General features: G+C 41.9%; 2 protein-coding genes across 2 annotated transcripts; both read right to left on the bottom strand.

Annotated features, from left to right (window-relative positions):
• Positions 1–19835: 19835 nt before the first annotated feature.
• LPCAT2 (lysophosphatidylcholine acyltransferase 2) lies at positions 19836–50283 on the bottom strand. Its single transcript, XM_084270244.1, has 14 exons — positions 50170–50283; positions 44133–44272; positions 42842–43059; positions 41439–41551; positions 38390–38450; positions 37371–37429; positions 36060–36094; positions 34639–34693; positions 32442–32524; positions 31828–31953; positions 30589–30742; positions 23874–23972; positions 21962–22103; positions 19836–21421 (listed from the first exon to the last, which is right to left on the bottom strand). Exons 1-14 carry the CDS (start codon positions 50275–50277, stop codon positions 21180–21182), a joined length of 1635 nt encoding a protein of 544 aa, XP_084126370.1. The 5' UTR covers positions 50278–50283; the 3' UTR covers positions 19836–21179.
• CAPNS2 (calpain small subunit 2) lies at positions 28266–29104 on the bottom strand (the record flags this gene model as incomplete). Its single annotated transcript, XM_084270245.1, has 1 exon — positions 28266–29104. One exon carries the CDS (start codon positions 29102–29104, stop codon positions 28358–28360), a length of 747 nt encoding a protein of 248 aa, XP_084126371.1. The 3' UTR covers positions 28266–28357.
• Positions 50284–65202: the final 14919 nt, after the last annotated feature.

The raw sequence follows: 65202 nt of genomic DNA, 5'->3' as shown, positions 1-65202 counted from the left end.
TCTGCTGAATCAATGTTAAAACAATTTTGCAGTGATAGGAACATGGCAGTGGCAGGGGTGCCCATCTTTCTAGGTTAGCAGGTAAACGATACCGCACTGTAGACTGTATCACACACCTTTGGATGACATATATCAGCTCCATCTTCTTGGACTGTTATGACTGGATTGGGCTTCATAGTATCTCTAAAATCATATTGCCATTCCAAATGTAATGTTTGCTTAGTATTTAAAAGCCTCATGTTGTATTGTATATTGTCATAGTATCTCTTCCCTAGAGCCAAAGAAATGTGTTTCTTTCACTGAGAGGGCCTATTCACATTGGTCTAACTCTGTATTTTGACAGCCAGTGTCTGTCATGCTACAAACTGTCTTCAGACTGAAAATAAATATTGCAAAAGCACACCGCAATATTTTGATACTCCATTGAGGCAAGAATGCCAAGTTCTAGGGAGAAACAAAGCCTCTCCCTGTTTCTTACAATAGTAACATTTGTATCAAGTTGCTTGAGTTTGTCACAAATACACACTTGCCAAGCTCCTTTTGCCTGGGATCTGCTACCCCTGGCATCAGATGGCTTTATTAAAGGGAGCCGTCGGTGTCACCCAAGCAAGCTATCCTGTGGCATCTTTATAATTTTATCACATATAAAATATGTGTGTGTGGAGAGGATGTTGTTGAAGTCTCAGAGGTTTATCCCTCACAGTTTAAACACTGTGCCCTCTCTACAGGCACATCCCCTTCACCTCATTTTGGCCTCTCTCCAGTTTATTGGCCCTTACTATCTTTTAAGTGTTATAAATCTGCTTTAGAACATTTCACGCCACCGGTAGCTAAGTTTCAGCTACAGTAATATTATTCCTTGCTACCCATTTTGAAAAGCTTTTGCTGTTGTTTTAGCATCAGGTCTACTCTATCTCAGAGACAGTTGCATGAGACCCGTTTGCAAAGCTGTGTGTAAATCGGGTGACACTGGGAGCCCTCCCAATTTCAGTCTGACTGTCCATGAGGTGCACTCCGTGCTCTTCCCTACCTTGACTTTTGCAGGGGAGAATAGGTGCAGGGTCCAGAAGGGAGGAAGGGCATCCTTTGAACAATGAGAACCAGAACACTTGGGTCTATTGTAAGTCCGTCCTCTTGGTTCACCATGCCATATATTCATGTAATCTTTCTCTTTTCTACTTGGAATAAACCTCTCCTTAACAAAATTACCTAGCTTTCAGATGAAGTCTTAACCGACATTTAATGAAACAGTAATAATTCCCAGGATTATCAGACAAGATTTAATGAGAAGGGGATCTTGCCTTTCTCACACCTGTATTAAATGTTTGTCCACAGACAGGTTATAAACAGCCAAGTCATTCTGCTCTGTCATTTCCAGATGACGATCTTGGAATTTACAGAACACATTTGTGTTTCTCTAATCCTTAAAGACCAGGTTTAACATTTTATTTTGTTAGCTTCCATCCCATTTCTGTTACTCTAGGATGCCTTTATCTTCCTGAGTGATTCCCATTCTTCACTGAATTAATATTGCCTGCCAACTACATCATCTCCAAATTTCATTAGCAAACACAAAGTTTTGGGTGCATATTATTAATGCAAATATTTAATAAGCTCATTCACAGTAACAGTTCTTTCAGGATGGGTAATCTCACTCCAAGCCTGTAATTATCCTTATAGCGCAACATAGTATTATATCGTCTTTAGTCAGTTCCTTTCCTGTCTTAACAATTCTATTTATCTCCATCTCTTCTGCTCAGACTAACAATTACAAGTGTCATTGTAGCAGCTGCTTTTCTGAAGTCATGATAGATTAGTATCTACCACATTTTCCTTGCTTTTATAAAAGGCAGTTATCAGAACAACAGATTAATCTGGCTTCCTTTGAGAAGCTCATCTTGCAGGTAGCAGATATGCCTATGGGTAGAATATGGGAAAAGTGTTTTAACTAGGGAACTCCATGTGGCCATAGGATCCTATGTATCTCCCTAAATCCAGGTTTTTGTAAGATCTTTCATAATTTCTGTCATCTGCAGACCCTGAACAAAGCACCTTGCTAGATGTCTAAAGCTAGTCTGAGAGATGATCCAAAATATATCATGATACGAAAATCTCATTGAATTTTGGATGATCCTAAGATAAGACTTTTTACTTTACTGCTGATGGCAAGGTGCTGGATTTTATTTTCCTCCTGTTGAAAACACTAAACAAAACCCCAGAAACAATCAGTCTTTGCTGGGAGGACCTGTCCTTTCTATTGGTGCCAGTCTCCTGCCGATATCTCTGCTTGTACAGCAAGCAAAATATATCCAGTTGCTCAGGCTGTGAGAGAGACTGAGGACGAGCACTGAAATTTTCCTTAATTAGAAATGCACACCTTAACAAGGGGCTTCTGTTCTGCAGTTTGTGTACCACGCTGGTTATTGAACATGCTCAAAGCTGATCTTTATGCAGCCTCATTCATTTTAAGAGGCATCACACACCTATATCTGAAGACACAATAGGACTGATTCTTTTTCCAAATGCAAACAGCTGATTCCACTGGTTACACTAAAGCCCAAACAAACAGTGAGAACATTTACATTATTCACTGCTTTCTGCTAGGCCTAATATTAACATTTGGGACCAAATTATCTCCTTGGATATAGAAACAGAACTCCCTTTGTGGCCAGTGAGAATGGTATGCACAGATCTAGGGAAGAGATGTGGAAATTAAAAGCCTCACTTATCTAAATTCTGTATGTCAGTTTGGGCTTTTCTAAGAGTACTCAGAAACAAGTGAACTGTGCTCAATAAAGTTGCTTTTTCAATAAGGAAGGCGTGCAAGCAGCAGCTCACACTGCTGTTGCCCAAGGCTTACACTGCAGAGTTCTGATTTGGACATAACTGTGTCTGCTAGATGCTGAACAAGCATGAGCACAGAAAAAAAAGTCAGATTCACCTTATCTACCTAGAAGCAATTAGCTTTCCATTGCTGGTAGCCAGGGAGAAAGGACTACCGTGGCTGTCAGTGATCCTAAGGCTGATTTCTTTAAGCTTTTGATATTGCAATTCCATCGGTTGGAGATAGGAGGAAAAACCCCACCAATAGCTAATTAAAAATAGTCTCCTCCAAAACATTGAGTAAGCTCAGTTCTTTGTTTCTTCTAAAAACAAAGTGAATCTGTGAAAGCATCAACATTCAAAAGGATCCAGTTCTCATCACGAATATTAGTTGAAGAGCCAAAATTTTCTTCTTCTCAGAGTTTAAGAACTTCTGTGTATTCTCTGCCTTATGTAAGCCGGTGTTTTTGTGTGGTCACCTCATGTATAGGTTTGAATGGGTTTTACTTACTTTTGCTGTCCAAAGCCTTTGCAATTCTGTAGCAACAGGTCCATCAAGATGTGAACTGATTTAGTACTTGGAAACCTCCAGTTGCCCTCATTCGTAGCATTTATCCAGGAGCAGCACCAAGTAGCAAATTAGCTTCCCAGCTAACACTGACTAGTTTGGACAGTTATAAGTAAATTGTTTTTGTTGAGCTGATTGTTTTAAAATTAAGCCTCCAAGCACCGTAAGAAGCAGCGATGCCGAAGGAGCCTCAGAGCCTGTCTTCAAAGTTATGACAAGTCAGGCACTTGGCAGTTTTCACAATGACCTATATTTTAATATGGGCTATTGGATTATTTCTAAAGGGACTTAAAAGAATTATGGCATAAAAGAATTATGCTCATTGGCTGGGCTGTGGCAAAAATACAATTGAATTAAGGATTGAAATAATTTAGGATCCAGCTGGACAAGTTGTCCCTGCGGCTGAGCAGTAACAGATGTATTAAGCATTGGAAATTGCACAGAAAAAAGGTATAATTGATCTAAGGTAACCTCACTACTTTATATTAAATAAATCAATGCTGATAAGCTGAAAGGTTAGAAGTAAGAAGCTGAATTGAAGGAAGGTGGACCTGGGAAAGAGCAAGTTTAGGTAAAACAAGTTAACTTCTAGGTCCTAAATGTGGTAAGGATGGTGGACACTTGAGCTCTGGGAGTATGCTGGCTATGAGTTTCCAAATCAGAAGGAATGCTGGTGAGTGCTGGGGGAGAGCAAAGTGGGGGGTACCAAATTGTACAACCTGGAAGAAGACGTGCGTTTTCTAAGTGCCATCTATTGATTTGTGCATCTAAAATCATTTGTCACTGAAAAGCACAGGCGACCCTCAGTTCTCACTCTCTCACACACGTATGTGTCTGTACACATCACTGCATTTCAGCCCAAGGATTGAAAGGGAAGGCTGCAACTGTGACAACCACCTTACACAGAACAGCTGATATTGTAGGAGCCGTGTGTGTGTGTAAAAATACCTACAATGTTGGCTAGTAATGTAGGATAGAGTAAATTCCTTCTGGAGACACACAGTGCCTGAACACCAGCCCATGGAGCAGTACTGGAGAGGGATGGTATAGAATGAAGAAAGAAAAATTTCTAGCTATATCTGTTCTTCGAAATGTCACAGTCCAACTTTACACAGAGAGAGCAACTTCAAATGAACTGGTGCCTGTATTTCATGTAGGTGGAAGTACCAAAGGGTGGTAGAAGACAGGATTTCCCTGTTGTTACTCGCTTAACTTCCAATTCCTTTTCTGCAAATTTGCTCATGACCACTCACCAAGCTGAGTGGTGAAGTTAATGTGCCAGAGGAACTGGATGCCATCCAGAGGGACCTGGACAGGCTGGAGAAGTGGGCCCAGGTGAACCTCATGAGGTTCAACAAAGCTGAGCACAGGGTCCTGCACCTGGATCGGGACAATCCCTGTTATCCATACAGGTTAGGAGATGATGTGCTTGAAAGCAACCCTGAGGAAAAGAAGTTGAGAATACTTACGGATGAGAAGCTGGACATGAGCCACCAATGTGCCTCTGCAGCTCTGCTTTGCTACTTTTAGTGTGCCTGTACTAAAGTGAGCTTGCACTGGGTGACTGTTGCTGCTTTGGGTGTCTGTACATTGCAGCAAACACATACTTGTGTGGCTATTGAAACTGGGAAAAGGAGGCACACAAACTGGGAGGCAGTGTTGTCTCCGGGGAGATGTCCTGGCAAGTCCTGCTGCCGGGTGTCCCGCAGAGCAGATACAGCCGGTGCTGGGCTGGGGTTGTGTTTGTCCAGATTGGGGTTATTGAGCGAGTGTTTGGAGGGAGAATAATTACAGAGCTTTGCCTTCTGGTCTCTGAACAGCTCTGTTTCTCTGGCAGTGAGGAAGCCTTGCGTGGCTGGGAGTGGGGACACGGTTAAGAGCCCCTCGGAGATGCCGCGGGAGCGCCGCGTTGGGTGGCCCTGAAGCTCCACCTGCCGGCTCCCGCTCCAGCCACGGGCTGGGCGCGGGGCTTCCGAAGGGTCGTCTAAGGGAACCTGGGTCTTGGTTTACGTGCCGGTTTCCTTACTCCTGTCAAATACTGGAGACCTCTAAAAAGACTTGAGCTCAGTAATTTTCTACAGACATGAAAGGCACCCGTTTGGGAAATAAGCAAGACACAGCCAGCCTTAATGATGCAGCAGATACGCTGATTTAACGTGTGTATTTGAGACCTGTGGCCGGCAGTGTTATTAACAGCCAGTCCAGCTGCAAAGTCAAGTGATCAAAGTCTAGTAAGTGTTGTCAAGATAATGTTTTGCTTAAGATTTTTGCTGTGGCACAAGGGGATGGGAGCACTGATGTTTGACCTTAGAATATGGCCGTGCCTCTGACATTCCTCTGCCAGCCAGCCCTCTCCCACACCAGGCGTCTTCTGTCTCTCTGCCATTTCCAGGAATTGAAACTTTTGTGACCTACTAATTCCATGTAGGTTTCCTAGAGCCAATACCAAATTTTGCCTGATTGCTCCTTGTACTGAACAGACAAGAATCTTTGACGTAAAAGGAAGGGGAATGAAAATGCTGATTTTGAAGTTAGATGTAGATTTGAAGCATCAGTTGTTTCTTTGTTCATTTCTAATGAATGAACCGAGATGTAACCAGCGGGTAAACCTGCAGCCATCCCTCCTTGCTGGGATTATTCCATTTTCAGGCTGTTCTTACTCGAAGTACATCAATTACATCTTGGTAAAATATTAGTGCAGGAATGGCTAAACATAAAACTATATGATGGTACTTTGCCCAGCCAAGGCTTCAGTTTTGTTTCTATACTGAAAGAGAAGTGATACCAGAAGATTAATCAGCATGAGCAATTCTTTGTGAGACATTATACTCTGAGAAAAGATGGGCCGTTCACATGGATCCTCAACATTAAAAAAATCTCTTTGGCTTTCTGCAGATTTGCATGTTGCCTTCTCTTGCTGGCCAACGTGTGATAAGAGAGTGTATAACTCTTTGTGGTCAAGGTAAAAATGATCATTCATTGTGAAAGCATGATGGGGAAGTTCAATACACTCATCTCTGCTCTGCCAGTAACAACTTCTGTGCTGTTCCTGAGAGGCTATTGTGGTGGTTGGTAGCAGAGCCTAGAACCCTACCGTAATAGCAGGTCTCCAGTGTACTCATCCTGTGCTCATGCACAGCTAGAGACAGGGACAGAGCATTATGGAGGCAACAGATTTGAGGGAGAGAAGGCGTAAATAAACAGTGGGTCAGATTATGCTATGGGAGAGGTCATCTGCTAGTCCATGGACAGAATCAAATCCTCTGACTGTTAATTCTTACCTTTTCCGTAGACTGAGGATATATCTGCAAACTCTACAGCCTCTGTTCTATCTGAAATCAATCTCCTGGGTAGCTTAATAGCAGGATAATTGCTCTTGTGGTGCAAGGTTTTTAGCATTCCTTGGAGGGATCATGGTGGCAGGTCCAGTAACACTGTGATTCCATGTTGGTGATCAGAGTCCCATTGCACTTCTTGAGGTATAAGGAGAACTTTGTTAAGAAGGGCTGACAGCTGTGCTCCTTTTCTTTCTTCGTGGACACCTGCATTTGCAGTCTCCCCATTCTCTGTCCACTGGTGGTCTCTCATATCCCTCTGCAGGTCATTGTTATCAAATGATTAGTCCATTTAACCTCATTAGAAGAGTAGTCTGCCTACCTTCAGTGTCTGTAATTTGGATTTCTCTGAATTAGGCATAGAGAATATGACTGCAATGGGAAGACAAAGTAAGTTGCTACACAGCTTATCTCCAAGTATGGCAGAACATTGTGCTGTGCACCCTCTGTGCCTTTGCCTCTGGTGAGCTGCGGCCACTGTTCTTTGAGAGTTTGGTACAGATGGGAACCCAAATGACAGCACTCACTTCTGGTTTAAGTGACACTATTCATACACTAGGGGCAGCGTGGTGGGAATGGAATGGGACCTGGGCTTGCCTACACTGTGGAAAGGGAGGAACTGGGATGATACAAATATAGTCAACCTTCAGGCCATAGAGAGGATCCCAGAAAAATGAGCACAGGGTGGAACAGCAGCACATGCTCTAAAAGATCTCCTGTGGAAGGGATCTCTTCTGAAAGATAATCTGAGTGAGTGCCTGTCCCAGGGAGTGGTGGCAGTGAGGCCGAGTTGGAACAGAGCTGGAATATTTAAGGTATAAAGTCCCACCTTCTGAATCTGAAGCTTCCACTTAAGAATAAAAAAGTTATGTTAGCAGCTCACAAGCTTGAAAATGTGAACCATAAGGGCTCAAAAATGGAAGGATAAGAAAAATAAACACCTTACTATTTTTTGGAAGAAAAATAAAGATTTATTTGGAAAGGTTTTTCTGTGCAGTTTTGAATTTGTTTTAGGAGAGGAAAATCCCTTGAACCTGTGTGTGTGCATTCAGAGAGGCCTCAGAACCGTTCTAAGATACTTTACATTTTGCAGGTCTATCATGGTAAGGAGGTAGAGATAGAGAAGCAAATGGGGTCAGGCTCTAATTACATAATGTTCCTCTCAGTTGTGCTGTCCTGCAGCAGTACCATGCAGAAATTCCCTGCACAAAGGAGCGCAGAGAAATTAAAAAAAACCCCAAACAAACAAAACCCAAAAAGCAAACAAGCATATTTTTGCAGAAAATCAAGATGCACTGGCATACATGGTATGACCTACTGAGCAGCACAGAACAATGAATTGTTATACATGTTAACTCCTAATTCCTCAAAGAAGCTTTAGCTGTTAATGGCAGGCTGTTGTTAATGATCAGTCTGCATATTATTAATGTAGGCAGTGCTATTTCTTAATCCAGGGATGTTCAATACCTCTTTATGAAGAGCTCAGACTCCTGCTGGGCCACACAGTGGTGTGGTTTGCCTTGAGTTCAACTCCAGCAAGGGCTCTGAGCAGTCTGATGCAGATGAGTTAGATTCAAAACTTTTAGAGGAAGTTGGGAAATGTTTTCTTTTTGTTTGTTTGTTTGTTTGTTTTAGGAGAGAGTTAAAGTAAAAGATATAGGTGTAGGTACTGCTTGGTTAGGACTTAGATGCGCCGGCAGCTAAGAACTGGTTTGTTTATTTAGTTTCCAGGAAGAAATGGGCTAGTGTGTTTGCTGGGCTCTGATCTCTGGTTAGCACAGGAGCCCTTTCAATAATTTCACAAGTGCAGAGGAAATTATGGGAGAGTTTGAGGATAAGAGGATGAGTTGTTTGAGTGTAGGACTTCTCTGAAGCTTCCTGTACCTTTGTTTCATCAGGGCTGTGCTGTAGGAGACTCTGGGTAAAATTTGGAAGGCAAACTCTATTTTGAAGGAATATTGTGTATTTAGCTATGTTGGTATATGCTAACTTGACAGGTCTGGAAGAGAAAAAATACGAAGATAGAGATTTGGTAGGGTCAATAACTTCATCAGGGAGAGGGCTACTGAAAGCAAAACTACCTATGTTTTACTACATCTAGGTCAGGTACTAATTCACCTGCCTCTTTTTGTTCAGTGGTCTTTAACATCTTCCTTTCCTAAGGGCTTCAGCCCTCACAACTCTTAATCTATGTGTCTGTAAGAAGGCATAAGCAGGACTTGATGCAGCAGCAGCACCAAAGTATTCTCTTTCACAATAAATTAGTCATTAACGTTGGCTACTGGTTCCCACACTATTTATCTCACACTTTTCCCTGTTTTCTTTTACCCTCATTCTTTCTTCCCCATTTCTGAGTTATCTCAGCAAAAGTTGGTTCCTGTCCCTGCTGTTGGTAACTCTCCACAGCCCCTACGGGTCAAGGAGGATAATGGGTCCAAGCTGCAGAGGCAGCAGCAGGGCACAGTCCACTTACTGGAATAAGTATGACAGCAACAGAGAAGTGCTGGAAGCTTCATGCTGTGCCTCTGTGGTATAACAACACAGCTCTGATGGCACACTAATTCAGTTTTTTTACTTTCAGGAACCACTAAGGCAGGACTGATGCTTCCTTAACTGTGCAAGTTCATTATCATACAATGTAATTATCTGATTCTGGTATACAGTTTGTAGGACCTATTTTCTGGGGCCTGTTTCTTGGCAGATATACCTGATAATGCAGCTTCCAAAAATGTACATTGAGGGGTCAGTTTGCTGTGCTGGATAAATTGTAATTTGTATTTTGGCCCTGTTATGATAAGCTCTGTAAAATGTCTAACATAAGACCAGTCCAAACCCTAAAGAATCCAAGTAAAAAAAAAATAACAACATGTAATAAGTTCAAGTCAAAATCCCAACCCTTTGAAAGGAATTTGGATGCAAATTGGAACCTGGCAACTCTGGAGGGCTTATAATTAAAAATGCCAAATAAAACTCTGGTAGGAGCCTTACCATGTTAGTGCTGACATTAATATTAGGCTGCCTTACTGGGATTGATAGAGCCTTTCTTCCTTCTTGTTTAATAATGTATTTCCTCTTGGAGGAAAACTGTGGTGGTAAAACTCAGCAAAGCCAACAATGTGTCTCATAAACAAATTCATTTCCTTCTTCAAACATTGTTTCATTCAAGAGCAATACATTCAAAATTCCTTTTAGCACTGGCTCTTTAATTGGTTCCTTTTGCAGGAATGAAGTGGCCATTCTTTGAATCTCCCTTGAAGTTTGCTGAATTTGTTAAAATCTGGTATGTTATCTGCTCCTGGGAATGCATCCTCTGCTGAATTGCAGCAAGGGGATGACCTTAATAACATGCTTGATGTGTAACTTTATTTATGACTTTGTTCATCGCAAAGCCCCATACTTGTGTTTCTAATGGTGAGCATTTGCCTGTAAGATGTAGCAAGAATCACCCTCAGTGTGTCTCCAGAGAGATGCAGTTGAGTTTCAATACTGTTTAATGATTTTTAAAACAAACAAATGAGGGAGACCTGTTCCTGGAGGGAGAAGGTCTCATGTCATCTGTCTCTGAGAAAGCCTCAGATGCTCTGCTTTTCCCAAAAATTTATTTAGTAAGGCCCAAGGAAGGGAACTTTTCAAATGGGGAACTTTTTATTTGTTTAACATTTGGCAGAGCTTCTGTTGCATTTTTTTGTTCATTGTGGGGTTTTTTTTTGTTTTTTCTACATTACTGTGATGTAAAGATGTGATTTGAATACAGTTCTTTTCATTGCAACAATACAGCCTTTTTGCCTCCTGTCACTAAGTTTAGTTATTTGAAACCCAAACGTATCCGTATTACTTCCAGTGTTTAATGTTCTGTACAGAGAAGAGACAGAAATGGAGAGAGTGAAGGTAAAGAGAACTAATACAATCTACAAAATTTTGTGGCTTAAGACTTGAGTGCTGACAAAATTTGGAAGGAATAAGCACCTGGTTGGGAAGTGTTTCAGCAATTAGAAGAACTAAGTTCAGTTTATTATGTTCTGTATGAAGAAATGAAATTCAGATTGCTAGTTGCCAGACATTGACTGAAACAGTTATGCAGCTAAAGTTAACTTGATTTTAGAATTTTAGAATTCCCTGGAAGAGCATTAGTATTTCCTGCAAGGCTGTGGTTTAAGTTAGTGGTTTGTATTCCCTCCTTTTTTGGGGTTTGTTCAGAATTTTTAAAAAAATTTTTAGCCAGTCAAGGAGTAGGGGACACACTGTGTGACTGCAAACATATAGCAGGAGGGGTAAGTCAGGCAAAAGCTGTGGAAGGTGTTGGTAGGACAAGGGGGAATGGCAAGAAGCTGTGCCAGGGCAGGTTCAGATTGGATATTAGCAAAAAATTTTTTACTGAAAGAGTTGTCAGGGCCTGGAACAGGCTGCCCAGAGAGGGGGTTGAGTCACCTTCCCTGGATGTGTTCAAAAAAAGGGTAGATGAGGTACTTAGGGATATGGTTTAGCACAGGACAGGAACGGTTGGACTTGATGATCTTCAAAGGTCTTTTCCAAGCTTGTGATTCTGTCTGTGGTGTAACTCAGTGTTGAATGTGTTCAATTAAAACTATTCATTAAATCCTCTCTCATGGTGAGAGAGCCAGAGAAAATCAGCACTGGCTTTTGAACCATGTATCCGCCAGTGAGAAACCAAAGTTGTAATGAGTTGGTGGTGAACATTGACTAGTTATAGTCAAAGCCAGAGCAAAACATGGCACCGTGGCAATGGTCCCTCACTCAGCCCAGAATAATGGAGGAGCTGGATTGCAGTTGCCTTTGTTGGAAAAGAGCCCACAGACACCCAGACCTGTCTTGTGAGCCGGCCCTGTGAGTAGCGATGACTCAGTCAGTGTGATGCTGTGTGATGTGAGGTGAGCTTCATCCTGGGTAAACAAGGCTTTTGACAAAGAATATACATGGGGTTTGTTGCACTGGGTGGCAAACAGCTTCTGTTATCTTCATAGCAGAGCTGACTGAAAATGACTTGGTGTTGGGCAAGAGGACATACCTGTAAACTGGAAGGGCTGTGTCATCCTGCTGCTCTGCCTCTAGTTGTAGTTGCCTCATTACCAGGAAGGAGGAGGGTTGTTCTTCTGCCAGTGCTGTGAACGCCACCTGGCTTCTTGTCAGTCTCAGTTCCTCTGGAGAAAGCGGTGCTGGAAGACTGGCTTCTGCTTTTTCGCCAGTCCTGTGCTTAGGTCTTCCAGACACGTTCTTTTCTCAGTTAAAATGGAGTCAACAGAGACTCTCCTCTCTTCCATCATGCTCTCTTTGGGCCCTGTGTTTGGCTGGACTGGGTTTTCTGAAGGAACAGCCTGAAAATGTATTTTAATCATACTGGTCCTCCAAACTATCGGTGGCTTTTGGAAAATGGTATGTTAGGCACAGAGGTACCTTTGAGCTTTAAACAACATGACCTTCTATCTCTGGGTGCTTCTACACAGAATTTATCTAGAGATTAAGGTGAATTTTTACCTGAGATGCTTCCTCTGAAGTAACCACTGCTGAAGAAATAGGAAAAAAAGCTCCTGACTAGATTTTTTTATTTTTATTTTTTAATTCATTCTGCACTGTCTGAAGGTGGGTGCCACTGGTGGGTCACAGGCATCTGTCTAGTAGCAAGCTTCTAATCTAAAATGAATATTCTTGTTTGATGGCTTGTTTCACCGCTGAAGACACAAGCTGTAGAGTTCTAGTAACTGAAGCCCCCACATCTACATGTGCTTAGAGCTTGGGTGAGCTGGTTGCAATAGCATTGTTTTTAGGAGAGGAGAGGTGCTAACTGTATCATCCTGGCTTTACTATAGTTAAGTTTGAAACCATTGCCAAGACAGTTTCTTTACTGATGGTTTTAATTAGGAAGCACCACTAAAATAAATTTGGTCCAGTTTTGCTATGTCAGTATCACTTATTATAGAGAGTGTTGAGAGCTGAAGTGTATGTAAATGGCTAATACCTTAATGTCATCAAGTTTTTTATCTTCTCAGTTAGGTGGTGGGATACCTAAGGTAGGGTCAGGATAGGATATATTTTTTCATCTAAGAAGAGTTTGGGGGGTTCAGTATTTTAAAGAAAGGGGTGAAATACTATTTATTGCACTTACAGCACAAATTACTTTCAGAGGAACAGCCACTGATCAGGAACGATTCAGTCTTGATGAATTACCCTGCCTTACACAGTGATATAGCTAAAGGACGCTTCTTGCTGGCTACGTTTTGTGTGAGTGTGGTGTGATATATCCCCCAGAGACAGAAGCACTTTATAAGGGGGGATACATTGTCCTCATTGCATCAACAATCCTTTCTCTGGTACATTGTGACATCCTTTTTGTGGGGTGTGTTTGTCACCGTGCTGTATAGGAGATATGTGCGTAATGAATCCATTGGAAATAAACAGTATTTTCCCCCTTATGAATATTTGATCTATGATTTATTTATCCACCCAGACTTGGACTAATAGCATGTCAAATGCTGCCTGTTTGTTTTCCTGTTGACATATTTCTATCAGCAGTGTCTTCTGTATTATGGACAGGAAAAATATTAGCAGACTTATAAAACAATAGCTTAACGAGACCAAATCTTTGATGTAAGCTAGATGGACTCCACTTGGGAAAATAATAAGAGATTAGGTGGAGGGGAGGGGTCTTTTGTCTACTGTGAAATTGTTCACATTAGGCTGGAAGAAGAGTAAATTGAGACTGACTGACTCCACCAGAAGGTCAGACACTGACTGGTACTGGCAGGCTGGTGACTGGTAAGGCAGAGCATGCCTGCGTTCCCCTGTGTAACCGACTGTATGGAGACCTGAGAGCTCTTTCTTTTGCACCTCAGTGTGCACCAAGTCATGGTGGAAAGAATCAGGCTTGATATCACTGAAAATGCCTAGTGACAGCAAGAAAGTCAGGGTTAGCTGTAGGTAAGAAGTACAAATATTTTCATAGGGGAAGAGATGCTGGAAGTCTTAACACACCATCTTGCCATAAGCGATCAAATCTGTTTAAACTGTGCTTTTCATGATCTGATGTTGAGTTTATCTTCTCACCTCTGCAATAAACCCCAAAAACCCAATAATAATTGGTGGCAAAGAATGTCAAATTTGATTACAGGGTTTGGGACACCATGAGCACCCAAGTGTAATTCACGTAATCAGAACCCTTGCCCTTCTCTCTCTGCTATGCTGCTACTCTTCTGTGTAAGTTTCGGCAAGGTAGCTGCTTCCTTTTGTCTTGTCTATTCCTAAACTGTTAAAGATCCAGAAAAGGTATAAACCCTTATTATGTGCTTTAGGCAATACTTAGTTCGATGGCTGTTGCTTCTGTTAGACCTCTGTAATAAAATGAATAATAATGGGGAGTTTTGTCAAAGGTGTCTCCTGTTACTTGTCATTGTCCGAAGGGCTGGTTCTCTGGTCCATAGGGTCTCTTTCCTACTAAGAGACAAGCTTCCACTTTATAAAGCCTAGACTTTTGTCTTTAAAATTGGAAATAGCAAAGGTAGGAAGAATGGATCCTGCTCTTATTTATTTCATGAGTTGGTTTAGGCATAGTGTAGCTTGCAGTTAATAGTAGTTCAAACCTGTACTCAAACTGTGCAGGTGAAAACCCTGTGATTTCTGCTTCCCCAGTGTATATTGTCAATGTATTTTTCTGCTTACAAGAGACTGGCTGTCAGAGACATGCAATTCAATAACATTAGGGAGGTTGGCATGCTTTCATTCAAAGGACCAGTGTACAAAATCTAAACATTTTAAATGATTTCTGCTTTGAATGGCTGCTGTAGTTCATGGCTGGTTATCTCCACTTTCAAAGACTTCCGGCATTGAGGAAAACAGCTTTCCTAAGAGCTGCTGGCAGTCCTGGTACGACTCCTCCTAGTCTCCTACACTTTTTCCTGTTCATTTCTTTTTTACATTTTAAGAAAACATTTTGAATTTTCCTGCAATCTTTGATATCAGGAGATATGTGCATAAGCACAGGCTTGCATATCTAATTGTGCACTTGGCCTTATCTTTGTCTGCAAGGCTGATGTTTACCTTTGAAAAGGAAATTATTCTTTTTGAACAATTATAGCCTCTAAGCTTTCATCATGTCTCTCTAATTTGTAGTGCTTTGCTACTAGTGTACTGTCAGATGCTTAGTGGAGTTTTAGGAAGATAATGTCCTTAACAAAAGGGAAGTAATTATTATTATTATTTTTTTAGAAGAAAGCTCTTTTTAACAATAATCTGAGTTGATCACAATGTTCTTGATAAGATGGTCTTTTCAATGCAGTAAGGATAAAGCTAAGATACTGCAGTAGCCAGGAATGAGCAGTTGTAGGAAGAGTAGAAGGGGAAGCAGTTCTTCAGAAGAGGATCTAGGGCTTACAGATCAGCGATAGCTGTGTATGAGTGGGTAATGCCATCTTGTTTTGGAAAAGCCAAGCCTTGCACTGGATGTATATGAGCAGAAATATCAACTGCAAACTATGTAAAGAAATCCTCCTGGTCTGCTGAGGAATGGTAGGGCTGGACCAGAAGTGTGATCTCCAGAGAACTAAAATGAAAATAAATAAACAGAAGGCTAGGAAGTGCAACCTGTGTGGAAAGAATGAAAGAGGTTTTGCTTTTTGGCTTAAAAAAGGCAGGCTGGGAAATGAAAGGCACCATGATGATAAGCTCTGGGTATATGTATGTACAGATATAAATAGTTACCCTGCAGAGAAGTAGAAATGAATCAGTTCTCCTTGAGCAAGGTGAACACAAGAGCTCAGTGACTTCAGCTGCAGAAGTATTCGGGTTAGATCATGAGAAGAATGTAACAGGAGAAATTGTTAAGCCATAGACTGAATTGTATGGCAAGGCTGGGCAGTCTTCCTTTGCAGAGGCCTTTAATGACAGGTTTAATCTAATGAATTCTCACTTCTGCAAACAAATTCTTTGCTGGGTTTATCTAATTTTGTGTGTATGTGTTTGTGTTTATTGGGTATTCTTGCTAATACCAAATTCACAATGAAACTTAAGCTAACAGTCTCAAAATGCCTCAATTTTGCTAGCAACTCCTAGAAAACACAAATTCCCATCTCCTGCATAAAACCCCTGATTGGTTTGAGTGGTTCCTGTTGTAGTACTGTTACACTGCTAAACTGAGCCTCATGCAGCTGTTGCATAACCTCAAGAGGTAACACACTGAAGGAGACTTCTAGAGACTAGGAAAACATGTTCTCTTTTACCTGTGCCCAGTTTAGAACAAAGCAATGTGCATGAAGGTGTAGCTTTAAAGATGAGCCTCCCTTAAACCTCATTTTAACATGCAGAAGGTGACTTTTTTCAACAGAGCATTTTATAATTAATAAAAACTAACTGATGGGAGAAAAGTTAACGTAATTGGTTTACTTTTAGCCCATGAACACATAGAGTAACTGTGATGTGAGAATAGAGGAGGGGAGTATATTTGCTTTCAACCTGTTGTGGCACGAGGTGTTTACAGAAAGACACAGAAGGTGGAGCCTAGCTAAGGTAATGAAGTATTCCCTATTAGAACATTGTCATGTGTCTCTCAAGTCCCAGCAGTCCAGATGTGGTTGTTATAGAATATCTTGAACTACAAGGATGGCACAGTAAGCAAAATCTCTCATAAAATTTAATCACTTGTAATATTGTTTTCCTTGGTGAGGGTGGTGTAATTCTTACCATCGTTAACAATAATTAGCCATGGAAATTTGTCATGTTTTCTAATCATTAGTATTATTGTGTGCTTTTACTAAGTACCACAGGATTAAGCATACACTTGAGTGCTTAGCAGAAGTTGGGTCCTTAAATGACCCTTCTGTATTTCCTTTGTCATGGCACTAAAGCTGCTGCGCTTCTTGAACTTTATCTGAGTTAAGTGCTGCATACTGTATTTATATCAGACACATTTTTTTGTTTGCATTTTGGCTTTATGAAATGTCAGAATCAATCTTATACTAATGAAATGTCCAAATTTCATCTCAGCTATGAACATAGCTGCTAATCCTATAAGATGTTTACTTTCTGCCTCTCTGGCTATGTATAGTAACAGGGAGTCTGCCAACTTAAGCACTACTGACAAACGTCTCCCTACTGCTAGTCAGTCTAATAAATGTTATTTCATTGAGTAAAGATTTAAAATTAATTAATTAAATGTCATTAAAATCCCTTGCAACCTTTGACAAGTTTGCTCTTACTGCAGGCCAGTAAAAGTAGTTGCCTGAGTGCTGCCCGGCCACCCCCTGAATCCCACCCAATTCAGTGATTTTTATGCTTTATTCTTACAATTTCTTTACTTTAATCATTGTGGAATACAGCCTTTGGTGGTAGTGGCTGCATTTTGGGCAGAAATGTGGAGAAAGTAGAGAGGAAAGGTAGGATGTTCCAAGGGATGCAAAACTGGCAGGAAAAATGTAAGCCAAAGGCCCCCCTGAACAGAGTCTGGCCTTCCTAGCACATTGTATGGGGTGTACCTACAAACCTGCCAAAGTTCTCTTAAAAATGGATTTTAAAATTTTTACTGTGGCGTTCTCAAAGTGAGAGCTGTGCCCTTCTCAGTGTGAAGTCCCAGGCTGCTTTGCTTGGGCAAGGCTCTGCTCCACCAGTTCATGGGCAGCCTGTCCAGAGGACAGCGTGTGAGTGTGTGTAGTGATGTTTTTTATGTTTAGTTTCTAAGCTTCAGGTCCTGATTTTCCCCATCCACCCATAGCCCTTGGCACCTATGCAAACACCACCAGAAGTCTGCTCAGGCAGAATGGTGTATTTATTTGCACTGGCCAAGTGCCTGAGGAATTACCCAGGAACAGGGCCCTTGTGTGCTGACCACCATGGAAAAAAGGATTTCAGTAAGTGTTTCTCAGACTTCTGAGGCCCAGGCAACACTTCGTTTGAGATGGGAAGTGCTAGGCAGATGACAATGCAGCCAAGCAGCCCTTGCAGCAGTCCTGTGCATGGTCATTAGACTCCTTAACACAATGCAACCCGTCTTTGGACTACCAGGGCTCTTAGTCCTGTTGGGTTCTTGAGAGTGGTTGAACGGGTAGAGCATGCAGCCACCTTGCACAGTTTCCCTTGCAAACCATTTGGGAATCACTGAGCTTTTTTTTCCCCCACAAGTTATGGGAAAGATGATGAGGAAGAGGAGGTAACACACACAGGAACCTTGTGGGAATACAACTTGGCACCTGACTTGGTCTGATGTAGAAGCGTAGATCAGAGGCAGTGGCCACTGCCTGGCTTGGTACCTCTGACTGATGCTGCACAGCTTTTCATTGACAAAATGGGAAATCTCTTTTCACACACTCTGCTCCTCATAGTTCTGCTGATGGACAGCAACCAGCCAGGAACTATGGGATTGTGGCAGTTTAGGACCAGATGTTACAGCAGTGTGATTTGACCTGAGACCTGGATGTGTTATCTCTATTTCTGCTTGTATTTAGGCAATGCCACTGCTACAGCAAAGGAATCACAAATAGAGTTTTAATTTTCTTGGATCAGATGATCTTGTCCTCAGAAATCAATCTGGTTTGGCCAGTGGAGACCTTATTGATTCACCTTCCTTCAGCTCATGAGGATTTACAGTATTAATATCTTCCACACGAGAGACCACTTTTCTAGGTGACTTGCCGTTGCCTTTCATGCATTCAGAAACAGGGCCATAGCTTTTAGAAAGATGTAAATGAGGTTTATTCATAGCAATTGTATGTACTTTATGTACATAGTTATCAGAAAACATGGAAACCAGCAGCCTGTGGGCCTGAGGTCTTCAGAAGTAGTTGTCCTTTCCTCTTGTAATAGACTTGTTCTTGTCTGATTCTCACCCTCAAGATTGCTGGAGTTTCTTTATACATTGCAATGTCTTGTTTTGGGATTTGTGAAGGATTTATTGTCAAATCCATGTTAGAGCATGGCACAGAAGTACTGGTTAAATAAAGGACATTTCCCGCAGTGACATGGGACCAAATACACCTTTCTAGCACTGTTGTGCAGGACTCAAAATGATCCTCAAGGCTCAAGAACCCATACGTCAGGAAGTGTCAGGCAGAAAGGTGTCATCCCTCAATGTCTGACTGAGAGCCCTTTTCTGTTTAGTATTTTTACCCCCCTTCTGTTTAGTTCCTGCTCTGCCACTTAATGTGATGCCCGTTTATTGCAGAGTGCTTTTAGTTTGGTCCTTTTAAAAGCTCCCTGAGGCACAATGATGCCTAGAAATTAATGTATTCCCTTCCCGCACATCAAGCAGATGTGTGTATATTGAGTTAGTGTCTGCAGCGTTTAGCTGGTTTCTTTTCAGAGCATAGTTGAATCACTGCTACATACCAAACCCATCTGAGGCCTTTCCTCCCTGAACTACTGGGATGTGTAGCTTTATACTTTTAGCTTTAGTTGCAAAGCACTTGCATGAGATGCAGGTTTTTATAAAATCACTAGTCCTAAATACACTGCAGGAATAGGCAGCATAGAGCTGCAGTTGTTGAACAGGAGCATGTGTGAGGCACCCTTAGCATTCCAAGGCTTTGTCACCTTTGCCCATCCATCTTTTTCTTACTGCTGGAGTAGAAGTCATCTTTGAAAAGACTACTGGTTGAAAACCTGAGGGCTTTGGTTAACATGCTAGGCAAAGCATCTGTGCTTATATATTCCAGCTAACAGTGCATCCAGGTTAGGGTAAGTCCTGCTTCTCCTTCCCTCAAGTGAAAGAGAATCCTGCCTGAAAGTTCTTACTGCACAAAGCCATGAGTGTTACTTCTCAGCTGGGGTTGAGGTCACTCATCTTACCTGCAGCGCCTTATGGTCTGTCAGAAACCAGATGTATCTTTCCACCACATACCTGCAAATCTTCTTTGTATTGTATCATAGCCCCTGTTGCTGAGATAGTCAGCAGAAATAACTCTGGCAGAGCATCAGTCCTGTCCTACTTTTCTAGCTTTACCAGAGAGAAAAGTGCCATCACACTCAGAACTAAAAATGTCATCTTCAGGGTGCATTGTGCTTATCAAGGTACGACACCGTAAGGATGATTTCCTGGAAATCCCTCCAGCGCTTTGAGGTACACAGAGCACCCTTCCCACTCTATTAAAAAGACTCAGCTGCTCAAGTCAGTCTTTTCAAAATATAGATTTATTTTAAGCATATGAAACATCAGGATAGGCACAATTATAAACACAGAAAGATTAAACTTGGCAATGAACTTGCAGTCAGATGACATTAGCAATAATTTAGAGGCAGGGGTTACCATTTCACATAGGAAACCTGTTGAAAATTGGTTATTTTTGGTACTAGATATTCTAGATTTTGCTCATCTCAATTTTAGTTTGAAAATATCATGACATTCCACCTCTTCCAAGTTTTTACTTAGTAGTTATTTGCATAAATACCTGTATATTTTAATTATTGTATAAAGTGCATTCAGATGAAGGAAGGGAAAAGGTAAAGGCCCAATTTCCAGTGCACTAGAGGAGACTGTGGCAAAACATACTCAAATCATTTACTTGAAAGAGCTTGATTTTGAATCAGACTCAAAGAGCATGTTGAGTAATGGCAGAATAATGCAAACACAGTTTCTAGGAGGCAGCTTTAGAGTAGACATAAACTACTACACCTATGGCTTGACAGCATATTGGCCTTTTAAGTTTTGCAGAGCAAGGTCATGTTCCTCTGTTGATAATTACTAGAATAAAGTATGCTGAAGTTTTGAACGTTCCTCCTAATGTGATCCTGACAAGTTGTTACTGTAAACAACACTCTATTTCTTTTTAAATAGTCGGTTCATTCTTGGGTGCTACTGTATGCATTTTCCTGTTGGCTGAGCTGCTATCTTGGAATTCCAGGTGTTTTTTTTGTTGTTAGAAGTACAGCCATTGCTATCTCTACCTAGCCTTTAAGCTTAAAGCTGTTCCTAACAGTGGTGAATCAGCAGGTCTTGTTCAGCTTAGGCTTTATAGTTCACAAGTAGTTAAAGGAAAGCTAAAAGAAAACACCAGCTTCAGCTCTCAGCTTCTTGTAACTCATCTGTGTGTCAGAAACTTGAAAAGGCTATGGGATACTGTGAATTAAAACACTCTGGTATCATTTTTACCCCTTAAAGATGTGTTTGGGATGTAGAGGAATGGGGCAGCACCAAAAATTCTACTTGTATTTACACAAGTGGACTCCTCAGTCCAGCAGTGCTGGAGCCTCTTACCCCTCTTAGCACATCTGTTACTTTTGTGAAAGCTTGAACCTGGAAAGCAGTGCACAACATTCCCAGTATTGTGATGCTGACATCAAGGACAGAATAGTTACAGTGTTTCCTCCCTTACCCTCCAGCAGGAATAACTCTTCCTGATACAAAAGTAGAAAAAGGAACATTTTAAAAAATTATAACTTCCACTTCTCTTGTGTATCAATTGTGCTTGTGAATAGCTAGGGAAAAAATCCTGCAGAATGTGACAGCTGAATAACTCTTCTCAGTCATCCTTTTTGTCAGAGATACTTGAGTTATCCTCTTCATTGCCTTCAGGACAGACTTTATTTCTTCCAACTGATGTTTCTGAGACTGGGATTGTAGTCTTTCTAACTGGACTCTGTTTGACTTGAGGTGACTCAAAGTGATCCTTCTCCAAATGTAACTGGTATGTCTGTAGCTCTAGGTAAGTAGTAAACAACTTGGCGTATTCTGGATGCTTGAGTGCAAAGTCTTTGAACTCATCTGAAATATATGAAAAACACAGATACTGTAGTGCAAGAACAGAGTCATTTTCAGTGCCTGTTGCTTTTACCAAAGTTGATCTCCAGTTGCTTCCCTCTGAAGCATCTCAGGGATATCACATGAAGCATCTAGGTCTGTGTTTCCACAGTTTTCCCCAGAACCAGGGTAGGAGAACCATCATATGCATATAGCAACAGGACAAAAGGGAATGGCTTGAAATTGCAAGAGGGAATAGGCTAGATATTTGGAAGAATTTCTTTACTGGAAGGGTTGTCAGACATTGGAACAGGCTGCCCAGGGAAGTGGTGGAGTCACCATCCCTGGAGGTATTTAAAAGGTGTATAGATGAAGTCTTAAGGACATGATCTAGAGGTGGACCAGTCAGGGTTAGGCTGTGGTTGGACTCAATGATCTAAAGGGTCTCTTGCAACCCAGGAAATTCTGTGATTCTGTGATTTTCAGAGAGAAAAAGAAAGTAGGAAACTCTCACTGACAATATGACTGTTGAGGTACTCTTCATTACAAAAGGGTGTAACTTACCATAGGACAGCTTCCCAGTTTCATCTGCATCTATTTCTTTAAAGAGCATAGACACATCAAGCTCAGGCACCCCTAGAGCAGACTGAATGATACAAGCAAACTCATCTGCCGTTATAGCGCCGTCCTCATCCATGTCAAAGAGCTGGAGAAGACACAAAGTGCAGGAATACTTTAGCACCAGTTTGCTGATGAGCCTGGTGTGCAGGCTAGCCACACACATTAGATTTCTAGCATTCAGTGCCTGGCATTCAGAGAGACCGGTTGCATCTCAGCTACTTTCTTCTGCACAAGACTTTATGTATTTTCTCTGGAATAAGACTAAGCAGAATAGGCAGTAAGACACTTAGAGTGATGTACATGCTGGAGTTGGGTCTAGAACATTCCGCAGCAACATACCTTGCAGCATTAGTTCAGTAATAAACCCCATACAAACATGATTTATTCAGTAATAAACCCCATACAAACCCATACAAGGTTTATGTTTATTGTCAGCATGAGCTATGCTAAGGCTCTCCTGGGTTCAGCCACTCCACATTGGAACATCTTAGGTTTTTAGTCTGCATTTTCATGAAGTTACGGCACATATGTCATCAGATGAAACTTTCCAGAGTTTATGCTCTGACCTGAAATACCTATTTTAGTGTATGTGATCTGTCACCCATTAGGGAATGATTATAATTAACAAGGAATTTTGGTGACTGGAACGCAGGCAGTAGATGAACACTAATCATCCCATCCTTCCCAGTGCAGTGACAGTAAGAATCTGCTATGAATCAACCCCTTGAGAAATGCAAGGGGTGGGGAGCTGTAATTCTTAAGTGCTCGCTGCAGGCAAACTTTCTCCTTGCAAAGGAAAGTACATTTAGTGGCAAAGAAAACAAATAGCAAAAGGAAACCCATAGTTCCATTTCAGACTGAAACAGGCTGTTACAGCTAAACCAGCCATTTCCTGATGAAACTGTGGATTAAAACAAATTACTAATTTTATAATCAGCACAACTGTTAAGATACTGAAGACAAAACAATGAAACAGAAACAATAGCTGCTAGGCTTGCTTCTTCAGAGGAATGTGTAGTGATAAAACATCCTGTAAAAGCACAAATCACTCTGAACAGCTGTGGTGCTTATCTGGAAAGCAACCAGTGGATATAATGGCTTGCTGTAAAAAATCCGGTACTTCCTGGGTACAGACTAGTGTTCAAAAGTACCCAGTTTAAGATGAACATGATCCATATCCCAATATATTGTTCAATATAGTTTATAAGAAAAGATTGATGGGTAAAATAACTGAATCTCTGTCAAAGATCTACTAAAAAAAAATCTCTTGACTGTTTTCCTACTCAGGGACTGATAACCTGGGCATCCCTGGTCACACATTGCCTCTTTCTACCTGAAATATGAAAGGAACTACTGCTCCTTGACTGCTGGTACTATCAGGACACGACAGTACAAGCCAATAGATCTTAGATGCAGCCCAATTTTGGTTATGCCAGTCTGGAATAGCCCTTCCTGATTCCCTCCCCAACACCCTCACTTTGTTAACAACTGGGAATTCTACTTAGCCCTTAACCTGCAAGAGGGTATTGCTCCATCTATTGTCTACTTGTGACACTGAAGAATCACAGCAGAAAAAAACCTCAGGCAGAAAAACCATGCAAGTGCTGCTGAATCATTTTTGGAGTTAGCCTGCCAAGTTTCATATTCATTAGCACCTTCACATGGCTTTTGAAACCCTTTTCTATGATGACTGCAATTCTCCCCTCCCCTTCTCACTCTAAATGTCAATTGGTTTAAGTGTATAACTCACATTCACATAACAGATTGAAGCTATAAACTTATGATTTGAAAGCTAACAGATTTACAGTCAGTCTTAATTTGTCAGTTGTGTAGATTAACACAAAATTGAACTTACCTTAAATGCCACCTGAATAGTATCTTCTGTGTTGGCTGGGTTACAAAGGATAGACAAACCAATTACATATTCTCTGAAGTCAATGGTGCCATCTCCATTCTGTATCAAAATAGGTATGACAGTAGTTATAGTTAATATTGCAAATAGCTTTAAAAGCTGTTGGATAAATCAACTATAAAACGTTCACTGTGACAGTTTACAACAGTAGAGGTATTTGTTCTTCCTGGAAAAAATACTAACAGCTCGCTAAATCTGTGCAATATGAGGGCTGAAGTAGCAATATACACATTTTCAATAGCTAGAAAGTTGGTATCAGTTTCTGTTACATAAAGACCCGAACAAAAAAGAAAGATTTAAACAACTCAGAAGTTTTTCTTCAGTCTGTGACCTCTCAGAAGCCTCTAACAAGAACTGGAATTCATCTGGCACTGGCGCTTGCTAAAGTTCAGAGACCCATGCAACATCCTAGAATAAACAGGCCAACAGTAAGGCTGATGCCTTCAGTTAATTATTCCTAAGAACCTTCAGCAATAAAATATATGCCAGCAAAAGTACAGCCCGATGCTGCAGTAAATCTACATGGTCTATCTTAAGCCTTTCTTTGAAGCAAAGGCATTGCCCTACACGCTATTTTGAAGCAAATACACTCTCCTACCTTTTAAGCCAGAATTCATTGTAACAGCCTCTCTGGTAATTCCAGTTTTGAACATTTCACTATGTTAACTACAAAGCTACATCAAGAAAACATGAAGCTGGCCTTGATGGGATTCCTGATGAATTCTGCATTATATTTGCAGCTTGGGAAAATGGCAGATGCCTGTCAAAATATATGCTGAAGCCAGTAGTGTTCCTGTGACTGCGCTGAAAGTTTCCTGAGGGTTTTGGCAAACAGCCTGTCTGGGGAAAAGCCATACATCAGTGTTAGGTGCTGGGACACAGAGTAGTTAGTGAAAGCACAGTAGAGATGACTAGTAGCTCAGAGCTTGGAACATTCACAACAAGAGCAAATGAAAGTGTAAAGCAGAGTTTGCTTGTGGATAATGTGCTGTAATTTTCAAGAAGAAAAGTATTTTTTGAAAAGTGGACTTTCTAAGTCTGAGAACAGTACAAAACTTCTTCAGCCAAGCAGAAGAGGGGTGGTCTCCTGGGTACATCTGCAGCAAACAGCCAGATCTAGATTCTATTTCTGTCTCTCCTACCAAGTTCTAATGCCTGCTTGAGCATACCAACCTTAACCTTTCTGTTCTTGGCTTTCTGCTGCTGAATAGTGGAACATGGAGCTTGCCAGTAGAGAAATGCTAAGGCAACATAATGCTGTAGAGTGCTTTGAAAATCCGGTGTTCTATGAAATAGGGATTTCTGTTATCGAATTTAAGTTTTAGGGTAGTCCTTGATTAACAACATATGTGTAATACTGTGTCTGCTACTGACTTTTCTTTCTCAAGCTGTGCATTTGACAGGATTAAAACCCTCTAAATTTAGCCTTCAAGACCAGTTCAGGCCTATTCTGCACAGATAACTATTATTTTCTGTATATTGATAGACTAATCACTCATATTGGATACACGCAGCCTTTGAACATCTTACACTTTAAAGATTTTAATTTTAAGGAGACTTTTTAGCAAAGTTATGAATAATCTTTAAGTAGCTTTCCTCAGTGTTTAAGGGATACACCTTTTGACAGTTTGTAATCATTAGAAAAGGACAATGTTCTCTCATAAATGCTGTTTTGTTTAAAAATCTGTGCTCTTATTGTGCTACAGAGTTTGACTTTAATATTTTGCTACATCACTATTTATGGACAGGTTTTTTTGGCTGTATTCTTAGCAAAGGATTGTTTGATCCCATTAGAATATTTTTTAAAATGTATTTTTAAAGTGAGGAATATGTATCACAGGAAAATAATTGGGAATTTTTAAATAAAAGTCTCATTAAAAACAACTTCTGAAATAACACAGCCATGGCTGCACACAGAAAAATGACAAGAGCCAATAAGAGTCATATTATTGTCATTAAACTGCTAAACCCCAGTAATCAGTTTGGTACACAGAACTCCAGCCATCTGAGTAGGAAATAATGTTACTGTGCTTGCAAGTTCATGTTGTGACAAGCTCCACTAAACCCTAGGACGCTGGCTAACTTCCAGATGCTCTGGGATTTTGGTTAAGGAGAAATGATAGGGTTGTCGCCTGGAAAAAGAGATGGGACTGAATTAGTGCTTGTGCAGCTCCTCTGCAGACAAGCACTTGCAATAGTCTTTTTACACACATTTAGCTGTGTTTGCAGCCTGTGTACCCAAGAATATTTTAAGGAAGCAACATGTGAGCTGAGCTCCAGTTCTCCAAATAGCAAAGTAGAACATCAATATTTAGATATTTGTATTTATGTTACATAAACCAATCAAAACATGGTGTAACCTCAACAGCCCTTGTTTTCTTTAAGGAAACTAGTTTTCTGCTATTTTCACTGTACATGCTATGGTAGCTAGGGTTGTGTTGTTGGCTTGTTATATAATACAGTAAATCTTACACTTTGGGGAACAGTTTGCATTGTCATAAGCAGTCTCCACTTAGGGAGACTAAGGACAACTGTACAAGGACTGCAAGACAAGCTCAGTCAGTAAAGGTTGAAGTACTGCTGCCTTGAAACTTTTTTCTCACTGTGTAAAGCACTGGGGAGAATCAAGTGCGTAAGCACGTGTGCTGATCGTTCACGTTTGCTAAGGAAACGGGCACCACAGAACCTACAACTGGACCATTCAGGGAGGAACTGCAGATGCACCTTGTGTTCATATCCAGCCTCATCATGTAAGAGGCTGTTGCTGTAACTTCAAAAGTTTCCACTGCATGTTGCTACCTGCGAGTTCTAACTAGTCAGAGGGGAAAGTTCTGAAACAAACCTGGCAGGATGGCCCTTGCCTGGAGGTGCTGCACTTTCCCTCATGCTCACTCTTCTATCACTCAGAGCCCAAGTGCCACTGTGGGTAACCGTGCTTTTGCACTGTATAACTGGGTGGTGGGGAGTGCCATTAGGAAAGAACTGACCTCTTCCATCATGATCTGGGCCAATATGAATATTCTTACTGTTTGTTCCTGTCACCCAGCTTGGTATTAAACAAAGTCCAGGAGGAAAAAAAGTCTGGGCAAAAGTTCTATGGTACTTTTTCCTAGTTGCAAGTAAAAGGCTTCTACAAGTATATGAGGGAGGAGGTTTCATCAGTTTGGAAAATACTATTTGCCAAGTGTAACTGCAAGATTTGGAAGTCAAAGCTATGGCAATTGAGAAACAAACCAAACCACAGTACCTTCTTAGCAGTCAGATGCCTGGCAGGCATTGTGGGGCATTTCTCAATTAGTCACTGATGTCTCCCTGGGGAGGGGCAGGGGTATGTGGACTCAGAGAGGCTCTGGAGGCTGCCCGGAGTGTGCAGGCTGTGCTGCTCATCCTTCAACATTCCAGGCAGCAAGAACACACCCCAGACAATTTTCTTTTAAAGCAGCAAAGCCCTGCTGAGAATTCTGCCTTGTTACAATGCAGTGTAAGAGCTGTTTTCATAGACAATGTATCCTTAATTCAAAGAAAAATTCATTTTATTCCTTTTTCTTTTACTCAAAACTTGACGCCTTGGACAGAACAGTGTAACTAGCTTGAGTGGGATGCTGCAGTCTGATAAAATTTAACTCTGATAGCCAGAGGTTGATTTTGGCTGGCTGGCTGCTATGTGACTGCATTATTTCAGCAAGCTTCTCTAAATATAAATGTAGTATTTTAAGTTGTTTTCATTATAACTACAATAAGGCTTGAAGGAAAGAGAGAAAGGACTAGTTAATAGAGTTGTGGGAAGGAGAAAAAGGTTGTAAATGTAGCTTTACGTAAGTCTTCAATTTTGTCCTGGCCAGCAGGTAAAACTGACAATACCACCCAGGTTTTGCTTCAGCAGACAAGCATGAAAAAGCAGAAGTAGGAAGGAAATTAAATACGGTTATGTAAATTCATTGATCATCAGAGTTATTGCAACTCCCGTGTTTTTCCCCTTGTTAGGAATTACTGCACGACTCTCACAGTGATTGCCTTAAGGCAAACAGAGCTTTATTCCAGCTTAGAGAACGCTGACAAATCAGAACAGGAACATCAACACCAAACTTAAGAGCTTTTTATATAACAGTTATACTCATATACAAGCCTGTCTATGGGAAAAAATAACTACACTTTGATCCTTCAACATATTCCCTCACTTCAGAGTCTGGAGAGAGTTTCCCAGAGAGACAGACTTACGCAGCTTTCCATCTGACAACCTACACAGACCCTTCAGAAAAGCAGCCTAATACATGCACAAAAGGAGTCACACCACTTTCAGCTGAGAGATATATATACCACTAGCTACACCTGCCTTAGAACAAGGAAAACGCTACAGTTCTCTAGTACAGCACCGTAGTCTTCCACATACATCTTCCAGACAAAGCTTATTCTGCTCTGCAATGCCTTCACGAATACATGGTCAGCTGCAGCCAGTCTTCAATGGTCACTTTGATCTTCCCATCTCCATCTTGGTCCAGGGACTTGAAGACCCGGAACATGCTGTCCATGCGTACCAAGCAGCTGATGAAGTTGTTGAAATCCATACTACCATCATCATCGGCATACCTGCGCACGATTACCTGGCTGAGCTGTTCGTTCAGGTGGAACCCTGCAGCCTTCAAGGCGTGTGGCAGCTGAGCTCTCCCAACAGTGCCCGACTGATCAGTATCATACTGCTTGTACACGCTCTGCCATTTCTTGATGTTGTTCCACAGATACTTAAACTCTTCAAAGCCCAGTTTGCCATTTGTATCACTGTCCATGACAGCTACCATGCTACGGCATGTGTCTAAGCTGAAGCCATCTGTCTTCAGGTCTTGATGTCTGGCAACAACTTTGTTCAGGATGTCCCTTAGCTCTGTGGCAGACACTTCCATATCATCTCCAGCCAGCTGGGCAAAAAGACGACGAAACTGTCTGATCTCCTCACTCTCGTAAGCTTCCACATTTGTAAAACGATTGTGAGGAGGTGGAGGTGGTTCTGGGTTGTACTGAGCTGCTGCTTCACTTATAAGATTGACAAGACCTCCAACAAGTCCTCCAAGATTCCCTCCATGTCCACCTCCTGTTAGGAGACCTCCAAGGCCACGTGCAAGGCTTCCTCCACGACCACTACCACTTCCTCCACTCAGCAAAGCTTTAGCGAGGAACATCACGAAGACTTTTTGAAGGGAGTAACTCAGAGATCCAGTGCTTCTGTAGCCCTCTGAAGCTGTGTTGTGTCTGAGCTGGGCGTGGGCAAAACACAGCTTATCTGCGTGCTTAAGACTTCACCGTGCCTGTGCACGTCTCTAGCTGCCAGCCATCTGGCAGTAGTTTCTGCCAGTTGTTGACACCCCAGTGTTTCTTCTGCATAGTTAGCTTTATGTGATTTGAGGAATCTTTTTAGAAAAAAAAAACAAACAATGAGGCTGAAAGCTGCAGAGCAGAAGTCTCAAAATACCTGTGTGCATAATTACAGCAATTTGCAAAGAGCCCTGCCATGTTGGTGTGGCTGTTCCTTAGCTGTTCCTTAGAGATGAATGCAGTGAAAGCTTACTGGAGTCCTGTCCTTGCAGTCCTTTATGCCTTCCACTTTTTGGCGAGTTGAGCATTACGCTGCTAATTTTAGTCACTGATGTTGTGCCACATAGGGAAAACGAAAGGGGTCTTGATCGCCCTTACTTATTTTGGTTGCCATAATGTATTTCTACTTGTGCTTCGGGGCCTGGACTACATGTTCATGGGTCCAAGATGGAGAGACAAGAATGAAGAATGTCCCTAGCTGTGCTAAAGCTTCAGTGCATTCAGCAATTAAGGAAACATGTTTGACTCTTCTCTATTTTAGAGATTTCTTTAATCTGAAAAACCCCTGGAACAGTTTAACAGCATATACAAGCCAACAACCTCCCAAGGACAGGTGCACTGCTAAAGCCACCTTGATCAGGAGGAGCGATGCTGAGCTGGAGGAGCTCTATGGTAAGAAACAAACTCCAGTTCATAAGCACTTGTAGTACAGGATGCTGCTTGCACTGTAGCATGTACTGGATACCTAGAAGTAAGATGAATTCTATGCCACACTCTAGTCACTGATGCTTCTGGTTAGTCAGAGGGGCACATCCACAGAGTACTTTTTCTCATCTTCAGAGAGAAGCAGAAAATGGGGGAGGTCACCAGTGACTATGGGGGAAAGCCTAAATAATCACATTTTCACTGAGTCTTCTTTATGGCTGGAGAGAGGCAAGAGGGGTCCTTATAATGTCTAACAGCACCCTTCACAAACACAGCAGGAACTTACACTCCAATCTGCTTGAATCTGCCTTAAACTGCCTACTTAGAATTACATCGGTTAATTAAGCTGTCAGAGTGTGGGTACATAAGCTCAAAATCTGGGGTAGGCAGAAGGAAATACTTGGGCATTAAAATTACCATCTGGTGGTGGTGCAGCAACTTAGACAGATGGCTGTCATCTCAAAGTACAAAGTGACCAACCTTTTTCCATCAAAACTCAAGACAGAAACCGCAAGAGTCACCTATCTTGCCAATGGAATTGCTAATCAAGAAGCATTGACTAAGGTGGACGTAATGAATGAAATATCCTTCTGGGATACAGATTTTAAGAAAACACTGTCAACAAGGTGGTTAACCAAATACTCACCCTGTCGAAGAGTAGGAAAAGCTCTTTGAGGACATCTGAAATAGGCAGCTTCAAGTACTCTGCAAACTCCTCGATTCCAATTCTTCCCCCTTTGGAAGCACTCGCAATAGCAGCAAAGGTATCCAGCTGCTCTCTGACATGATTCCATTTTAGGCTATGCAAACATGAGGGAGAGGAGATATTTCTATACAGCAGATCTTGGACAGATGGAATTTCAGGAGGAGTTATTACAGTGTTCAAAGACAAAAAATAGCCAAACAGGCCACATGTGTGCAGCATTAGAAATACTTTACTTCCATCCTGGTATTTTATATGAAATCAGTAGTTAAGGACTGCTACCCCCAGTTATTAATATTAAAAGCAGGCAATTCTCTGCTTGAGTGTATCAGCCTTCCTTGCTTCCCAAACCTAGAATTGTCTGTCCAGTCTCCAGGCTAGCCTAGCAGAGAGCTTCCCATTACCGTAAGTTTAGGGGGAGCATTATTTTGCTGCATTGTGCTCCAGGGTGAGTGTTTCCTTAGCAGAATGGAATAATCTCAGTTCTATGAGCTAACTCTACCCACATGTCAGTATTGCTACAGACTGAGAAGTATCTGATTTCTGCAGAAATATAAGAGGATTGCCACGTTAACCACTGAAGAATGTTCCAGAGTTCTAGAGATGGATACAGAGCATAAGTAATAAATGAAAATTCACTGCGCATACTTCAGGTTTGACCAGAGCCATGCCAGGTCAGCTGTTACTGTATGATTAAGTGGTTCAGTCCTCAGGTTCACTTCTATCCAGACAGATACGTCAACACCACTTGTGAAACATGGCTGCACAATATAGCTAACAACACTAAACCACTGGCTGAAGTCTCAGGCTGGAAAAAAAGGTTTTTTTACTTCCTACCAAACTCTGTCCTTGCATCTCCCCAAAAGCAACTTAAATAGGGCATCATGATTCCCATCAAGTGCCTAAAATAGCTATTGCTTTACCTTCCTTGTCTTTTGGTGAGACAAACACATAAAAGATTAGATAAATGCATTTTTGCTCTTGTAACAGTGCTTACAAGAATTATTTGTAATTAGTTCCTACTGGGATTTCCTCATCTCTGGTTTGCATATAGTGTATGTATGTAAGTTGTATACATAAATTCACTACATTACATGTGGCCAAGTTGGTCATCAGGTAATTTAGCCCTTTGTAGATGGCCATCAGCACATGCAGCACTGCCAAGAGCTCAACTTCTCTTACTTGAGTTTCTTGCTAATTTTGGTGAACTCCACCAGCCCAGCTTCCATGGGTAACGTCAGCTGTCCAGCTGAAATCATCAACCTGCAGTCTTCAAAAGTGTGATCAGTGACTGGCACATTCAAAGCACTGAAAGAAAGTTAAGGAAAAAGAAAATTCAGTTTCTTATATTAAAATTACTTCTTTGTCTCAGTTTGGCTTTTCTGCTAATACACAAAGCAAATGCTAATTCATTCCTGCACTGCTGCAAGTAGGATAAAGCAATATGTTCCAGGTTGTGAAACCATACTGGGAAACTGCATTATGGCAGTGTCATGATGTTTGCAGCCCAGTAACTTCAAAGAATAAACCACCCAATTAGTTTTGCCAAGAAAGTAATGGAGCAATTTATCCCAGCTTTCCAGGAATTGAACATACTGTGTTCCAGTGTAAGACAATCGTCTTTATGCTCCATGTAAAAACAATCAGGGTGCTTTAAGTGTAGGAATTTGACCCATCTTAGTGAAAATCTAGACCAGTATCTAGGACTTGACTAAACAGTACTTTATGGCTAGGACGTGTATGGAATTTCTGGATATAAAAGTTCTCAAAGACTTTATTCATGACTGATTACATACGTTGCCATGGTTTGTCGGACTCTGTTGGCAAAAAGAATGGGATCATTCTTTTCTTCCTCAGTGGGAACATGAACAGGCAGAAACTGGAAGAGATGAGTTATCCAATCAATTCAATACTCACTTTATTAGCAACATGAATAATTTCTTATTGTTTGGGGTAGGGGAAAAGCAGGAGGAAAAATTTAGCCGTGCAATGAAGGAACCGGACACTAGAGGTCTCAGCTGCCTTAGAAACCATTCCAGCTCCTCTGCCTGAGCCCTACACACCTACATGTGAGATTTAGGCCAAAACTACCTCTCACAAGAGTAGTAGAAGCAGGTTTAATATGACTAATCAAACCCCAAAAGAAAGAAGGTATAATGAACGCATACTTAGTTACAAAATTAAATGCTACATTGCTAGGAATGTGAATCAGAAATACTGTACGCTCCTTTTGAAAGATCCTTTGTAGGTGATGTTATATAGTTGAATAATGTATGAAAGATGTATGTTTTTAAACACACACTGCAGTCCCACCTTGTACCTGTTAATTGTGTCTGTCAGGATCTGACTGATAAGTTTCTTTTAAGTTTACCCTCCATGATGAAAATGTTAAGGCATCAGTTCTGAATTGTAAGTAGAACCCTAACAGGATGCAAGTAACTGTAAAGTCTTGGAAGTCCATTCAGAGTGTAAAAGATCCCAACAAAACTACTCCCTTTCCTCCCAAATCTAGAAAACAACTCAGATCTCTAAACTGCAGTGTTTACTGTTGAGGATTTATGCAGTGTTAATACACAAGAAGTTGAAGTAGCATTACACTAAAAATGCACTGCAGAGGAACTGTTACCTAACATGGCATGAATCAGCATTTGGATTTTCACAAAGTAGTGTGTGTGTAGGAGTATCCTGTTTGTTCTGCTTCAGTCTACAGAGTTTGTTTTCAGGTGTGTTAGCCATGCCTTTTCTCAGTGACGGCTACTTATCTCAATTCTGCTACTCCCCACCCCACATCTTGCCCTTAAATCGCAGAACGCAGCAATTCTAGAATAACTCTAAGGTGTTTCTCCTGGCTTACTGGAAGACACAGCTGCTCATTATGTGTCAGTATGTTTCTGTGGTTACACTGAGGTTGCTGGTACTGCAGTGGTAACTCTCCCATATAAATGAGTTACCCATTTATCCTGAAGAGTCTTTTCAGCTTTATTTTTATGGAATCCTACTCAAAGGGCTATGTTAACTATTTCTTGTTCCTGCTACTATAAATTAAATGGATATGCCCTTCTGTAGAAAGCCATCAGGAGCATTAGCTCTTCAGTATACCTTCTGTAAATATGTGCCTACTGCACGTGCTATACAGCAACAAGGTGATCCCTTAAGATGAATGTCACCATTTCACAACAAAGACAATGCTGCTGATTGTTAGTGGTAGCAACACTGGTTGTATTCACAAAGCTTTGCACGACTGTACTGAATTCTGTGTTTTGCTAATAAACAGCAAAACCTGCCTGGATTCTTCCCATTCCTCTGGGCCCTAAAACAGTTTAGTCCACACTGACAATGCTCCGTGGTCTGGTAAGGAATGTGAAGTAGAACACTTCAAGTGATGGCACCTCAGCTACCTGGCTCCTCACTACTGTGTTTTAAATGCTGACTTTTTGACAGGGAGCAGTTGGTGTACTGATACTGTGAGGTGTGCACGTTGCCTCAGTTGACATTCATCTGTCTTTGCACCGTGCAGCTGATTACAATGATCAAGGGAACAGGTTCATTATACAAGGCTCAGCTTTCTCCCCAATGCAAGCTCCTAGTTGCAGAAACCCTTTATAGTTCAGTCTGGGAAGATGATGACTACAAGGGTACTGTGAAGGAAGCAGGGAAATGGGAAAGTGGGAAAGGAGAGTTGTTATTACCTTTAATAGAACATGTTATAATTCTTAGTTTAAGCATCAGTAAAATGTGGTGACAGTTAGCAAAGCTAACAGTGCTTTAAAAATAAAGGCATTTCTGACAGCTTTCTTTTAGGAACTCGTGAGATTAATATGGACAACAAATATGGACAACAAATCTAAACATACTATTTGCCAAGATTCTGGTCTGGTTGCTGAGACATTTGTTTATTGCTCACTAACAGCAACTAATAATGTGAATAAAGCATTTATGTTAAAGAATCTTAGTACAAACGAATCTGAGTCCAAAAATATTGGTAATTCTTACCTCAACTTCTACTCTTGTGAAGAGCTGGCACAGGGTCATTAGGCACAGCTCTTTTCTGCAAGGAAGAAAGAAAGAGGAAGAAAACCACATTTGTTTAAAAACAAGGTATTTGCATGTCAATAGATAAAATTTTGTAAAGCATCAACAAAGACACAGCCAATACTGGATAATACCGTTCTTAAGTACCTCGCAATGCAGGTCCCTGAAATACTGCTTTCTTCAGGGCTTCTGCCTCTACCTGCTGCTTGCTCCCTGGGCAGGCAACCTGTTGCCATGTATATTAACAGTACTGTACGCTTCCATGGCCAGCAAAATGCGTGCATGTTACTGTCTCTTTAAAGAGGTGAATACATATGGGATTTTACAGCTTTGATTCTGAGAGGCAGCTTTAACTTTTATTCTCTCAACTGCAAAACAGGACCAGTAACTTGCTTCTGCTGAACAGAGCCAAGGATTTGTTAGTATTGGCTAGCCATTTTGCAAATTATAGTAGTGCTTACACAAATGTGTTCATGAAGTGTCAGTATGCTCAGCATCTTCAGTGCTTTTAGAAAAAGTCACCAATTTTAGTATCAATAGGTTGGGAGGGGGGAAAAAACTGTGAAAGAGGGTAAGCATCGTCACTTCCACTTCTGACTTGTTCTTGTCACTTTAATTTTTAAGCAGAGATGCACATTTGCTCTTTAAATCAGGTAAATTCTAACAGAAAACCTTCAAGCAGTCTCTTCCATTCTTGCTTTGGACAAAATAAAAGGGAGAAAAGGAAAAGCCAGACAAACTAAGGGACTCCTTTTACTTTGTGCAGGATTGGTTTTCTAACACATAATACTAGATGTTGTACCCAATGAGGCTCAAAACTAAGAAAGAAGTACTAAGTGAAAGCAGAAACTGGGTCAGGAGATTTCTGAGAAGGAGACTGGTCCTGTCCCATCCTGGCCACAATATCCAGGAAGTTTTACAAAGAACATGATAGTTCTGCATTTTGTTATTGCAGGTTTGTCTGGGGCAGTTTTTTTTTTCCCAGTTCCAGTAACTTTTGTTAAGAATCTCTAGATTCTAACCCATCTTTCCCATCTTCTCACACTATTTTGCCAAGCTGTTCCCTTTATCATCTCACCGGTTTGGATTTGAGCCTCCATCATCCAGCCACCAGGCTTAGAGCTGTTCTTAATTTTTAGGGAATGGGCAGCCTCCTCCCTTCCACATGAATACCTCTGATTTAATTTCTTTCTTCACCTATTCCTATACCATCTCTCATAACTGATGACACAGCTCCTTTTCACTCTTCCCCGAGCACTTGCCCCTCATAAAAACAGATCTAGAAGAACATGTGTCTTGGCTTAGTTGAATCTGTTTGGCAGAATGTTTAACAAGAGGGAAAAAATTCTATATGTAATTTTCAGTAGGATTAAGAAACTTACAGTGAATAACCCTGCCATGTCCAGGTCACAGTATCCTAGGGAAAAACCAAAACACAGAAATGTATGACAAAATCAGATGGAAGTTAGAGAGCAGTTAAAATATAAAACAGGCACAAGTTTAGCAAAAACAGATGATGGTTTTATTGTCAGTCCTGTAGTGAAAATAAAGGTGTCAAGGTGACTAGGATCCCTTGCTTTAAAAATACTGAAACAAGAATGGCAGAATTTTGATAATATCGACAATTGGGAATAAAATTCGTGTCGTTACTTAAATATTTTAAATCATTCTGATCCAAACAAATAGGAAAAAAAATCTAGTAAGACTTTTCTAGAGGACTTCTCCAGTGCCTTTAGAACAGCACTCTCATAAATATGTTTGGTTTAGATTTAAGGACTTTTCTGCCCAGGTAATCTACCCTGCTTTTTCTTTTTTTTTTTTTTTTTCTGCTTTGCTTTTTTCTTATTCTGTGTTTATTACTTCCTATATAAAATCTTCACAGTGTATACTGCAGATCCTTAAATCCTCTCAGTGAAATACAGTACCAATCCCCTTTAGTGGGTCACTGAACTGTTTTGAAATTGATCTGTAAAAGGACTTTGCTAAGGAATCCTTGTAAGTTACAGCAATAACAATCACTTGTTTTTCATCTGAAATACTATTATGAATGAAAGCTTGGTCTTTTCAGGATTTATTGGGTGACCAGGTAATTTTAAGAAGCTAGCAAGTTGCTGTACTTATGTCCCAGCATTACACCTGTCAGTGTAGCAGAGCTGTCTGTCTCTACCCCTGTCCTTGGCAGAAAGCATAAACATTTACTCAGCAAAACAATGGAAGGTTGCAAGAAAAGAGCCATCTGCAAAGCTGCCCTCCTGAGGCGCCTAAAGGAGGGGGAGTTGGAGACACTGCCCGGCTCAGCTCTCCTTTTGTTCTGAACCTCTGCAAGCGCCTTTGTGGTAAGAGTATCTTGAGCTTAAACAAAAAGTGACTGGAAGGGAAGTTGAGTGCATTTTAGGCTTCGCAGTACAGTCTCTGTGGTTTTCCAGCAAGTACCGAGCTTCCGCTGCAGTGCCTTCCCATTCTGCCTCTTGTGCTCTAGCTAAGAAACCCAGCGGTAAGGTTTTCACAATCACAACAGCATCTACACCACAGTGACACTTGGGAAGCCTGGCTGCTTCCAGGAGCTCTCCAATGCTAAAGCTCAGGAAACTCCATACTCCAGTGACAATAGAAAACGTTTGTCACAGGTACGGTTTAAGCCAGGGTTTTGCCTTCCGTTTTAGTAGGCAGTGACAGAAGAATGTTCTGCTTACCAGCTTGTTGGGGTACCGGAGCAGCACAGGTTGTACAGGGACCCGTGGAACAAAGGCACCTGCAATCACAAATTGGAATTGATTGTTAAGATTAAGCTTAATACAGCAGTTGGGAGTTTCATGTAAGATACAGTATCTGGAAGGACAAGTTTTTAAAAGGGTGAGAACAGTGGGAAGCAGGGGGTTTTTGTTTTGGGTTTTTTTACAGGGTGTTGAGTTTTGGTTTTATTTTTAAATCAGCAGCACAACTAGCAAGATGTCAGGACAGAAAAGCTTTGGTCTCCATTTCAAGGAGGAGAAAGCTGCCTAAGATTCCTGGACCATTCAAAGTAATTTTCTGTGTATTATCTCCCCATTGATTTGCATCACTTTCAAATTATTAGATGCTCACAACACTGTTGAGTACTTCCTGAATCTTCCTCTGTCCTGATCACCTTAATAAGTGATAGGCATACAGCACCGTTTTTTTAACTTTATCACTCACTGTACAACAGTAAGAAAGTAGAGCAATATGGTTTTAGCTGAAGCAGAACACAACACTGATGCTATCAAGTACCTTTCTATGTTATAACTAATCTACTGGCCTGCTTTGCAAACCACTATGCAAAGAGGTTTTGTAACTTGGTTGCCAAGTCTGCATAGCAAAATTTACAGGAATCTAAGATGGCATGGCTGTAAGTTGAGCTGAAAGAATATCATAAGTAGCATCTACTGTGGTAGTGTTTCCAATAACTGCAGTCAAGTTTCTGGGTAAATAAACTAGATGAAAATGGTACCATGAAGAAAATCCAACCAACTAACAGTATAAATCGTAGGTGTTTTCATCCTACTAAAACTCTAAAAAACCCCCTGACTAGTATAAAATAGTGGGTTTAGAGCCACTGAAACTGTACTTCTGTAAGCCATTCCTGCAGTGCTGTTGTGGATGATGTACCTGCAGACGTTACAGGCCTTACTAGTACAACCACATTAATATTTCATAGGTTATTTTCTAACAACAATGCGACAGAATCTCTCACCTTGTTTAAACGTGATCAGGCAAGAGCGGTTTGTGCAGGTGCCTTCTGGGAAAATCAGTATCTTGGATTTAGAGAGAAAGAAATACATGTATACACACATTTCATGAAAAGATTATACTTTGGCATTAGTTACATACAGGCTGACTTATACGCAAGCTCTGTGACATGTTACATTGCAGCACAAGAATACCGTTACTATTTCAAAAGGAAATGAACAAATAAGTGAAGGATGCTCACAGTAATACTAACCTGATACAGCTAGATTTGGCAACAAGGGCTTTGTAAGAGAGCAGTTCTGGGGAAAGGCCTTTATCAGTGCAGAAATATGATACAAAAGGCTTTAAGTGTTTCACTTGAAATGTTTAGTGTTGGTAATGATATGAGAATTGCTCCTCTGCAGCTCCCTGTTGAACTGCTGGGTGTATAAACATCAAGGGTCTGGGCTGACACTTAGTGCAGAAGGTACTTGAGTGTTTACAGGCACAGATGCTATCAGTGTGAGTCGAGATGCCGGCTGTGACAGGGAGATCACAGCCTGAGGGGTAGCAGCAAAAGGCAAAGTGAGTGTGTGCATCTGTGATGCAGCTCTCTGAAGGCATTGCACACCACTCACAGCCTCTGAACCTGAATGGTTGAGACACACCAAATACCCAGAAGATTTCTGAATTAGTGGCTGAAAGGTAACGAGATTAGATGTGCAGTGAGCTGAATCCAACCCCCTATGGAACACAAGGAAGCTCTGTGTTTTTCATATCGCTATAGGATCATAAGCAGCATTCAAAAAAAAACCTCAGCACAAGAACTGGTCTGGATCAAAAGATTGTTCAATGTGTGCCCCCACTTCTGTCTGAACAAACAGGTCAAGGCTAGATGAAAGAGGGTAGGTATTGTTACATCACAGCCCAGAGATACAGGCTGTTTGTTCTAAGGTATGATAGACAGCTGCACATACCCATTTACAGTTATGCATTCTGTAATCAGAAAGTGTTCACTAAAGTTATGGACACAGAAATAGGTATGTTTCTGTTTAGCATATGTCACAAGCCCCATAAAACATATTAGGGACTGACCAAAGAGTAAGGAATCACTCCCTCCTTCCCCTTTGTTTTGGTGAAGGGTTGGGAGAAGTGCTAATCAGAATGTCATGCTATTAATAAGCACAAGTTCTGCCCAGCCTGTTGTGTTTAGGAGGGTTAGGAGGAAGCCACTTTTTCTATTGTACTAAGAGAATGCAGCCCAGGCATGCTGAAGAGGGTATGACAGGCATCTTGTGGTTGTTTCTAAAAAAAAAAAAGAAAAAAAAAAGAGTAGGAGGAATGTGTGGCCAGGGCACAGATCTGGAAATCACCCAGCAACACCCACAGTTGTACTGCTGACTTGGAGATTCCCAGATTACTTGACTCACACACCATTTATGCCATCATACATATCTAGTTCGTGTCCCAAGTACAGTATTGGTGTACAGAGAATTCCCCTTTCCTCCCCATGCTGTTTTCAGCAAAGATTGGGTCCTCCAGGGCTTTGCTGGAATCACTTCATCTGTAACAGTTTAGCCAATCATAAGCATCAGTGTAGCTTATAAGCATAGTATTAGAAAACTGACAAATGGGGTAATATGGAGGCTCTACAAATATTTACAGCAGCTTAGAAAAATGCATTTATGAGTCAAAGTAATCTAAACACTCACTAAAAAGCTTTTTGCAGTGAGCTTGCTCAGTAAAAATGATGCATGAAATGCTAACATAATGATAATTCATTTCAAAAAAAGTGGCAAATGTTGGTCTTCCCTATATTAATGTTCTGTTTCCACAGACTATGCAGAAAGTAGAGCAGTAGATTCAGGTCTAGCTCTCAGACAGATACTTGCAACTGAAGTCTGTATTTTCACTTGCCTTTCAATTTTCCTCAAGAGCAGATACTGGAACAAAAGTGAAGGGAAAGTTAACTTTTCTGAGTCATTTAGGAGGCATCCAACTGTGACTAAAGAGATCTTGTGACTTTAGCTAGTGAACTTCTTTGAGTTTTTGAGTAAATTACCCCTTGTACAACCGAAATCAATAACTAATTAAAAACACAATGAGTTTATATTCAAATCTGCACCGGATATATTTAGAGAAAGGTCTCATATCACTGACCATCTTTGTCCAGCAGTATGGCAATGATACTGTGTTCATAGTGCCTGAAGGCAACATGAGACCAGAGTCAGTGCAAGAGAAGAAAGCAGAGAGGCACTACCAAATTAGATGTCAGTACGTTCCCAACTGCTCCAGGTATTTCTTTTTCCAAGGGATGTGGATTTCCATCCTGGCCCTCTGTATGTTGTAAAAGCAGCAGAGTTGCTGCCTCAATGCTCTTCTCTCTCCTGAGGAATGCCTGCTCCATAGCTCTTCAGGACAGAAAGCCATCTGATGCCTACAAGTGCAACAGCAGCTTGCTGCTGAGGAATGACCATGGGAAATACTGTGCAGCATCAGGAATGCTTGCTTCCATGGTTAAATCTTTCCCCAATTCAGACCACTCTATAAGTCTTGGGTTTGGTGCATTATTCACCTAATCACGAGCTCTACTTCAGCTATTCTCCACTTGTAAATTGGTGTCTTATGCTTAAGTACTGTTTGCGCCAGAGCTTGGGCAGCCTGGGTTACCCATCTCATCAGCTGCTCCTCCCCGAACTGTTGCTTTGCAATGCAGGCTCTCAGGCATGAGCTAGCTTGAGAATGCTGGTTCACATATACCAATTCAAGTCATCTGCTACAGTGAAGACAGTATATTAAGAGTTAAATAGGAAGAAGTAAAAGTCAAAAGTATCTGCTTTTGGAACAGCTCTTGGTACTGGCTGGGTTTTAGCTGACACATTTGTCACAAGAAAACCAGCCTCTCCCTTTCCTAAGCTATGCACCTGAGAGCTGACTCTCAGTCATGCACCTGAGAGCTGACTTCATCTTTGTACATCAACAGAATCCTGTTTGACTGGGCACTCGAGATATTATGATGCACAGTGAATATGGAATGTGACTACACAAGAGAAGAGTAGTAGTATATTTATTACCTGTGGCCACTGGCCTCTTGATAATGCCCGCTTGGTTATCTCGGTGACCGTATTCTTCCGTGAATCAGGGTCTTGACGAGAAACTGATACAGGCTGAAGGGAACTTAGAATTGCTGTGAAAGAGATAAAAGCTTCTATTTGTCTGACACCAGTGCTTAGAAAACACATGGCTTCAAGGCTGTCTTGTAGCAAAACTTTGTTATTCTCATACTAGGAGACTGACTCCGCACAAACAACTTTCAGACTAAATAGATGAGGGTTATTATCATCTTCATTCCACAAAACAGGAAGACAAAGAAGACATTGCCAGCTGAGGAGCTTTACAGTAGGTATAAACATGCCAAATTCACCCAAACACATTCTACTACTATTACTGTTATTTGTCATTGAGCATTTCCAGTCAGTTCTCAGGAAGAGACCTGGTGGGGTCTCCGCTCATGGGCCACACTCATGACTGAGCATGCAGTCATGAAGCTGCAACCAGCAGGTGGTTTTGAGTCTCTGCTGAAAGAAGTAAGACATCCCTTTTCTGTTACAAAGCATGTACAGCTTCTGTGTAAATTACAGGAAAACAACCCCTCATTTAATCAGAAGTCTACATCAGAATGTGTGGAACAATATATTGAGATGTGATGAGAAACTTGGAGAAGAATTATCTTCTGTGTCCCACTCCTGTGCTTTTAAGAGAAGATCAATGTATTATCAGTTAGATTATTTCCTACAAGTACACTTTCTGACACTGACCTTGGCTTTGGGTTACTGTACAGCCAGCAGAAAGTCTACAGGCTAATTCTAGTAATAATGCAAAAGGGGATTCTTCTTGTGCCAAAAGGATGAGAAAATAATAGAAGCATGAGTCATCTGATCTTTTCCATTCTCTGCATTTCCTTTTTGAGTAACTTCTCTTTATTCTTTCCCTGTTTGACTCCCATTAAAAAAAAAAACCAAAAAAACAAACCCGTGGCAGTGCCTGCAAGCTTAAAGTTAGAATTATGGTATTCTTCAGACTGCTGTAGTTTGGGAGTGTTTCAAAATGACCTTCACTAACCCGTGTGCTACATCTGAGTGCCACGCTGGGAAAAGTCAGCAATCAGACAGATTTCTCAAGCTGCCTGCTAGGGAAATTTTAACAGAAAGCTTCTAGCCTGAGCAATTACAAAGAATGCTTTCAGTATACAGCACATCTGGAGCAATGCTGGTTTTCATAGCTGGAAAGAAAGAGGAAACTTTTAGAAATTTTGACCAATCTAGAAAAATAATTTGTCACAGGGAATAATCTGTCACTATCCTTGGAACCTAAGGATTTAAAACCTCTGCCCCTAAATTGCTTTCAGAGGTAAGACTTCTTTGGCCTCCTGTCAAATAGCTGACTTGTAACATTCCATTTTTTCAGAAATACTTACTGCCGAATACTGGACTTGACAGGTTCTCTGCTCTGGACACTACTGATGGCATTCCAGTTAGGGCACAAATAATGGCATCAAAAAAGCTTGAATGAGGAGCTGCAACAAAGATTGGAGCTTCCAGCAGACTTGCTACTTTTCCTTTGACTTTAACTTGGAAACCCATTATGAAGAACAATGTACGAGTTAGGCCTGAGAGGGTTGTCTTGATCATCCTCCTTGTAAACAGAAGCACAAAAAGAATAATCCATTTTATAGTTAGCATTTCTTTTACACTTTAAAAGAAAAGCCCACATGAGATTTCCTGCTTCTCACCGGCCACAGGGCAGCAGAACTGCTCACCCAGAGAGCATAGGGCTGAAGGGGAGTGAGTAGGGGCAGGGAAGGGAACACTATCTTTTCATGTTGAAAGCAGATAATATTTTTAAAGATCAGGCAATGCACAGCATCTTGCTAATCCCTCCTCCCACCTACTCTGGTTCTCTTGCCCCATTTTATAGCATTGTAGCATAACGCTGTTGCAAGGGGAGGGTGGGTGATTAGCAGATTCTATCTCCTTTTTGTAAGAACTTGGGTAATTCTAATACTGTTCTTTTGGTTTTAAACAAGATTAAATGACAGTGTTCCCTTAGTGGAACATGTTCCCATCATGGGAATCTCCATAATCTCTTTACCCTGTTAGAATTCATTTCCTGTGTTGTCTCCTCCTGCGTGCAGCTGCAATGCGTCACAGCTAGAAGGAACTTCATTACTCTGAGGTCAGAAGCTGACTGACTGAAACCCAGAACCCACAAAGGCGGCTGTAAAATACTCCTTCAAGGGCAAGATAGCTGAGAGGAGCTGTCAGATCTAATTTTGTCATAAATTACAGCACAGCAGGAACGACAAAGGTTACACAGAAACTCAGACTATATCACATTACCCAATAGTTTTCTTAATGTGATTCTTTTCTCAAATATTCCTATCAGTATTACTACTAAAATGTCCTGGCTTACAAATAGTCTATAAATATTTTTATACCAATGTGTTTTAGCCTCAAGAAAATTCAAAATCTACCTCTTAAAAATGCTCCACTATTGTAAACTACAGTCATCAAAAAGTTGCTTCACCTAAATGGATAAAACAAAGATTTGGCTGAGGATGACTCTTTAATCCAAAGAAGGAGAGGAGTAACAGTAGGAAAAAACTGCTTTAGGCCCTGGCTTTGTGTTATTAAAAAAAAAAAACAAACACAAAAGACAACCAAAAAACCCCCAGCACAGAGTTTTCACAAATATTGGTCACTTTTTACCTTCTCCATCCTGTAAGCGGCACTGATCCTTTTCCAGGGTGACAGAAGGTCGCTATTGATGCAAACAGCCATGCTAGCAGTAAAATGAATGTAATGAATATGGCACGGATGGGTAGCAAAATGATCCCCTGAAGAACAGTCTAGGAAAAAAGAGGGGAAAACAAACCCTAAGGAATTGTATAAACAGTAATGACACTGATATCTGTGTAGTCACATTATATGGACATATACTAACATTACTGCTATGTGATTTTGTGTGGAAAGCAGTCATGATTCCAGGATTCATATGGGGAAGTCAGTCAGCCGCAGTATTTAATTTTCACTTTTGGGTTCCCACTTCAGCTAGAACTGGAGTTTTCAGCCTCATGTTGTTAGAAGGAGTGTTGCTGACTTTACCTCAGAGTTGGTCTGCAGCATACAACCAGCCCAGAGGAGTCTGCCCACCTCTGAGCCTCCTGTCAGTAGCTGCCTGTCTAGAAGCCAAGTGGGGTTATTAAGATGACTGATATGTACTCTTGCCCTTTCCAAGTCAAATCTCGTGTTTAGTCACACTATTGCAGCAAGTGATCCTCCCTGCTACTGCCTGGCGTGGTACACATGCAACTCAACTTCGTTCCCCCTAGTCAGGACTTCAGCAAAATGAAATCTTGAGTAGAACTGAATCTGTGGCTTAAGGTAAAGGTTCAGGCTTTGCAGTGCCAGTGGAGCAAGCTCTTGGCCCATTGCCTTTGGCAGTGAGCGGTTTGCTTACCACCCGCTGTAAACACACAGCAGAACCCTTCTGATTATGAAGATTAACTTATTGCCTCTTGTTTGAAGCATCTTGTGTATTAACCTCAGTCCTGGGACTTCCTTGAATTTTTCAGGGTAAATTGAGAAAGCTTAGTTCCCTTTCCTCCCTGCAGTTAGGAAACTGTTACTAGCTTGCTTTACCATGAAGCAGAAGAAATTATTGAGAGAGTTCCGCTATGGTCACAGACAGCCCAGCTAGGCAGCAAAATGCTTCTTCAGTTCTTCATAGATGTTTTTAAGGGCAGTGGAGGAAAGGGAAGGCAAAACACTAACGTGCCCTGGTTGCAAATAATCCTTAAACACCACTCCCAGACCCTCTGAGGAATTCATAGCTTGTGTTTGTTCATGCACAGCTCGGGGAGACAGGTGTATTGGCACAAGGTTGTTAACAGACAGCTGTGGTACATGGCAAGGCAAGGAGGAATTCTTAACTGCTTAACCCTAGTGAATTAAGTTAGAAACTATATCCTGGAGGTTGGCGCAACACAGCACTATGCAGATTGAGCAAGCACAGGTCTGGAAGGCAGGTGAGCTGTGTCAGCATGTGGAATTCGTAGCCTGACATCCCTGGTGCCTAGGGGTAAAGGGTTCAACTCCTTTGGTGCCTACTCCAGCTCAGCTACTACTCACCAATGAGGATCAGCTCTGTATGTGCACAAACATACACACCAAAGCAGAAGTGTCATAGTACTTTTTAAAAAAAATTTTTTATCTGTGCTGTATTTCTAGAAAACACACAGGAGAGGGCATCGCTAGTCACCAACTGACAGCTCCACCAGCTCAGAAGTACTGAAGAATTTGTTGGAGGATAGTTATGTTAGTTTGACTTCTGGTTGTGAGCTTACTATCCTTTAAGCTTTACTATTTTTAAAGAAATTCTACAACAACAGTGTTCCTTTCTCAAAATCAGATTTTCTAGCCAGCTTTCTAGCAATGGCTACTTGCTGTACAGGAAAAGCAAAGCTTTTAGTAAGAAGGAAGCTTTACAAAATAGTTTGCAACTTACGTCCCTGAGGTATGATTGGTATGCAACACTGTGGACTTCAAGTTACCCCTTTAAAATACGAACAAGTGTTTGTAGTGCGTTTGGAATATAAGCAACTTTGAGCATTATTTATCCAATTCTTGATATAGTAGGTTGGTTCTAATTTTATTTCCATCACAATTACATCCCTGCCATCCTCACATAATGCCCTCTTAGTGTGCTCTCATTCAGGAGAGGATCTGTCTCTAAAATCAGTGATACTCATGAGGATTAACAGGAATTTTGGGCCTTTGGGACTCAGCAGCTCTGTGTTACGAAAGGCATGGTGACAACTGACCAGGGATGGTAGTGGATGCCCAATGTAAATTAGGATGAGTATGAGAAGCAAATACACAATGTTGATGCTTATGTTCTGTAAGCACTGCCATTGTAGTGGCACTGTAGCAGCTTTTCAGGAGACATATGAACTTTCAGTTATTTCCTTCTTTTATATAACAGCGGTATATCACTAGCTATGGAATTATAGCCATAACTTCATGGACAGCAGCAAAAGGACTGCTCTGGATTGCAGAAAGTGGGTTCAGTAGCTGTGTATGAGAGATTTGGCCCTCAAGATCTATTGCCCTCACTCTCTCTGGTCCCAGTTGTGATGAATCTGAAAAAAACATGTAGTGAGTTAAACCAACCAAGCTTCTTGTTCATGTCCCCAAATTGGATGTGTCTTGCTTCTCTGTATGCTTCTTCTCTTGGACTAGGATACACAGTCCAAGTTAAACTTTTCATCTGCATCCAGAATGGGCAACATAACCATATATATCAGTGTGTTTTGACTTTAAATATTTTTTTCTTTATGAAAAAAGAATATATGTGCGTTAACCTACACTGAAAAATAAAGGATGCAATAGCAAAAGCAAAACAATCCTTTCCTCAGAACTTTAATAAAGTCATTAATCTATTTTAGGCAGATGTGCAGGTGATACTGATTTGCTGATGCAAGCTATTGGCTTTCTAGGCCACTGTGTAATGAGACAGAATTGGTTTCTGCTCCATCAGCTGCAGCGCAGGGTAAGAAAAGGACAGAAAAGAGAAAGGTCAAGGTAGACTAGAAAAGAAAAAGTATAGGAGAAACATATAGAATAACATAGAGGGCCAAAGTTTAGTAACTGCTAAGTAGGATCAGAGCCACTCCAGCTTCTGTCTACAGTAATCACAGAGACAGAATAATTCTGAGTCATCCAAAGAGGCTTTTCCCACATTTGGAACCACCCATGTACTTTGTAGTTAAGGTATCTGCAACAACCACACATCCTGTCCCTGCAGCTGTTACGGACACCTGCAGTAGTCCTTGCAGTCCACATTGTGCTCCCACAGCTGACTGACTCTTGAGCAAAGCATGGAATTACACTGTCACTGATGTCAGGAACCAGCGAAAGGGAAAAGCAGGTCTATCTGAAAGCCACAGAATTCAGTTTGAAATTTTGTTCAGCTTGAGCTGCTGCCAAGTTATCTAGGAAGCAGCAGAAGCACAGGCTGGGGACTAGAAGGAAGGCCAACTCAGCTGAGCTCCTGTCGTCTGAAACTGGTCAGATGGACTGTCTCCCAAAGCAGCACAGATGTAGCAAGACAGGGTCTTCCACGAGCATCCACAGTCTGTCCAGCTCTGCCAAGCAGTCTAGGTGCTTGCTTCCAAGCACAGGGGTAAAAATAATGCTTTTAGCGTGCTGACTGTGCCATTATGTAGTTCACCAGTACATAAATCCACTGAAGAAAGTGGAGTCTAGTAATGACTTAACCAGTATTTGTGCTTTGCAGTTGCAGTTCAGAAGTCAGGAGGGTGAGTGAGCGATCAGGATGAACAGAAGTAAAACTAAAATCAAAGTCCCAACAATGAACTGCAGTCACAACTGTTTTAAAATCTTGTTTGGCATGTGCAGATGTTTAGGACCTCACAACTGATCTTTGTTCTATGTTATGAAGACAAAGATCTGATTGGCTGGGAAACTATTAGAAGCGCAAGGAGTGCCAAAAATTTGTAAGGTCTTCCTACTCTGCTTTTCAGTCTGGCTACAGCCTGGTCAAGTGAAATGCAAACAGGAGCCTGTCTCCCTTTCAAGCTCCACTCATACTGGGACAGCAACCATTCACATTTGAGTTCATCAACATAGGAAAATCTAGCTGTGAGCTCCCAGAGAGAATAAATTCTATCTGTTTTTATCACTGTATGTTAAAGGATTAGCTTAGACTAGGGAGAATATAAGACAACAATCCTTTAGCATGCAAGAGTGGAGATCCATCACACAATTTAAATGGAAAGAGAAGGGACACTTCCCTTTTCCAAAGTTTATAGTACCACTGTCAGGTAAGGCTCTGACTCCCAGCTGGTCCAAAACGCAGTGCTGGTCAAGAGAGGAGCAGATGTTTACAGGATAAAGCAGGCAGTAGGAACTATCCTAGTGTCTGTGACTGTATGGGAAAATGAACAGAAGGGAGCAACACACAATACAAAAAGGTCGTCTCTCTTGTGGTGTTCTGCACAATTCTGTGACTACTGCAGTTTCGCTTCAAAGCAAAACCAGACCCGGACCCAGCCAGGTGCTTTTTCTTCCAGGGGCATTGTGGACTTATGTACAGAGTGTATCTTGCTCTAGGACACAGCACGTTTTTCATCCCTTCCTCCTGAAGGGAAAAAATAGGATGTACTTATTATTATGGCTAAACTGCTAACTGTAGGATCAAGCTGCAAGGTTTTGAAAGTAGTCTGTGTATCTTCTAGAACAGCCAGTGCAGAAAGCTGTCCATTCCTGGAACCTCATTAAGAGACTGGTTTCTTTACCTCAGGGTTCATGCCTACAGCTGCAGATTCAGATGCACTTGAAATGTGTTTCAGGCTGTTGATTAAAAATAGGGGATAAAAGGATTTGACATAGTTTTCTCAGCTTTCTCACATTTCCTCCACCCTGCTACCTTCAGGGCAAACGTTGTTTTTAACTTGAGGAAGAGCTACATGAACATAAAACATTTAGTCGCGCATCAGCCTGGGATATTTATGACAATCAGCAGAAAATGCTGTAAGTTTACCTATATGCTGACGCCCTCACTGAGATGTCAGTTCCTGTTTGGTTCACCAGCTCAGTTTTTGGAAAGTATGTTTTTAAAAATCAAATCTTTCTTAATGGTAACAGTACCCTGTAAGACTTGTGTGCGCTCACAGACGAGCTGTACTCAGATGGCTGTCCTCAAAATGAGCTGTACTCAAATTTGGCTCAGATGCCTCATTTGATTCACCCAGTGACACTAGTCAGTAACCCAGTGGAACGGAGGATACTGTTTTGGTGTCCACACTGCAATAAGCCCCACTCCAGGCTTAAAATCAGTCTAAAGAAAGGTAAGCATCTGAAACAGGATTACTGTATAAAGTTATTTCCTATTTTAGCTTATCATATCAGAGAAGTTATCATCATCTTCAATCTAAAGCTGAGGCATCTGACTTGACAGATAGATGCACAATATTTAATTCTTGTGATTCAAACAGGATGCAAACCAGAGTCAAAACAGACCCCGCGACGCATTATCTGTCTGCAATCATTGTGCACATCTTTTCCAAAACTTGTTGCAAATCTTGTGTTAGAAGTTGAAGTTTGGAGCCTGTGTGTGGGTAGACCAGGCATTCAGTTTGCGGGCTCCGTGGAGCAATGGCTTGCGGAACTTCCTTTCAGAAGACAGGGGCTTCTTTATGCTCAACACCTTTTCGCCTTTGACTATCTGCATAATTCATTTCCTGCTGGTTATCGCTAGGCTGGATAAGGAAGCAAACCGTGCCGTATCGGGAAGGCAGTACCCTTTCCCGGAAAAGCCAGGCGCTGGGGATGTTCTCCTGAGAGTCAGGCTTGCCTCTGTCCCTTCAGAGGTCAGCACCGGGACCGGCTGCGGGGCAGGCCCAGCTCCGGACAGGCACGGAGCGGGTTCGGCGGGGCTGGCGGCAGTTCCGCGCGGTATCGCTTCACACAGTCGCGTTCCCCCATCGGAAGGAGGTCTTCTAGCGCGACCGCTGACCTTGACACCGCGTAGGTGACAACCCCCTGCCTCGGAGCGGCGAAAGCAGCGCAGCCAGCGTGCGCCGGGGCCACAAGCCTCCCCGCCGCCGGCCGCGCTCCCGGCCGCGCCAATGCGCATCCCAGCGCCGGGCGGCCCCAGCCCGGTCCCGGCCCGCCGGGCAGGGCGCGCCCCGGCGCCCTCTCACGCCCGCGCCGCCAGCCTTACCCGCAGCTTGTCTTTGACGCTCAGGCGCCCCGGGTGGACGAAGGGGTTGGGGATGGTGGGCGGGTAGAAGGACTGCTGTCTGGGCAGCGGCAGCACCCGCTGCGCCATGCTCCCGCCGCGCGCCGCCAGCACGGGCGATTGCGCATGAGCCGCCGGGGGGGCTCGCGGCGGCGCAGCCCGCCTCGCCTTGCCTCACCTCAGCCGGCCCCGCGCGCCTCGGGCAGCCCCGCCTCGGGGCAGGTGAGGGCGGGCCGGGCCGGGCCGGGCCGGCCGTGGCGCGCGCCTCGGGAGGGGACGGTGCTGAGGCGGGAGCTGCCGGGCGGAAACCCGAGGGAGGTGCTGAGGCTTCCTGCTCGCTGCCGGGCAGCCCCGGGTGCCCAGCCCGCTCCTTCTTCCTGCCCCGTCGCTGCTCCGCGCGGACCGTTGCCGTGCGGGACTCCTGTGAGCGCTGCCAGTCGCTGAGGCGATGTCAGCTGCGCCACACCGCAGGCGCGTTGTTCATAAGCGGTGTGTTACCTGAGGCAGAAAAGAGGCACAGTCAGTCACGGTACACAGCTGAAGCCGTTTCTAGGTGAAAGATGCGTTTCCCGCACCGCAGGAAGCTGCCGCGGGGATTCTGGGCTTGAGTAGGTGAGGTCTAGAGATCCGCCGCAGCCTGGGTTCGCACGGGGTCTCATCCCGCACTGGGATGCGCCGTGAGCAGGGACAGGCGGTGCCAAGGGCCGCCGAGGGCGGGCGGGCCGGGCGGCTCAAGCAGAGGAGTGCTGCGAACCACCCCGTTCTCCGGAGCCTTCTGCCAGCCACGCACCTTCCATCGCGAACGCCCCTGCTTCTGGTTTCAGCCCAAAAAGAAGTCTCGCCTGACTGTCTGTAGGAAACACAGGGTAAACGGCTGTTATGGTGGGGGCGAGCCGCCAGGCTCTGTGCAGAGCGCGGGCCTGACACTGGGACCCAGCCTCTTAGGTGACATTGGTTCCGATGCTTTTCCCTTTCCTGTATCTGTCCTTCACACAAAACCATTGGTACTTCCTAACACAACATTGATCTCTGTGTTGCTGGACTGTTTATATAGCTGTAACAAAAATAATTATAAATGTCTCCTCGTTTAGCTTCCAGTTTAGACATGACTGCTTCCACAAAGCTTCCACATAATCTGAATGAATAAAACAATTATTTTAAAACTAATGTTTGTTTGTGTTTTGCAACTGCAGGTGTTTAAGGAGTAATCATAATGATATATTTGGGCTAACTGAAGCCTGAGTGTAATAGATGCTTGAGGAGTGTAGGATTTCCTTTGGCTTGTTTCCAAGGTCTCCCTGTGGTTGCCAGTCCTTGTAACCAGCAGTGTGCTCTGGAAAACCGGAGAGCTCTGTACAAGCCACAATTGTAGTTGCTGGGGGGAACTCCAGAGGAGCAATATCACTTCTGTCTCCAGCATTCTTGACAGATGATTGTACAAGCTCTCCTTAAACCCCCATGGCTTCCCTGTTCCAGCACTTCTCTGGTAATATCTTGAAACAATTTTTTTTTTTGTGTATCTGAGCAGAGTGTTACTCATTGCAATTTATATCCATTCTTGGTGGATATGAGAACTGTTTGCTTTCCTCTTTGCAGCTGTTTTTGGCACGCTTGTCTTGTGTTATGATTCTCTCAAGCCTCCACTAGACTAAACAATATAGTGTTTGCAAGTTTTTTTTATCTTCCCGGTCATAGTTTCTAGATCTGATCTTTCTTAATGCTTTCCCCTGGCCTTTCTCCAGTGAGTCCACACCTTTCTTCAAGTATCCAGACTGGAAACACTACTCCCTAGGAGGACTGACCAGTGCTGTGGGCAGGAAGGATTAATTTGTGGCTAACACATAGTATTTATGTATCCCTCTATTGCGTCTGCTTTTTTTTGGTCACTAGCCTGATACTGTGACTCACATGTTAAGACTAAGATCCATTTCTGAACAATTACTTGCAATTGACAACTCAGAGTTCTAAGAAACCCTGTATTTGTCCTCACCAAATGGTGAGAGTGACCTCCAGAACCAGGAAATACCAAAATACCCAGCTTTAGGGACATGATGCTTTTATTATGTAGAAGAATGTTTCTGGTGACTTGAATGTTTTTAAAAACAATTATATCCGTTGTAAATATTTTACTCCTCTAAGGCCGATTAACCATGGCACCATCAAAAAGGTTTAGCACAGCAGGCACCAAAATACAGACACAGTGCAAAATACCTTTGAATGTTCAGAACAGGAGAAGGTGCAATTGCATGTAATTGTTTTGTTGAAATTGATGTCAGCATCCTTTTGAATAATTCCTTTTTAGTCTGTGGATCTATGGAAAAATGAATACTGATCAGGGGTCCACTAAGACTGAACACCACCAAGCTTTGTGAAACTGATGTCTGGAATCACATCAGTATCTTTCCTTTGCCAGAAGGTTCATATAGTGCTAGAGCTACTGGGTTATTAATTAGCAGGTTATTTGCTACTGATTATTTTTCTTGGTTGAAGTGAAGCTTTAGTTCTGCAGGTCAGTAGGAAGAGGTGTGCTTTCCCTGAAGAGCTTTCCCCTTTGGTTCAGCCCCAAAACTGTAGGAAATGTGACTCTGGAGCAGTTCACAATTCAAGTGATTCATATTAGGGAGCCATGAAAACCCAGTAAACATTTCCAGAGTGTAAGGCAGGCATTCTTCTCTCGTATAAACAGACATAACTTTATAAAAGTTTGTGGAGTTTTATGGTTTTGAATATAAGTTATTTATACAATTTAAACTGGACCGAGATCTTTGCCTTTGGAAGTTTATTCTCCCTTGGTATTTGTAAAAATATATTCCAGTGTATCTTCCTATCAACGTTTTAATAAAGCTATAGTAATTTCAAACTAATTCCACTCCATATCAATTCTAAAAACCGTGACAAAAGCATATACTGCAGAATGAAATCCTTGCAAATATTTTTTTTTAATCTTCCATCAGTAATTCCTAATCTGATCCAGAAGCTAAAAGAAGTTGCCCTTTTTAGCATTTCCCCATTTAATTCTGATCAAGGCTGTTGTCTTACCTTTGTAAGACACGCTTACAAAGGCCTTTTTACATAGAAACTGAAAACCTGCTTCCTGGTTGACTTGCTCCCTGCTTGTGTTTGTCAAGAAATCGCCATCTCGTGGCCACGGTCGTGTCATACCGCTGCCCCGCACCGCAGCAGCTGTTCGCTGCCACTAAGAAAAACTGCAACTCAGGGACTAGCTATAGAACTTCTTCCTGCAAAGTACCACTCTGATTTTCCTCTTTCTTCTGTGATATTACACGTGAACTACTGGTGCAAAATGGGTAGGAGTGGTAGATGCCCGATGCATTTCCACTGTCAGTTTAACTTCTTTCTTCTTTATTTTCCAGGCCATGGTGCACTAATGCCAGTTCAGTCTCTGCTTCCCTCCTGGAAAAATGCTGACTAGTGCCTTCCAAGAGGAAATCTGGGCACAGCTGACAGCATGTTCTCTCCAGGGAACCCTGCAGCCATCTTGCAGACCAACACAAGTCACATCATATTTGTCTTTCTCCACATGGGACAGTCTTCCACAGTCTTCCAGCACTATCCTGGTAAGCCATGTATCCTCAGTGGTGTTTGTGCCTTGGCCATGCAACATACAACCTCAGTATCATGCTGTTTAACTGGCAGTGTGGCAGGAACTAAAAAGCCACAGATGTTTTTGATAACTGTATCTCACAACCAGAAAGGCGTCATGTGAGGGTCCGAGAAGATACAGGCTTAGCACTAAGCAGTATGGACATATTTGTCTCCCCAGTAAAGTCTACAAGGATAAACACGGTTTGTTGTGCAGACAATATCAGCTGCAATAGTAGACAAAGTATTTAGTGCGGAAGAGAAATTAGAATCACCATCCTGTTTCACAACTTGTACTGTTAAAGGGCAAATTAAATGGCCAGCCTTTGGGAGAAAAAAGATCTGATTAAAGAAGGTAGCTGAAACAAGCATTACTCAACAGTCTTTAGGACTCATATCTTTTTAGGACTGAATAAAAAATGCCATCCATGTGAATATTAAATGGGCTGTACAACACATGGTATAATTCATTAGGGCTCCATCAATCAATTTCAGTCTTCTAGGAATCTAGCTCTGCATGTCCCTCAGCAGAATTTATTGGTTTAGTGTGACTTCAAACAAGAAAAGCAGTTCTGGGCTGTTCACTTTACAGTGCTCAGGTCCTTGTGGACTGGGAGGTGGGCTGAAAGGCATACAGATATCTGTCCAAGCAGGGACATATGTGTGTCCATGTAGAGATAGGTGTAGTCTGGAGTTTTCATTTAATGTTAAATATAAATTGAAACACCCTTAAAGAAAAGCTTTCTCCTAGGTGTTCCCTCTTTGCCTTCTTCCCTAAATGTTAAATTTTCTGTGCTTGTGTTATATCCCCTATATTGGAGCACACAGGATTCACACAGTGTTTGTAAGTTTCCAAATTATTCACTCCACTTGAGAGTCCTTTCTAGAGGGAAAGTTTTATTAGAGGGAAGTTGCTGTTCCCAGTCAGTTAGGTATGAGAATCCACCCACAGGTATAGGTAAAATAGTCCAAGAATATGTCCTAAGATGCTGCCCTAGAGAAGAAAACCTCATGCTCAGAGTTTCCTGAAGCTGCTTCTGCTGAATTCCCTTCACTGCTTAACAGACCGAAGGCATGTAAAATCAGAGGCAAGAACCCAGTCATTTCAGTTGGCAAATCATACCTGATAATGACCCATGTAAAGAGATGCACTTAAGGAAATGATGAGCTTGTGTGTTGTTAGTCCCAGTGGGATAAGTAGGACTTGTTGGTCCTGGACAGGCAGATAGATTGCTGAGCTAGCCCTGTTAACAAATTAGCAAAAAGTAGTATTGGGTCTTGCTGATGCTGAGAGAAAATAAAGGTAGCGTTATCTCAAGGAATCCACTGGGTATGTCCCCTTGGAGAATCCTCCTGTAAATGTTCCTCACCTGAACTGGCTGCAGAACTGGAAAACTTGACAAGTATTTCTCTTCTGTTTCTCTGGGTGAGGAAAATTCTAGCCTGGTGATGGGGGATCTCCAACTCCCAGCGCTCTCAAACTGGCACCTTCCCTGATTATTGAATTGACTTGAAAACAAAAGAAAAAAGTAGATTTACAAGAAAAAGAGAGACCCTAGTGAATTGTGTGAGAATGAGATATAAAATTAACTGTTTTTTTTTTTCCTTTGAACTGAACCCAGGAGCCTCAGTAAAGTTTACCCTATTTAAAGCATTAATTAGGGAGCTGACTGTACATAAAGATAAAACAGAACTCTTAAAGAATTCTCCAGGGACTCCAAAAAACCCAGTTTTGTCTACATGAGGCAAAAGAATTTTAATTAGAAGCAACTGAATTGAAGTGAACTGATAGGAGCAACAGAAAGAGAATTTATCCCACAATGTATTCGGGGAACATAATTGAATGTTCATTAGCTAAGAGTTATATACTGACTGTTAATGAGGAGAAATGAATATGTATTATTTCTTATTAAGCTGGAAATGTATGGAACTAATTGCATTTAAATATAGTAGCTATAAAGCTGTGTTTATTAAGTGTCACCACTAAGAACAGGAAAGATATAGGTGAATTTGTATTCTTTACTGCACTACTGTTTAAAATATTTATTACGCTAAGTGGTATTAATACACAGCTTTTCATGGCTCTGGTTATTACGTTGTGCTAGCAGGACTTGGTGATGCCTTCATTTGGACAGTATTTATGCTTTGTTTATAATAAATTAGGGAAGGCAGCATAACCAAGACAGAAGCTCCCGGATTACTGTAAAACAGTGCTGTTCTTGCTCCTGCTAATGAGGGTCCTTCGTTACTTGTGATCAAATGGCACTTGGCTTCCTGGTGTCATGGCTTGATGAAATTCTCAGGAGAGTTTTGGTAAAGTTTCTTTGTTGAAAAGGTACAGGATAAAGCCATCTTGTTATTAGATGTGGTGGCAGAAGAACAGAATCAAGTTGTGTTAACGCAGTGGATGTGCTGTGCGTGCACCCAGGAAGGGCCTATGCCTGCCTACAGCTACATGACAGACTGAGTCTAAGAGGAAGCTGGTAGCAGTGAGTGGCCACTTCTTCTTCGGAGGGGACATAGATAAGCATGTGGGAGTAAGCAGTCACAGAATTATTTAGATTTCAAGGGTTTTCTTAAGATGATTTAGTCCAGCCACTCCAGAAATTAGTAAAGGGGTGATGTAGCTGGCCAGAGACTTAGAGCATGGCAAGAAGCGGGAACCCTGGTGTCCAACAGCTGGTGCTGACCCTTGATGTTTCTCATCTTCGGTGTCATGAGGTAAGGGGTGGTGGCTTTGCCTGAACATTTTATGGCTTTTACAGTGATTTCAGTGGTACAGCAGAGGGAGAGGGAGAGGGAGAAGGAAAGGAGCAGCAATACACTGAGTGGGTGCAGGGCAGCAGGGAAGAAAGAAGTGGCGCAAAGAAGAGGATTCTTAAAAATAACTCAGTAGAGGTCCAATGACTTCCCAGTGTTGAGTAAGCTGTGGAGTGCTGGGCCAAGACACCTAGTCCTGACTCTGGGAACTTCACTGGGGTCTGCAAACAAAGCTGGACTTTGACTCTTGATTATTCCTTGCAGCTGAAAGGCTACCTCTTCTCCTGCATGGCAAAGTAGATGTTTTCATGCTTCTGCTCCCTTTGAAATGGAAGGATATTTTGAGACTGCCATCAGGGAGGGTCGGCACACCTTTGAACTAGTCTGTGGCACTTGAGATCAGTGCCGCAGGCAGTGACTTGGTGGAAGTTAGATTGTTGTCTTCCCACTTAAATGGAAAAAAAGTTTTTATTTGGTCCAATTTGAATCTGAATGATTTTTAATTTTGAGACTTATCCTTTTGTAATAAAGTTTTTATAGATTATTACAGTAACCTCTTCTACTTTTAGTTATAGAAATTGATGTTTATTAGTTGAACAGAGCAGCAACTGCACTCTGAAAGATTGCAACTTTGTTCCTACTCACAAGAGGGCGATAAATCCCCAGTCATCTTTATCCGGCCTCTAAGTGCTGCGTTACTGCAAAATGTCATAAAAGGCAGCTTGCTGTCAGATCCTGATTGATACATATATATATACACACTGATCTGTATAGAATGTTGTGACTCCTTTTTCTTTGTTTTATGGGGGGCTTAGGTTGGGCTCTGTTCCTTTCACTCCACTATAGATCCTACCATGGGTAGAAACTGGATGTGGAAAAGTTACAACATTCACCTCACTAAAGTGCAAGTGCTTTCTTCATTGTATACTTAGAATTATTAAATTCAGGTGAATGTCAGGTGCCTCAAAGGGAGAATGTCCCATAGTCTAAATGTCATTATGTGTGTTTATTTCTCCCTCACAGTGAAAATGTTTCTTTGGTAATCAGCATTTTCCATTTATTAAATTTAATCCTTTGCTTCAGTTAAAGAATCTTTCCTTTTGAACCCTTCCTTTGAGTACAATGTTACTTCTTCTAAATACCAGGACTACATACAACTTTAAGCTTTTTTGTGGATATATTATCAGTGTGGGAAGGTGCTATTAGTACAGTGTTTTGTCTGTGTAGACAATTTTGTAATTTATTAATAGATCATTTTAAAATATTGAGATGTATTCACTTTCACATCTATTGTCTCTCTTAAAAAGTTTCTGGTTTACATTGTATAGTGTGCATAATTTTAGGAGTTTTACCTGGGATAAAGAATCAGGGACAGAAAAAAGAACCACTGGTTCAGTATACTGAATTATTTTATGTCTCTGTTGATGGTACCCGAGTTCATTCCAGCTCCTGTGTTTGAAGGAGCTGGATTCCTTCCAGCTCTGAAGTTCCACGACCCAGTCCATGCATTTTTTAAGCTGTCAGTATTAGAACAAATTCTTAATAATTTACAGTATAGTGTGGCCTCTGAAGAATGTTTTAACTCTGTGTCTTAATATGTAAAATAAATCAATACCCAAAGTCTCTAGCAGTGCACTGAAACATTTGCTCAATGTGTACGTACAGTGTCCAGCAGAGTTTAAGAGCCTCAAATGATGTGACTTCCAATATATCCCTTAAATAATAATACAGGTCCGTGATTCTTGAGGCTCTTTCTACAAACTGAATGGAATTCTGGGGCTTTCTCAGATGGCTGAGACAAAAATGCACTTATATTGTCTTTCAGCAGCTTCAGCAGTCTCTGGTTGCAGAGATTCAGTCTTGCCTGGACCCTTGCCCAGCCTCTGATTACCTCAGGCCCATGCTGGGAGGGAGCTGTTAGAAAGCAGGGCTACCCTTAGCTTTCTTACTGGGATATTACCTCGCCTGTAACAAACTTCTCAATTCACACCCCTTCCTCACCACTGGTTTCTGCTGGGGCTGCATCAGACCAAGGGCAGAGTTGACCTGGTGCGTAGCACCCATTCTCCGGTGCTGCTGGCAGCTGGCATGCACACAGCAGCTGCCAGCAACAGGGCAACAAGTGGAGCTTGGAAGAGACATGGGTTGGAGTTTCTGGGAGAGAAGCTTTATCTTACTTACTTTGTTGAAATGAATTTAAAGTCTGCCCTGTTCCTTTCCTCACCACCAGACAAGGTCCGTAGCATCTTTGCTTGCTCTTCTCAACTCCAAAGCCAAAGGGTTTTAATGGGTGTCTTGCAGTGCCTACTTTTGGAGCTCCCCTTTAAACACAAGCTCCTTCACAGAGGTCCCCTCAGTACAGTCAGGCATTTGGCTATTTTAGTTAAGGCCAACATTACATGACAAAGTCCTGTGACTGCGTGTTTACCATCAAGCTTTCCTCCAGAGGGCAGCAGCTCCATCAATGTCTCGTAACGTATCTGGCAGATGCAGCCCCAGCTCTGCCACGCATCCGAGGGTACGAAAGTCTTAATAGGGCAGATGCAATTGTAAATACGATATGCTTCACTGTAATGTATAGCTCATGGGTATCCAGCTAAGGAAAACAAACTCTTCTTACCACAACTATGTGCCCTCTGGAATTCTATCCATACGTCACAAGCATACTCAAGTCATTTCTGTCATGTTGTTTAAAGTTTTAAGTACACCACAATAGTAGGAGAGCAAGTATGCCGACAGGCCAATGCTTCATATGTAATTGCATTAAATAAAGAGGAATTGAGTGAAAAAGCAAAAACGAGGCATCTCCAGCCAACTCAGTAACCATGACTTGGCTTAGGCATCTGAGGAAAGCAAGACATTGGTAACTATAGTTAAGGGAGGGAAGGAAGATAGGCAATAAACCTTTTTTATCTGGTATCTGTTGTCAGATGTCCTCCAACTTTAGATAATTTTGTTGAAGTCCATAAGTTCCTTGAAGTGGTGGGATGAGAAAATCATCAAAAACTTGCTTTAGCAGTAGAAAGTGGTATCACTGTCTGAAAAAAAAAACAATGGGAAGCCCAAGACACAGCATGTCTTGGGTCAGCCCATAAAGTCTACTTTAGCCTGTGCATCAACATAAGTCTGGATGTGACTGGAGATTGTCCATTCTGTAGCATTAAAGACAGCTGCTTTGCTCAAACACATTTCTGGATGTCTTTTTCAGTGCTAACACTGAAACCATCTTCCTGCCATTAAGACAGCTGTGGTTGCAGGATTGAAAGACTAGGAAAATTCAGGTGTGTGATCCAATTAATGCTAATGTAATCTGCCATGAACCACACCATCTCTTCCAATACTGCAGATTTGTTGCTGATGGAAAGGCAGCCAGGTAATTTAAGCAAGGTCAGGTATTCATGCTGTTTGGTAGTCAGAAGCTGTGAAGACCACTGCAGTGTCTCTCTATGCAGGTGCTCACAGATAAGGTGGATATGATATAGGGGCCAGCCTAGAATGTTGCTATGAAGCACATAAAGAGATGTGTTGGAGTGCAGGTTAAAAGAAACAGGCTTTTTAGAGGGAAAGGGCAGGAAAAGTGGAAACATTGATAGTCTTGCAAAAAAGTGGTGAGTGCTGTGGAAAAGGCTTGATGTAACTTGGTGGTGTTCAGGAACCTCCTGCTAGTTGTGCATTAAGAACGGACATTCTGCTTTTTCTGCTGGCTGTAGCTGAAGTTGGTGGCAAGCCAAAAGGCAGGGGACATGAAGGAGGGACGCACGTGTAGCAGGGACATTTCAGAAGCTGATTACAGGTGCTTTAGCCAACTGTTGGAACTCCTTATTTCAAGGTCTGATTCTGGAAATGTGTGTTAGGATTAGGAACACTGCCTAAGCTCTGCCCAGCTGGCTTGGAAAAACTTTTGAACACTGATATTTGAGGCAGGTTCAACAGCGTGAGACTGGGCTTTGAACAGTAAAAAAAATAATAACCTTTTTTCTTCTGTGGGATCAGATCACAGATGTGGATGTTAACAAAGGATTATGGAGCTGTAGCTCAGCTCTCTCAAAGAGAAATGGTGATTAGTTACAGAGACTTGTGAGCTTACCTCTTCCCAGCAGCAGAGGGGCATGGACCCGCAGGGGCTGGGTGGTGGAATTTCACTCTGGCTTCACTGAGCAAATGACAGCAACTCTGTGCTGGTTTCCTAGTCTGTAGTGTGTGATGCAGTTTTCTTATGGCATCATCCATTGTTAAATGCATTGAAACAGAAAGTGCTATCTCAGTGCAAAGTGGTTTTATCTACTGCTGCACACCCAAAGGATTTAATTTTGAGGTGGAGACACATTTTTAATGCTTGTGATTTATACCAAAACAATTGGAAATAATAAAGCCTCAGGGTCGTGGTGTTGGAAGCTTGTTCATATTGAGGTCAGTGGCAATTCTGTCACTGATTTCAGCAGAAGACAGTTAAGGCACTTTATCAGGAAGCATTAGTTAAATACAAGTGTTTCCAAAATGTAAGGATCTGTTATTTTTGTGTAAATCACTATATAATCTCTTTTTTTGGTGTAAATTTTTATTTTGGTGCTTATTTATGTATTGCCAGTCTTCACCCTGGTAGTCAAATAGTTAAGTATAGACACTTGATATCAATTAATTACTCTAGGATTTACTAACTTGAATTTTTAAGGAAACCTCTAGCTTTGTTGCAGTCTACAAACAAAACAGAGTGAAGAGCATTTGAATAACCTAGGGATTTTGGCAGAAAGTGGAGATAAGTTAAAGTATGTTAATTGAGCACAGGGTGGTAATTTGAAAGGATGTGTGCCATCAGAATGGATCCTATGGTCCATGAAAGAAGTTACAAATAATCACAATCTACCACTGTTGTGGAAATTGAAAAGTGAGAGTAGATGGGGAGAAACCTATAGAAAGAAAGAAAGAGAAAAAATTCCATAAAACCAAACCAAAAAAAAAGACCTTGCGGAGATTTGTGGATATTTCCCCCAACATAAATCTAGTTTAAAATGTATTGATGTTTGGGAGATGCCTCTGACAGTTATGAAGTCAAACAAGAAGCACGGCTTTTGCTCTGAAGAATTTCAGGCTGTATAGATCTGCTAACGATTTATATATCAAAGTCGTCACCAAATGGGCCAGAGAGGCAGAGCAACAAATCATTTCCAGAAGCTGCCATTATCAGGATTCAAAAGTAATATTAATCTCAGTGTTGCTACAAAAGTGAATGTTAATGCCTGTATTTTAAATAAAATCTGATTTTGATCTTGCTATGGGGGCTAAATCTCCTTGGAATTGGTCTTGGAAAGCATTGCTATGTCAGCTGGAGTCTTGCAAGATATAAATGACAGAAATCTGGAAAGTTTTCTAAACTATATGTACTGTCTTGTTAAATCATGGTGCAGTGTTTCATCTGACCGTTGCAGACCCATATAGTAAGTAGAGAGAACACACAGGTGCACAGGTGACATTCTTATTAAAAATCAGAATACTCCTCATTTATTTCGGATGTTTTTCTAAAGGATTTGTGCTTCCAGGTGATTTTATGCCTTTGCATTTATTTCTGATTTTGGAAAGGAAGATCTTTTAATAATGTTTAGCATCAACCTCTCCCACCCCGGCAATTTGCTGCTCTGGTAAAAGTGCTGTTCCTCTGCAAAAGCTCATAACATGCTATATGAAATGTCAAGAATGATAAAGCAAAACAACCTCTGAAGGAAAATGTGCTGCCATGAATGTCTGAAATCTACTGAACCACTGCTTTATTATACTTAAATTTCAATAAACACTTTTCTTAAGAGCTTGTGTTTCAGAAGGCAGGGAAATGTGTTTTCTATGTAAATAGCAGTGTTTGCCTTTCCCTTTAAAAATGTATTCTCACCGCAGTGGTAAATCCTACAAGCAGGCTAGAACACAGTTTAGGCTGGGAGTTATGGAATAAAATCTTGAAACCTCTCTATGGGCTTGTTGGATTGCCATTTGTGGCCACAGATAGAACAAGAATGCCATAGAGAGCTGATTTTCACAATGGTTTTGCATATGTTCAAGTTTTGAAAATAAGAGAAGTGAGGAAGTCAAAACCTTCAAAAAGGTGCTAATAAGCTCATTCTGCCTCCTCCTTGTTTTCTGTCTTGGCCTGGAGTTTATAGCTTCTCTCTCAGCAAGAGATGGTATGGCACAGGGTTGATTTCTGAGTGCTCATCACCCCTTAGTAGAAAGTGTAAGGATACTTTCTATTCACCTCTTCCTTGATAGTGTTTTTATAGACTTACTTTACCCCGAAGTTCTCATAGAATGCTGCTTAGAGGTTGGCAAGGGATTGTGTAACCATTAATGCATTAAACTTGCATGCTGGAGGTGTTAATGCTTTGCTGGCAGTGCTGTCTTAGCTGTCTCTGGTGTCAAAGGACTTCCTTTCATCAGTGCCAGGCCAGCGTTGTCCGTGTCAGAAGTCTTCTACGTGGTACTTCTAAAAGTCACCACTTTCAGTTTCCCAAGAAATGAGGCTTAAAGCCTTGAAAGTTTGAAAAGGGGGTTGTAATTGTTTTCACAAATGCTTGCAAATACAGCTGGCTTTCACTGGTGGTCATGTCAGCATGTTTCGTTCGCATCTCTTGAGGGCTAATTAAGGAATGAAGTGGGAAGACAAGTGAAAAGGATAGAGTGGAACAGGCCTAAGTTTGTTACTCCATCCTTTGCAGAACTATCACTTGAATAATATTTTCAGAATGAAAGACAGAGCCTCCGCTTCATTTTTATATTCTGCTTATGCTTTTATATCACTTTCCACATGATGTCTGCGAGCTTTTGTGTAGTTTCTCAGACTGTTACGTGTCACACAGAGCGTTCTCTTTTTCTTGTCCTTTTTTCCAAAGGAAAGGGAGTAGTATGATGTAAGTAGTACCTGTATTGAATTGAGTGCTGTGGTGATTGCTTAGTTTTTCATGAAATAGAAAAAGGCTAGAGATGTGATGTACTTAACTCTGCTGGTGAGTTACTAGGTGAGGTTGGATCAGTTCTCAAGCTGGTTCAGGAGATCTGTTTCACTGTGGCTAAAACCCGACAATCGCAATGCTTATCCATGAAGGCAAAGTTGCTTGCTTTACACAGGGCTGAGGCACATCTGCCTTAGAGACAATGGCATAGAGGAAAGTAGTTTAATGAAGAGGAATGGAAACATTGAACCATTCTTTGTTTGTTTTTTGAGATTTTGTCTTCCTGTTCTCTGTCTCAAAGTAAACATTCTGTCTGTGCATGAATAAGTTGAGTTGTATGTCAAGACCTCTGAATTAGGTCAGAATTAGGGATGGGGCTAATAAAGAGCAGCTGGTGATAGGGGTCTACTACAGGCCACCTGATCAGAGAGACTACTGATGAGGCTTTCCTCCTTCAGCTGCAGGAGGCATCGTGGTCGCAGGCACTCATCCTAATGGGGGACTTTAACCACCTGGATGTCTGCTGGGAAAACAACACGGCGAGCTGCAAGAGATCCAGGAGACTCCTGGAGTTTGTAGATGACAACTTTCTTGTTCAAATAGTGGATAGACTGACCAGAGGCGATGCACTGCTGGACCTGGTGATCACCAATGTGGGGGAGATCATTAAAGATGTTAAGGTTGGAGACAGCCTGGGCTACAGTGACCATGCCCTAGTTGAGTTTGCGATCTCAAGGAATGTGGGCCTGGTGAAGAGTGGGATCAGGACACTGAACTTTAAGAGAGCAAACTTTAGGCAGTTTAAGGACTTGTTGGCCAAGATCTCCTGGGAGGTGGTCCTTAGAGGCAGAAATGTTGAGGACAGCTGGCTACTTTTTAAGGATGCCTTTCTGAGAGCTCAAGGGCTCTCTGTCCCTCTAAATAAGAAAGTGGGCAGGAAGCCAGCATGGCTAAGCAAGGACCTGCTGGTCAAACTGAGGGAAAAGAAAGGCAAATACAAGCTCTGGAAGTAAGGGTGTGTAGCCTGGAAAGAATACAGGGATGCTGTTCGGACTTGCAGAGATGGGATCAGGAAAGCCAAGGCGCAGATGGAACTGAACTTGGTGAGAGATGTTAAAAACAACAAGAAGGGATTTTACAGGTACATTGGCCAGAAGAGACAGGCCAAAGAGAACGTACACCCCTTGGTAAATGAGAAAGGAGAGTTGGCTGCAACTGATGAGGAGAAGGCTGAGGTACTGAATGAGTTCTTTGCCTCGGTCTTCTCTGGCAGCCAGGATTCTCATAATTCTCAAATCCCAGAACCTTGCATCCCTAGAACTCTAGGTGGGAACTGGGGGAATAAATCCCCCCCCCCACTGTAAGAGCAGAGCAAGTCTGTAACCGCCTCATGAGGCTGAATGTCTACAAGTCTCTGGGGCCAGATGACATGCATCCCAGGGTCCTGAAGGAGCTGGCTGATGTGGTTGCTGAGCTGCTCTCCATCATATTTGAAAAGTCATGGCTGTCAGGAGAGGTCCCTGGGGACTGGAAAAAAGCTCACGTCACTCCCATTTGTAAGAAAGGGAGCAAGGAAGACCCAGGGAATTACAGGCCAATGAGCCTCACCTCTGTGCCTGGGAAGATCATGGAACAGATCCTCCTGGATGACATGTTGGCGCACGTGAGGGAAGAGCATGTGATCCGGGACAGCCAGCACGGCTTCACCAAGGGAAGG

This window comes from Gallinula chloropus, assembly GCF_964237585.1.
Source record: "Gallinula chloropus genome assembly, chromosome: 13".
NCBI lineage: Eukaryota > Metazoa > Chordata > Aves > Gruiformes > Rallidae > Gallinula > Gallinula chloropus.
The sequence above is the reverse complement of the archived record's forward strand: the minus strand, read 5'-3'. Positions and strand labels throughout refer to the sequence as shown.

Coding starts and splice junctions, on each gene's coding strand:
- LPCAT2 (XM_084270244.1), bottom strand. CDS start 50,277: ATGGCGCAGCGGGTGCTGCCGCTGCCCAGACAGCAGTCCTTCTACCCG. Junction 34,694..36,059: donor ACATGGCAGGGTTATTCACT/GTAAGTTTCTTA, acceptor TCTTCCTTGCAG/AAAAGAGCTGTGCCTAATGA. Junction 22,104..23,873: donor CTATTCAGGTGGCATTTAAG/GTAAGTTCAATT, acceptor TGTCTTCTCCAG/CTCTTTGACATGGATGAGGA.